General features: G+C 32.5%; 4 protein-coding genes across 7 annotated transcripts; 2 read left to right on the top strand and 2 right to left on the bottom strand.

Moving 5' to 3' along the window:
- Window positions 1-10,740: 10,740 nt before the first annotated feature.
- Window positions 10,741-12,167, top strand: LOC112707464 (uncharacterized). The gene has a single exon (XM_025759210.3). The coding sequence runs from the start codon at window positions 10,762-10,764 to the stop codon at window positions 11,977-11,979; it is 1,218 nt and encodes a 405-aa protein (XP_025614995.2). The 5' UTR covers window positions 10,741-10,761; the 3' UTR covers window positions 11,980-12,167.
- Window positions 12,168-29,191: 17,024 nt separating this feature from the next.
- Window positions 29,192-35,742, top strand: LOC112707463 (terpene synthase 10). The gene is made up of 7 exons (XM_025759209.3): window positions 29,192-29,480; window positions 30,459-30,714; window positions 32,277-32,652; window positions 33,473-33,691; window positions 33,810-33,948; window positions 34,074-34,322; window positions 34,410-35,742. The coding sequence occupies exons 1-7, from the start codon at window positions 29,247-29,249 to the stop codon at window positions 34,695-34,697; spliced, it is 1,761 nt and encodes a 586-aa protein (XP_025614994.1). The 5' UTR covers window positions 29,192-29,246; the 3' UTR covers window positions 34,698-35,742.
- Window positions 34,757-39,844, bottom strand: LOC112707462 (pentatricopeptide repeat-containing protein At5g40410, mitochondrial). 4 transcript variants are annotated; one of them, XM_029288557.2, is made up of 4 exons: window positions 37,572-39,844; window positions 36,887-36,974; window positions 36,323-36,379; window positions 34,757-35,262 (listed from the first exon to the last, which is right to left on the bottom strand). In XM_029288557.2, the coding sequence occupies exon 1, from the start codon at window positions 39,661-39,663 to the stop codon at window positions 37,768-37,770; it is 1,896 nt and encodes a 631-aa protein (XP_029144390.1). In that variant the 5' UTR covers window positions 39,664-39,844; the 3' UTR covers window positions 34,757-35,262; window positions 36,323-36,379; window positions 36,887-36,974; window positions 37,572-37,767. The 4 variants fall into 4 exon arrangements, with proteins under 4 accessions (XP_029144390.1, XP_029144391.1, XP_025614992.1 ...); XM_029288558.2 differs by having other exon boundaries at window positions 34,757-36,708; window positions 37,572-39,436; window positions 39,552-39,756; XM_072201311.1 differs by lacking the exons at window positions 34,757-35,262; window positions 36,323-36,379 and adding an exon at window positions 36,396-36,708 and having other exon boundaries at window positions 37,572-39,012; window positions 39,135-39,275.
- A 1,868-nt stretch (window positions 39,845-41,712) lies between these two features.
- Window positions 41,713-52,730, bottom strand: LOC112707461 (uncharacterized). Its single transcript, XM_025759206.3, has 7 exons — window positions 52,436-52,730; window positions 52,236-52,354; window positions 50,776-50,844; window positions 50,604-50,662; window positions 50,056-50,116; window positions 49,919-49,972; window positions 41,713-42,319 (listed from the first exon to the last, which is right to left on the bottom strand). Exons 1-7 carry the CDS (start codon window positions 52,581-52,583, stop codon window positions 42,041-42,043), a joined length of 789 nt encoding a protein of 262 aa, XP_025614991.1. The 5' UTR covers window positions 52,584-52,730; the 3' UTR covers window positions 41,713-42,040.
- Window positions 52,731-53,731: the final 1,001 nt, after the last annotated feature.

The following is a 53,731-nucleotide window of genomic DNA, read 5'->3' as shown; positions in this document are numbered from 1 at the left end:
TATTATATTTCTACTTTTATGTGTGAAAAAATTTCAGTTTGATCTGGTATAAGGTTTAGAGATAATTAAAATATATGTTTGTGAAATTTAGTTTTAATGAGTTACTATCCGTAAAATTACTATTGAACTAATTAACATAATTTACATATACTAACTTATAATTTGAAATTATACACTATTTAATTTATACTAATAAATATAATTCTAAATATTTATATTATAATTTAAAATTTGTTTGTTCAAAATATATCTAAATTTCGGTCATAGCATAATCCAATAAGTACATTACATAGCATAGACCTATAATTATAGTTTCATGTGGGATTTGATATTAATTTTTTCATTACCGATGTAATTGATGGTTGAATAGATTATAGAGTGTTGATTTAATGTATTCAATTTTTTTATGCTTCATATTATGTAATAATTTAGGATCTCGTAGTAGTAGTAGATATGAACCGGTAACTTGGTAAGGTAACAGGTAGTGACGAAAAAGAATAATTTAATCAGTTGGAGCAAAAATTTATTTTATAAAAAAGGATTTGATATGAAATCACAAAACAAATGAATTATATTTTTTAGATAGAAAATATGTTAGTATTAACAAGTCTCATTTGTATGCTTACTGGTGAATGTAAATTACATATTTGAATCTTTTATAAATAAAAAAAACTTATGAATTGTTAAAAAAAGTTTTATCTCTTTACAATAAACTCATGTGATTGCCATATCTTATTATTCACAATAAGTCAATTTTAGTAAATAATGGTTGTCTTGGTGTTAAATAAGATTAAATTATTATAGCTATATTTGTGATCAGATTAGTTAACAACCACCGAAAATTTGAGTGATGAAATTTTTTTCACCGTCGTTATTTTTTTTTCCCCAAAAACGATTATAGCTACATTAAACGAATTTAGTTCTTGAAAAAAAAAAAGCTATTGATATATTAACAATTCTAATACGTGATGCATAAAATGCTTTTCAAACAAAAAATATGTTTTACTCAGAATACCTGTTTTATGTATGTTTAAAAATATATAACATATTTTACGGAAACAAAAATACTCTAGCATTATTTATGTTTACGTATAGTATTTAAGTGAAGAAAAATAGTAAATATTTCATGCATGGCTAAAAAAAAAAACAAACAAACAAACATTGCATGCATGACAATAGTCAAAAGCTACTAGTTATTTTTATTAGGAAAGTCGGTATGAAAAATGTTACTTGTTCTTAAAAATTCAATCTTTAGTCAACATTTATCTAAAATTAATTTTAGATCAAACAATGTTATTATTATGTTTTCTTTTTTTTTCTTGATTTTATTTCTCTCAATAGAGTAAATAAAAAAATTAAGAAAAGAAAATAAGGTGAAGATGAAGATGAAAAAGATGAAAAAGAAGGAGCAGTGGAAGATAAAAAAAAAAGAGAAGAAAGAATTTTGAATTATGCAGGACGAATCCAAATACACCTTAATTCACTCAAAAATTAACTGAAATTACGTAACGAATTGCGACACAATCAACTCAAAAGTAAACCGAAATTACCGAAATAATATAATTAATTACGATACAATTAACTCAGAAATAAACCGAAATTACCTAACAATTGCGACACAATTAACTCAATTCGAAAACAATCATACAAATAAGACTGAATCATGACGATGATAACGATAACGTTGATGATCATGATGATGACAATGATGGAGGAAGAGAAGAAAAAGAAAGAAGAAGAAGAAATTCAAATGAGAAAATGAGGGTGAGGTGGCGGTCGTGGTGATGTTGGTAATGACGATAACAAAAGAGAAAGATAACCAAGAAAAAGAACCTACGTGCACAAATTTAAAAGAAGAAGGAATAGTTGTTAAAAGTGGGAAGTTGTTTATGATTAAAAGTCAGTAGCGCATGATTGTAGATGAAGTTATAACAACTTGGTTTGACTTGGTTAATGAAATTACTTGAATGCAGAGCATTATTGAAGAACTAAAATGACACTTCGAGCTTAACTAAGAAAATCATATATTTTGTAAAACTAGAAAGCTAACTAAGGGTCCGTTTGAAAAGTTTCAAAATTACTTTTTTGAACTTTTGACTTATGAGAAGTAATAGAATTAATGTCTGGTGCAATTTTCAAAATCAAATTGTAATTTTCTAAGAAGTTATTTAAGTGTTTATAGAGAAATTTAAAAAAAATAACTTCTCTCATAATAAAAAACTTTTTATTACATTTTTTTTTAAAATAAGTAATTTTAGAATTAAAAAATAAAATATAAAATAATTTATTTTAATATAAGTATTTATTATTTAAACTATTTTTTCAAAAAAAATTTAATTAAATTGTTTATCTAAACTAAGCTTAAAACTACAAGCTGAAGTCATATTTATACAGTAACTAATATAGATTCTATCATACAATGTGCAGACACCACTAACAACTAAATGATTCCTAATAGAATCAAGTAACAGAAATAGTTTCACACTCTTCTTTACCTCTTTTTCTCTTTTTTTTTTTCCACCAATATCTCTCTGTGACAATAATATAAAAAAGATAGTTATTTGCATCATCTTGGCTGGAAAGTAGCAAAGTAGCATCACAAGAATAGTAGAATAAGAGAGATGCGTGGCAGCAGTAGCGAATGGAGAACTACCAAAATTATGAAATAAAATAAACTTATGAATGTGACATAATGCTCGACTTTTCATAATAATTTTGCAACAATTTAAATTGGATTAGGACCTATTAGGATCTCATCTTTAAATTCAAGTCATAATCAAATTTGTAGTCTTCTTCAAAATCAATTACAGTAGTTAACTACCCTCACTGATTTGTCACTGTTGGGAATAAGACACAATTCCCCCTTGAGATATTTGCTTTGAAAGAGTGTGGGTGTACTGGGGTGCCGGTGAGAGAAAGAAGTCTATGTGTTGTAACAATTTTCACATAGTGATATTCTCTGGTTGTCATTTGACAACGGCCGTGGTTTTTTCTCCGGTAATTGGAGTTTCCACGTTAAATTCTTGTGTTGTGATTGTGTCTATTTTATTTCTCTGTCAAAGGTGTTTTCTCAAGGGGAAATTGTGTCTTATTCCCAACAAGTGGTATCAGAGCTTCGGTTCGGTGGGATTTATTCTTAGTATGCTCTGTGGTTGCAGCCTAGTCTGACCTTCCACATCAGAAAAGAATTTTGTCCTGTGGCTTGAGGTTGATCTTTGGTTGCTGTTGTTGTTGCTGGAAGGCAGTGTGACTCTGTGAGAGTGCAGTTTGGAAAAGGTTCTGGCTAAGGAAAGACTTGGTATTTAAGTGTGTCCATTGTGACCCACCTCTCTTTCCTGGGGACTCTTCCTAGTGCACTGTCTACAGTTGAGTTATACTATTCCAGTATACGGTTGCAACAATGTCGGGAGATTCAAGTGCTGTGAAGCTTGAAATAGAGAAATTTGATGGAAGAATCAATTTTGGCTTGTGGCAAGTACAAGTCAAGGATGTGTTGATACAATCAGGTTTGCACAAGGCGTTGAAGGAGAAGATCTCTGGTTGCTCTCTCTATGAGAGAAGATGATGTTCTCTAGAAGACAAGAAGTATCCTCATGGTATTACCGCACTGCCATGGATAAGGATGAGTTGTGGCAATCAGGTCCACAATTGCACACGGGCATTGGTTGGCGTTGAGATGCAAGGTGTGTGGCGGAGTTAGGTCGATGGCTGAAGAACTTCCAGGAAAAGCCAATTTGGAAGTTGCACCATGAATTTTCAGCAAGGTTTCGATCTGTACCAAGGCGAAATTCTTGGAGTGGTCTAATTCCAAGTGAGTATACTTTCATGGTGGAGTATGATAGTTCTCTGAACTATGATTGTCGGTATAGACAATGGCAGCAAAGAATTGTCGGTGTTGACAATGGAAGCTGAAGATGTGTGACTATTTCAATCAAGGTGGAGATTGTTAGGATTTGGTTGAATTAGTCCCACATTGCTTAGGATAGCAAATGGAGTGGGTGGCCTAGGCTATAAATATGAGGCTAAGTTCTCCATTTGTTTTTGCACCAGTCAGAAACACTTTAAGCTTGTATCTGATTTTTCTTTTCCTCTGTACTCTTTGATTAGAGAGTGTTGTGAGGTGTAGTTAGATATTTGCTTTGAAAGAGTGTGGGTGTACTGGGGTGCCGGTGAGAGAAAGAAGTCTATGTGTTGTAACAATTTTCACATAGTGATATTCTCTGGTTGTCATTTGACAACGGCCGTGGTTTTTTCTCCGGTAATTGGAGTTTCCACGTTAAATTCTTGTGTTGTGATTGTGTCTATTTTATTTCTCTGTCAAAGGTGTTTTCTCAAGGGGGAATTGTGTCTTATTCCCAACAAGTGGTATCAGAGCTTCGGTTCGGTGGGATTTATTCTTAGTATGCTCTGTGGTTGCAGCCTAGTCTGACCTTCCACATCAGAAAAGAATTTTGTCCTGTGGCTTGAGGTTGATCTTTGGTTGCTGTTGTTGTTGCTGGAAGGCAGTGTGACTCTGTGAGAGTGCAGTTTGGAAAAGGTTCTGGCTAAGGAAAGACTTGGTATTTAAGTGTGTCCATTGTGACCCACCTCTCTTTCCTGGGGACTCTTCCTAGTGCACTGTCTACAGTACAATTCCCCCTTGAGAAAACACCTTTGACAGAGAAATAAAATAGACACAATCACAACACAAGAATTTAACGTGGAAACTCCAATTACCGGAGAAAAAACCACGGCCGTTGTCAAATGACAACCAGAGAATATCACTATGTGAAAATTGTTACAACACATAGACTTCTTTCTCTCACCGGCACCCCAGTACACCCACACTCTTTCAAAGCAAATATCTAACTACACCTCACAACACTCTCTAATCAAAGAGTACAGAGGAAAAGAAAAATCAGATACAAGCTTAAAGTGTTTCTGACTGGTGCAAAAACAAATGGAGAACTTAGCCTCATATTTATAGCCTAGGCCACCCACTCCATTTGCTATCCTAAGCAATGTGGGACTAATTCAACCAAATCCTAACAGTCACTTCAACATACAAATATAAACTATATTTGTATTTTGTCTAAAATACCAAATATGAAATGCATCTATATATAACAAGAGAAGCAGAACTTACTTTATAGTTCTCAAAGTTGTCCAAACAAAACAGAAAACTTAAAATATTAAGAAATAAAAATGCATTCACCTAGAAATAAAAGTTCTATCATTAGAAGTGTGTGAATTGTGCTCCGGAAAAAATAATCTAGATACTGGCATACACTGCACATTGCCAACGTCTGAAACTAGAAAACTCAAAACTCCACTGCAGGTAAACTAAAAACTATTGGAATTCAAAAAAGGCTTGTGATCAAAGAAATAAAAGTAAATAATTTTCTCATTACCTCGGCTGAGAAAATTGCTTCAGTCATGCAATTCCAGAAAGATTTACCAAATCTAGGTTCAATAAAATAGGAACACCAGAAAGGTACAACGCTTTAGAGCTCCATTTATATATGCCACTTTGAACTTTACTTTTTATCCAACGAGGATAAATGGTGGACCTAGTAATACAGATACGAATATACTATAATTTATTCTTGGTATCATGTTGGGGTAAATTATTGCAAGAAATTGCAGCTCAACTTCATGCTATAATAGTAGATTGCTATACCTTAATAGGGATAGTTAAGATCTTGTTAAAAGGTTAGTTAAGGTTAGTTAAGATCTTGTTGTTTTAAGTTCTTTGACTGGTATGTTATAGGTTGGTATCAATGCTTGTTTCAGTTAATTATTCAAGAGTGAATTGTTTTATGCAAATTGTAAGGAACATTTTTCAATCTCAAACTTATACTTTTTATTCTCTTTATAAACCCAAGACGGCAACAGAATCTCTTGTTTAAGAAAAAGAGGCTCGGATTAATCTTGAGAGGTCTCAAATTGCACTATCATCCTAGAACAAAAAGAATGAAAATATTTGTATGATGATGATTCATGTCTTGTACTTCTTATGGTCATTCTTTCATAATTTCCAACTTGTTAAGAAGTTATATTAATCCAAAACTAGATATGTGTTTGTGTAATTGTTCCTTAAGTTGTTTGGCGTGATATGATAATTGTTTATTTTTTTTAGTGGTTAATTGTACTGATATTCTTTAAAATTTAAGACCATGTTGATTAAGATAACATTTTATATAGTGTTTTAAATTTAAAATATATTTTAAAATTTATATTAAACTATAATTATATTTTAAAATATTTATTTATAATTTATTTATTATTTTACTTTAGAATAATTTTTTTTCAATTAAACTGATTGAACCAATAAATCAATAATTAAAAGGTTCGATTCTCATAACCTTCCTTAAAACTTAAAAGTGCATATGGGAGTGTCCATTTCAATGCCAATAATGCATTGTTTGTGGTGTTTCTTTTTCTTTTCCTTTTGAAACTCCTTCCAACTTATATCACATGCTTCTTCACATCACCCTCATAAAACCACCTCTTTCAAACAAAGACGAAAACAACAATATCAATTGGGACGGGCTATTCTTGGGACAAATCTCTAGTTGAAACACCAATAAAAAACTCAATGAAAGCTGACCAAAACACTAGATTCAATAGGAGAACAAACAGTTATAGATTAGAGATAGAGCCGTTTCTTCTTCTGCCTTTGGTTTTCTAATCTGCCCCTCTCCGCTTTTTTTTTTCCTTCTGCCTGTTAAGACCAACGTATAGTTTTGGATGAAATTTGATGAAATTTTTTTAAAATTAGCCAGTACTACTGATTTTCCAATTCAGTACTGGTTTTGCTAACAGTTTTTTATTTTACCAATTCCACCCGTCATCTCGAATCAGTTTTAGAACATTAATAACATATAATTTGTTATTGAATAAATAATAATTTTTAACCATAAAAAATTCATACACTAATATTTTTATTCATGAAAAACAAAAATTAAAATTATATCCATACAAAATAAATTTTTATTGACAAAATTATTCAAATTTTAAAAATTTAAATAAAATATTTAAATTAATTTTTAATATAACCTAATTCTAACTTTTAATTTTACTTCACAGCATCACTCTTTCAATTACAAACTCTATCTCAATTCTCATCCTCAACTACCACCATCACTGTTGGCATCAATATCACCACCACGGCCATCACCACCTCTACTGCTTTTGCTTCTCCGTCACTCCTAGCTAACTCCTTCATTTCTCCGATTTCACCTATTCACCACCGATTTGTTGCCCCTCCTCCGCTGTCACCAATTTTTTGAGTTGCCTCTTGCTTCTGTCGTCGATGGGTACAGCCGCTTGGGTGGAGGAGTATGTTCCAGCAGCTTGCCGCCGTCGTCCTCGCACTCCCGTCATGGCTAGATCAACGGCAATAGATGCGGCAGAGGTTCATCAATCGAGGACACTAATTCCATGAAAAAATTGACCTTTATTTTCGTATGGGCAATTTTCGGAAGGAGAGGGTTGCTTTTGTTTGCACCCTTGTTGTATATTTTGGCTATGTTGCTGTACATGGGTTCTTTGAACTTTGGTGTTGTGAGTATAAAAGATGGTGTTGTTATTATACATAAGCATATGTGTTCCTCCGGTTTTAGTTTATCCAAGTCTTTGAAAAGCTATTGCCTTTTATAAAATATGAGTGTTCAAGCCAATGATAATGTCACTGGATTTAGTGAGTTCTACGATGTGTGCTCTACATCTTCGATGATGATGATAATGAATAATGGTAGTGGAATCGAATGCGTGTTAGGGTGGTGTTCAAGAGCAGTAAAGGTGGTGATGGCGGAGGTAGTGGTAGTTGGAGATGAGAGTAGCGATAAGATTTGAAATTGAGGGAGTGGTTTGGATTAAAATTAGAGGTTAGAGTTAGGTTATATTGGCGAAAGCTAGTGCACTCCATGTAAAGTAGGGAGTGCAGCACTCTTTAAAAGTTAACCTACTATTAAAAGTGATCAGATAAATTAAATTTATTTATTATTGTTATTATTTTTTTTGTTATGGGGCGAACAAACAAACCGACACTAACAAAAAAAACTAATTCGCTCGTTTAACAGAGGACTATCTTTACACCAAAAAAATACTCAGAAAAATTTAATCGAATTCCTCTGTTATTCTATTATTGTTGATGTGATGTCTTCAAGCATTTTCACTATTTTATTTACTAGCAGGTGTTTTTATTATTGTTCTGTCTAGCCACAGATTTTAACGCTCTTGAACCCACTACATTCCACTTCTACCATAAATGGACCTTCAAAGCCGAAAAAATTGCTGCCATAGAAAAGGAAGACGCTCACTCCAAACTGATTCTGAAGAACTGGTCTCCATGAAGGCGCTATAATTCTCAGATGATGACGCAGTCAAATCACAAAATACATGACAGTTATAACAAGTCCATTATCTTTTATTTCAAATTATCCTCAACTTGCACGTAATAGAATGAAAAATTAAAATATAATTTTATTTAAACAATTATTTGTATTATTTTTTATTAATTTATTCAAAAAATAATTAAATTTTGAAGCTAATTGGTATAAAATGTTACAGATATAAAACTAAGAAAATTTTTTATTTGTATAAGAATGAGCCTAATAAATAATTATTCTATTTAAATATAATTAAGAGTATTTCTTTCTTTGTCAACGGGTTATAATTCAAATGACATAGTCTCTATATTCACCTAAAAGTTGATAAAAAAAAGAATACTTCTTTTTTTATTAACTTTTTTAAACATTAATTATTTATTTTACGTACTATATAGAAATAAATGAATATAATATTTATTGAATAGACATAGTTACGTAAAAAAATTTTATTGTCATAGTATTTGAATCAAAGAAAAAAAATATTATTTTAAGAAAAATTAACAATATATTTTTAATAATATTCTTAATACAAAATAATAAATTTTAAATATTTTTTAAATAATATATATTAACTAAAAAAATATAATTATCCCAAATAATATATTATAAATATAGTAAAATGACATATTTCAATACAAAAATTGTTAATAAAAAATTATATAAATTTTTGTTTTGCACAAAATAAAATTATTATATGTTTGTTTACTTTTTATGTTATATATATGATTTTTTTAATTAAATTAATATAATACAAAATCTTTTATTATTCTATTCATATTTAATATTTTAATTTTGTTTCTCACAAAATAAAATTATATATATATATATATATATAACACAAAAATTTTTATCATTGTATTTATATTTAATATTATAATTTTATTTCACATAAAACAAAATTTATTTAAATTTTAATATTATATACATAAAATATATATATAACACAATGTTTTATCATTGTGTTTATATTCAATATTATAATTTTATTTCACACAAAACAAAATTTATTTAAATTTTAATATTATTTAATTTTTTTTCTAGATTTAGTACATGAATTTTTAACTTATTTTTATATATTATTTATTTTAATTTTAAAGTCCAATAATTTTTTTTACAGACATATTGTTTTTAATATTTATATACTATTTTTTTATTTTGAATTTTAGCCCAATATCTGACACTTATAAAAAAAATTCTAAAACTTGTAAAAAATGATTAACCTGACAGGTTACCTTTTTAAATCTAGACCATTCAAATAAAATATAACAAATGAAGAGTTTAGATTTAACGAATTCACAAGGTGTGCAGCACTCCATACTTAGCAAGGAGCATTTAAGAATGAGCCGGTTATATTAGAAGATAATTTAAAATTTTTAATTAATTTCTTAAAATTTGAATAATTTTGTTTGTAAAACCAATTTTATATATATATAACTTTAATTTTCGTTTTTCATAAGTAAAAATGTCAATGTTAGAATCTTTCATAATAAAAAATATTATTTACTTATTTACTATTAAAACAAAATAGAAAAAAATTAAAACTTTGTCAAAATTATAAAGATCACTTGTGAGATATTTTATCTATTTAATTTGTTTAAAATTTAAGGGCCTGATTATAAGTGATTTTTTTTAACTAAAATTATGAATTAACATGCAATAATCACATAGTCAATTTATGTTTTAACAAAAGAATACAAAATTGATTCTTATTTTATGAATTAATAAATGAACAAATTGCTTGAAATATTTTTCACATGCCATTAGCTTGTCTAATTTGTATGGCATGTTATGTGACAGTTAACATTTTACATCAGTTTTTTTTAACTTAATGACTAATAAATAAGTAAATGACAAATAAACTAATTTAAAAACTAGATAGTTTAATCAATTTAAAAATTAAAAATCAATTTTGATCATCAGGTAAAAACTGAAAGACTAATTTAATTATTATCTCGTATAAAATTACTTGAAACAAATAATAATATAATACAGATATAATAAGTTTAAGAGATAATACTTTAATTTAGTGAATAATTTAATATTTTTAGTTTAATAATTTAATATTATACTTTTTAACTAATATTTTTAAATATTATTAATTAATTACTGGTTAAAAATAATTAATTATGCTGGTTTTGTAGAATTAAAAAAATTCGGAAATGAAAATCAATTGAGTTGGCACAATTTGCATTTAATTTGGAATGTTTAAATTCTAGCATGAATGAGGTTCAAAGCCACATGCCCATTCTAGTAGGAGAGCAGGAGTAACAAGTTAATGAACCGGCAATAGCATGTGCTGTGTGCAGAAAGCTAGAAACAGTGAAGTGAATAATAAATAACTCACTCAGCTACCATAAGTCTATAACCAACTATATGTAATAACACCGTCATGCAAGGGGCATTTTCGACACTCAACACATATATAAACATTACCCATACCAACAACAAAATATTCTCTCTCCCGCACTCTACATTGTCACTTACTAGAGAGAGTTACCCTCTAACAATGGCTCATCCACTTCTCTTGATAGCAACCGTCATTCTCGCCCCCGCAATCATAACCGTCAACGGATGCTCACCGTCAGACAAGGCGTCGCTTCTAGCATTCAAGGCAGCCCTGAGCGAGCCCTATCTCGGCATCTTCAAAACATGGTCCGGCGATAACTGCTGCCTGAACTGGTACGGCGTGAGCTGCGACGCCACCGCCGGCCGCGTCTCGGACATCAACCTCCGCGGCGAGTCTGAGGACCCGATCTTCGAGAAGGCCGGTCGCTCCGGCTACATGACCGGAAAAATCTCGCCGGAGATCTGCAAGCTGGACCACCTCACCACCCTCGTCGTTGCTGACTGGAAGGCCATCTCCGGCGAGATCCCTCCCTGCATCACCTCCCTCTCCAACCTCCGCATTCTCGACCTCATCGGAAACAGAATCTCCGGCGAGATTCCCGCCGATATCGGAAAATTGCAGCGTCTAACAGTCCTCAACCTCGCCGACAACACAATCTCCGGCAAGATTCCGGCGTCAATCGTCAACCTCGCTTCTCTCAAGCATCTCGACCTTAGCAACAACCAGCTCACCGGCCAAATTCCCAATGACATTGGAAAACTCGCCATGATGAGCCGGGCGTTAATGAGCCGAAACCAACTCACTGGTCCAATTCCCAGTTCGATTGCATCAATTTACCGCCTCGCTGACTTGGACTTGTCCGGAAACCGACTATCCGGTTCAATTCCATCCGGTTTAGGACAAATGCCGGTTCTTTCAATTTTGAATTTGGATAGCAACTCTTTCTCTGGTCAAATACCTTCGAGTTTGTTAAGCAACCCGGGTATGGGTATTTTGAACTTGAGCCGAAACGGGTTCGAGGGTACCATACCCGACGTTTTCGGTTCAAAATCGTATTTCATGGTTTTGGATTTGTCTTATAATAACTTGAAGGGTCGGGTACCTGCTTCGTTATCTTCGGCTAAGTACATTGGGCATTTGGATCTTAGCCATAACCACTTGTGCGGAACTATTCCTATGGGTTCACCGTTTGATCACCTTGAAGCGTCGTCGTTTAGTAACAACGATTGTTTGTGCGGAAACCCGTTGAAGACTTGTTAGTAATGATGATGGACGTGACCCGTAATAAGTGTCTCGTTTTCTTTTGATGATTCTTATTAAACAACGATTATAATGAAGCCAAAGTGTGATTATTGATGTTATAGTTTGTTTCTTTTGTATTTTTGGGCTTAAGTGATGTAATATAAATATAAAAAATATAATATAATCACGAATATTTTAATAGTAAAGGTGGAATGGATTCCAGATAGAGATGGGTGGGGGACCATGCACGTGAATAACTTATATGGCTTTGAAGGAAGCAACATGACATGGGTCAAGCTAGTTTTGATTTTTGAATATTCCTGTGGTGCATGTGAGCTTCATTACATGTGAAAGATTTGGATAATGATTCAATTGGTGTTCTATACGTTAAAAGTGCTATTAAACTAAGTGTATGATTTATTTAATGTTAAAAAAGATTCAACTAATATGCATGACGGTTGTGGTCAGTATTCTGACGATTACTAAAAGAAAATCAATAATATTTTGGGTGCGAGTATGTTCAGTTGTATACTCAAAAGCAGTAATTCTTTAATTTCTTCAAATTAGCACAATAAATTGCATCATTTTTTTAATAAACAAGGTTAGCAGTTTTTTTTTTACTTTTTGAATACCTAAATAATAATTATAAACTACAACGTTTCAAGATAGTCTTATATCCATAATAAAAATCTTGCTCATATTCTTTTAGGATTTTATTAGTTTATTCTTTACCACTTGTGTCAATTATCCTTGGCAGCATAATAAATTACTATACAATGGAGATAATCGATAACCTGTAGCGGAATTACCAAAACAGATAATCATACAATGGAGGCAATGCGAGAAATTATAAAGGAATCAGCACAATAAATTAGCATAATATCACTTTAAAATATCTTTACTGCTTTCCGTATAATAGGATTTGAAGAGTTTCTGAGAGAAATTAATTATGGTGACATGCATTCTGATGAGTGATCAGTGATCAGTGATGAGTGATGAGTTTAAAATGAAGCACTAATATATGGAGAATGGATTTTTTAATTGTTAAAAAAAAATTAAGAATATAAAGTGTAATTTTTAATTTTTATTTTTTTTATTTATTTTTAATTGCACTTATAAAACTAATGATGAGAAATCATATCTTACTCCTTCAATTATTAAAAAGAATGGAGATGATCTATTTCCCTAGTATATAACATGTTGAGGTCAACTACTTCCGGAGTGGATTTTATGGTTATGATATTTGGTATATAGGCTCAAAGTGAGCCAAATTTAACCCAACTAAGCAAAATTTAAATTCACCTTATAAAAATTGAGTTTCACTCCTAATTTAATTTATTTATTTATTTATAAAGCTGAAGTTTAACTTTTCAAAAATTTATTAGCGGATTTGAATTTACGAGATAATTAACAAAGAACATAATTTATATTATATATAAATAAAAATTTATGTTTATTAATTATAATTTATATTATGTGTTTGGTTATGAAAATAGAATAATATAGAATATTGAGAATAAGACATAAATTATAGAGACACAAAAATTAATATTTTTATATTTTGTTTAATAATAAATTAAATATAAAAAAATAAATTATAAAAATTTAATTTATCATATTTTTATACAAAATTTTTAAGAAGAAAAATATAATGATAAAAAATTAATAAGAATAATAAAAAAATTAAATCGTGTTTTTTATTAGTGTCTCAGTATCTTTTTTGTCAGGAAAAAATACAAAATACATTAATTCAGTATTTCTGAATACATATGTCAAACATAATTTTATATTTATATGTTTCTATTTGAGTGTCTCGTACTTATAAACAAATATAGCCTATCATAATTAAATATAAAACTTAGAGCAGGGGCGAAGCTAGATTAACTTTTAGAGAGGGGCAAAAAAAACTTTATAATTAACAAAGAATAGAATAAAAATTTTAAGAGGGCTAAAATAAAATTTATGTATAACTTATAAGAAAAACTTGATAGTTGGGGGAAGTCATTGCCCCCCTACTTAGAGTAAACTACCTTTTTCACTTACAAAAGTTGAAAATGCTAACATATCTACTCATAGAGAAAGGAAATTACCATTTGTATCCATGAAACATCGATTTTACACAGTAAAATTATCTAAACACTAAAAATCACTTAAAATTCCTAAACTATCATTCTCTTCACCACTACAACCATCATTCCCCCTCTTTCTCTTTGCATTCTCTTTTTTTTTTCTTATTCCCCATTTTTCTCATTTCCACTCCTTTTTACATTAGATTTCCGTAGCCGGTCTCCCCCAATGCTACCTCAGCGGCCAAGAGACCCACAATCACCTCCAGTAGTACACCTTCCCCTCCATCTTCCAAGGCCTCTAACGTCCTCCCATTCCCAATCTGCTTCGCTAATAAACAAACTCTATCTCTACCTCCAAAAACCTTGAACTTGCTCAACTCCTTGAAGCACTGTCGCGCGATCTCCATCAGCCATAGCGACTTCAATTCACCAACCATCAACACCGTTGCACGACCTCCATTAGCCACGACGAGCCAAACGTTGCAGAGCACGAGGACACGGTCTTCGACGAGGTTGGATTCCGTGGCTTCGCAAGAAGATTAGAGGAGAATTTCATCCATTGGTGGTTGTTGTCGCCGAAAAATTAGAGGGCGGAGAGTTTGCTGAAAACCATCACCGATGACTTCAACGCCTAGTTTTGTAATGGTATCCTTCAGATTCTTCATCTCTTCTCTCATTTTTTGTTATCACTTCATCATTGTTAATGGTGCTGTTGTTGTTGGAGAATGTCCAAAGGAGCATAGACGAAATGGTGGACTTGCACCTTGCAGAATGAATTTATGGTCATGGATCTGTTTCTTTTGCAATAATGAGATTGTGTTGACTCAATTGGTTTCTGGTTCTTCTCTATTTGATGTATTCTGCTACTGTTGTTGATGATACCTCTGTTGTAACAATATGCATGTTAGAAAGAGAGAGAGAGAGTGTGTGTGTGTGTAATGTGATGATGATAAGAGTAATTTGGAGTTTTTAGATTTTAACTTTCGTATGTAGAAATAGTAGTTTATTTATATATGTACATATGTGTCTATGAAATACAAAATATTTATTAATGTAAATAATTACAATAAGTGTTATATATATATATATATATATATATAATGGAGTTAAATTTACCTAAATTTAAATTTTTAACTCATTTAATATATAAACTCAAACTTAAACTTGACACATAAGTTCATGAGCCAGCTTATTGAACTGTCAATAACTTGAATTTAAGCTTATTCATAAATGGACTTAAGCTTATTCATAAATGGGCTTAAGTCACTTTCAACTCTAATTATATTTATTACAATTTTTTAACTGACATGTGAAATCTATTTTAATAAATATAAAAAATTAATTTTAGTTAGCATGTACTAATCAAAATTTTGTTTATAAAATTAGTGTAACTGTTGTATAGCTAATTACATTGACAACTATTTTTTGTTAGACATTTAAAATCTAATTCAGACTATCAAAACTATCCTAGTTCGACTAAAAAGTTAGTGGTTCAAAAATTTAAAAATATTAAATTAAATAAGAAAATTCAACCTTAAAAGGCTTTTAGCAAGAAATATGAGAATTTCTGAGTTTATTAAAAATTGTACTGAAATAAATAAGCATTGCTAATTTGATATATATGAATATAATTGAAGAGAAGAGAAACATCTATTTATTATTGTATTGAAATTCGTATTTTATTTTGCGTATGTTAATAAATAATACATTTTTAAATAAAATTTAAATTTATAGCCAATTAATTCATAATTTATCGAATTAAAAAATGTAAAAAATAATTTATCACGACGAAGTAAATAAAATATTTTATTGCAATTTTTGGCCCATTAAACAAAAGGAAAAAGGAAAAGAAAAAGTGACATAAAAGTGCTACATTACAGCGCAACTACCACTAGGGAGTCACATGCATATGTATCTCATCCCTTCCCCATATGCATTAACTACTACAAACAAGTTCTTTCACTCTTTTATTACTACTATACCCTTCAAATAAGGTAACATGTAGAATCAAAGCGGTGAAAATTATAGTCAACACAAATAGGAAGCCCCATCGAAATTCACCAACACCACGATGATGAATTAATGCATATGGCGTGTTTAATATACCAAAGACATACCATCACTTCAGCACACTCATTTCCTAGCGAAAAAATGTAGGCATGGAGCCCAACTCCTCTGGCACTCACGTTAAGTGGCCCCTGAGGTTGTCAGTATGTGAACTGAATGATCCTGCAGTTTTTTTTTAATTCTATCCATAATAATTGACCACCGGGCTATCCAGTATCCAGTGGGAATTCAATTGCCAGGCCAATTGATGGTCCTCTGTGAACGATTAGCTAACTACGGAGTAGCTTCTATAATTTAGAGTAGATTTAGTTTGCGTTTTCAACTTTTCAAGTTTTCATTGTTTTTATTTTTAATATTTTTTGTTTTTTAAATTTTGTCAAAAAAATTATTATTTTTATTTTTTCACAAAATTTAAAAAATAAAAAATACTAAAAATAAAAATAAAAATAAAAATAAAAATAAAAATGCAAACTAAACACACCTAGTATTTCAAATTTACTAATGAATACGTACGAATTAGTTTTCTACTAGTAAAGTCTCTTTTTTTCTTTATCTAATATTTTTTAAAAAAAAATCTTTGAAGTCTAATTTATTTTATTTTTATTTCTATTTTTTTGAAAAAATTATTATTTCTATTTATGAATGTTCAGAACGCTAATAAATTTATCGATAACTTAATAAAATTAATTCTGTATGTATCAAAGATGAATATTAGTTGACAAAACTAAACAAACCATAAAAGATTATTCAAAAATCTTAAACTACTTCTCATATTCTAATCTATCCAATCTCTAGTCGTTCATCACAACCTCTTCAATACATAAAGATGGAAATAGGCCTGGCCAAACTAGACTTCATCGATAGGCTAGACTTACAATAAGATATGTTGGTATGGACTTGACATGTAATGTATTATAGACTATTTATTGAATACTAATCTTACATATTGATTAGTCTAGTTTGACTTAAAATTTATTAAAAAGTCTAATAATTAAAAAAAATAAAATAAATAAATAATCAAATAAAATTAAAGATATTAAATATTATTAAAAAATATATATAATTAAAGAAATAAGTAGTCTAATATATAAGTTTAAGTTCTTATAATGTTATTTTAAATTCAAGCTAAAGCTATTTTATAAATCTAAGTCTGGCCCTATTAAAAATTTAGACTTTTTAAATAGCTTATATCTAGACTTATTTTTTGTTAGGTCAAATTAGTTTAGACCAAATACAAATCAGTTGTGTAATTCCTAATAGATTGTCTGACATTTTTTTTCCTATCAATACTGAATCATTTATCACCATTACTCGAACTCTCATCCCTAACTATCATTGTAAGAACTTAATTTTTCGTAAAATAATTTTTAAAATTTTCTATGATTGAAATTCGCAAAATTTGTGAATTACAATTCGTTTTGTTTTAACGGGGCAAAGTCCTATCTAAAATAAAAAATGACAAAAATAAAAATATTATTTAATTATATTATTTTTTATTTATATAAGATAAAATGTACTTTTTAAAGATATTATTATGATGATCTAGTTTAAATTTAATTGATAATTTTTTTTATCAATATTCTTTGATCAATTTAACTTTTCTAAAATATATTAGAGATATTTTAGAACTAAAATAATATATGACATCAGTATCTTTTTGTTCCTAGTGTTACCTGAAATGATGAGGTCGATCTCGGACGAGATCTTCTGGCGTGATCGGAGCTGCTGTGTTCGATTTGTCGGACCTTGACGTGCTGCTGGTCCTTGATCACCGGAGGATGGTGGTACCTGTAAGAGACTCCGAAACTTAAGTTAGCACGAGTTTTGAGCAGGTTTTTTTGTAGAATTAGAGTATATGTTATACTTGGGTGCTCCAGTGTATTTATAGTAGTGTGAAATGACCTTCCTTGAGATAAGTTAGTTATCTTATCTTATCTTTTGTGGGTGAGATCACTTATCTTTTGGCCAGCTGCTTTCAGGTGGGCTGTAATCCCCTGCTTTGGGCCTCTATGGCGGTTTATCCGAGCTCTTTAGGAAGAGGTCGGTGACGAGCCAACCTTATAAGAGGTCGGTCGTTTTGTCTTCGTCCAACCCGGACCGAATAGCTTAGTCTAGGGTATGAACAGCACCCCTGCTTGAGTTTCAATCTTTCCCTTGAGGTCGTGTTTTTAAACTTCAACCCCTTTGAGGAAGTCGTGTTCAAGCATCCTGGTCTTGCTCCTTCTTCGGGCGAAATTTTCGCATTTCTTTAGTGTCTTCAGAACGCAAGGCATTTTTTTCTTTAAATGCGGCATCATTCCCTAGTGCATCACTTTTGGGTTTTCGTGAGTGCTTTTAAAGCCTTTTAATAGGGTTTTAATTCCTTTTTGTCGTTTTGTTCCCTCCTTCATTTGAAATCAAAGAGATTTGGATTTTTCAGTTCTTTCTTCGTTTGTTTCGTTTTCATTCTTCTTAAAAGAACACCTTCTTGCCCAAATGTTGCCCCAAGCTTTTCTTCTTTCTTTGAAGTGTTGAAGCTTTCATTTGGACCATTCGTGCTTTCGCTACGCATCCGTCGCTATTTCTTGTTCTCCGTTGCAGGTTAGTGCCTTGCTTCATATCCTTTCTCGTTTTTACATGTTTTACATGTCGTCATTCTTTGTGCTTTACTGCTGCATGCTTCCTTTTTGCACAAAGTTTTGATCTTGTTGAGCCTTATTTTGAAAAGGTCGAAGCTTTCTTGGTGATTACTGTATGCCTTTGTTTCTTCAAAGTTGCAATCTTTTTGTTTTGCTGTTTTTTGTGAAGAAAAGTTAGTGTCTGGGTTTTTGTTTGCCTCCTTGTGTTTTCTTTTGTTTGAGAGGGTTAGGGCTTTGGCTTTTGCGTCATTTCTTTTTCTGCATTCTGCTCTGTTGCCTCCAAAGGGTGCCCCTGAGATTTTGGTGCTTGATTTTTCCTTTTGGGGAATTCTGGGGAGCCCTTTTTTGCCATACTTATTACTTGTCGGTTGTTTTCTTCCTTTTTTGTTTTTGGCCGAGTTATTTAGTAATGACCCTTTTATTTTCTTGCTGTAGGTGTAGTTGCTTTATGTCTTCTTGTAAGAACATTGTCGAGATGTCCACAAAGGTCCCTGCTGGTATGGCCGATTGGTTAGATTCCATAGTCCTGATGTGTGTTACCGTAGCCGGCCCGAAATACTGTGAGAAGCTTAGGAGGTTTCATAGAATTTGTGAGTGTAGGGAAGATGAGAAAAATTATGAACTGGTGTCGCCCGAACTTGAGGAGAGAGTTAACTTCCCTCCTTTAGATCGGACAGAGCATCCTTTCTTTTATGCATATGACTATTTCTTTAGCCAATTAGGTATTACCCTCCCTTTTACTGCCTTTGAAACCGAACTCTTGTGGAACTGTAATGTGGCCCCTTCACAGCTTCATCCGAACTCTTGGGCCTTTGTAAAGATCTTTCAGTTGTTGTGTCAAGAACTAGGCGTCTATCCTTCCTAGTCCCTTTTTCTTTACATGTTTGTACTGACCAAACCGGGAATGGCCAAGAAGAAGGTTTCTTGGATCTCCTTTCGAGCTACCCAGGGGAGAAAGGTTTTTTCCATGTTTGATGACTCTTTTCGTGACTTTAAGAACTTCTATTTTAAAGTTCGAGCTGTTGAGGGTGTTCGCCCTTTCTTTCTGGTTGAGAATGACGAGCCGACCTTTCCCTTATGGTGGCAGAAAGATAACGTAGTTCTTAAGTATATTTGAGAGAGTTTAGATGAAGTAGAACAGGCCTTTGTGGGTATTTTAGAGGAGCACTGGGGGGAGCCTCCTCACCTGGATACTAAGAGGTTTCTAGGAGATCCTTCCCTCTTTCGTTCGAAACTAGGTAGTATCCGATCTCTTTTTTTCTGGAAGTGGTTTTCTTTCACTATTCGTGGTCTTTGTCTTTTTTTCTACTGTGTAATTGTTTTCCTGGATTCTCTTTTAGAAATGGTGAGTTCTTCCGATTCAATGAAAATGTTTCATAAGGCAAAAAAGGCGGTGACCACCCAGAACTTGTCAAGGAAGACTTCGGGGGAGGGTTCTTCGGAACAGTTGCCTCCGAAGAAGCCGGCAACTGAGTCTCAAGGTCCAAGGAAGATTATCCCGATCCCACGAGTTCAGAAAGTTTCATTTGACCCATCTCAGACGACCTCTGGTGCTGCCTCCTCCCCTACTTCTGCTAGTCCCCCTCCTAAGAAGCAATAGATTGTTGGGACTTATAATCTGAACGATAAAGAGTTCGATGTTGTAGCCTTTGTCACAGATTTGATTGCTCCTCATGGAAAGGTTCCTCTGGACGACATGTCAATCCTCCACCATCTTGATTTTATATCGAGCAATAGTATTCGGAAGGCCAATCTTGGTGCGGCCTTATCTCAGGTTGTCCGGGATTTCCCAGTCCATGCTACCAAGGCCTTTATGAAGGAGGCCAAGGCTGAGTACGACAGGGTGAAATGTCTGAAGGATGAGCTGGATGCCAAGGTTGCTAAATTGGAGATTGATGTAGAGAGGGAGAAGACTCGGACTACTGCTACAGAGGCGGCTGCAAATCTGGCCGAGGAGACGGCTAAAAAGTACAAGGAGAGCTATACCTACACATATGGCGAGTTCTTGGAGACTAGGGAGAGGCTTCAATCTGCCCAGGATGATTATGCCGAGCTTCAAGGCCATATGGTGAGCAGTATGACCAACATGTTTGAGAATTTGAAGGCCCAGGTTCGGGTTCTTGCTCCTGAGGTCGACCTCTCTTTATTCAGTATGGACAATGTGGTGGAGGATGGCAAGATTGTCCCTGCCTCAGATGATGATGAGGGTCCTCCTCTTGTGCTGCCAGCTAAGGCTTCCTCAACTTCTACTACTGTTGCTCCTTCTGCCGAGGTGGTTCCTCCTGTGCCTGAGCCTAATCTGGAGATACTGAATGAGCCAGATGGAGTTATCAATGCCACCTCGATCTCGACCATGCCTCCTTCTCCTAAAGATGTAGCTTCTGGAGCAAATCTGGATCCTTTATGATGTTCTTTTTATACCTCTGTTTTGATTATGTGTTGATATGGTCCGGTCTGTGGACCTTTTAAACTTTTTGCTTTGTATGTCTTTATGGGTGACTTTCTGACACTTTGTTTTAGTTGCTTCTTAGCAACTTTTTGCCTTTAATAAAAAACACTCCTTAACTCTTGGGTTGCCTTTGGGCAGCCCTCGAGCCTTTAATATTTTTAACCTTTGTGTTTTGCTTGATATGCTGAAATAACTTTTGAGATGCCTTCGAATTTTAGCCCTTGCATGTTTTGTGATGTGATCCTTTTATAAGCTCTTATGCCTTAGGATATAGATGTTTTTGGGATTCCCTGACTTGACACCTTTCGAGATAGTATTCGTTTTTTACGGGATTCGACCTCCTTTGGATCACGCCTTTTCTGATCGTGTTGATAACCTTTGTTTTGGTTACGTCTTTCTCGCGGCTTGCCGTCCGGGCTTCTTAGTCGAGTTCCAATAACTTTATAGGTATAAAACCTTTTTAGTTTGTTTGGACGACTTTTTTAGCCTTGTTTTGAAATTATGCTTTTGCTTTTTTGAGTAGCTTTTCAGGAGTTTCGTACCCCTTTTAGCTAGGCACTTCGACCCTAGGCTTTTCAACCTTTTGGACCTTTACTTTGTTCCCTTTTTCGAGGTTGTATTTGTCTCTTTGGGTTGCGGCCCTTCTTAGCTGACGTCGACCTATATGCCTTCGTTATTTGGGCTTACTTTTTATAACTTCTTGCATTAACTTGAGCTTCTATCGATTCACCTTGCCGACCTCTCTTAATTGGGCGATGAATTTTGCGTTTTATAAGTGTAAAGTAATACGTATTGGTAGGAAACTTTTTAGGGAATCGATAATTTTTATTCAAATAATAATAAGATAAAAATATAAATAAAAAAGTGTGTACATGTGAATGCTTATCCTTCTAGGTTGGGCAATATTTTAGATCTCGGCCTGACGCCTCATTAAAAAACCTTTTAGGAAAAATTGTACACCTTGACCTAAGATCTTTACCATTTTCTAGCTATAGTACCTTCTTAGGTTACAGGCATGCCATGATCTTGGTAGCTCTCGCCCTTCAAGGTCGGCCACCCTATTGTAACCTTTCCCTAGTACTTTTGTAACTCGGTATGGCCTTTTCCAGTTGGCTGCTAGCTTCCCTTCTCCTGACCGACCTGCTCCGATATCATTTCGGATTAAGATGAGATCATTGGTGGCGAAGCTTCGCTGGATTACCTTCTGATTATACCTTAAAGTCATTCAACGCTTTAGCGCTTCCTCTCTAATCCGAACTCTTTCTCGAACTTCTGGAAGTATGTCGAGCTCTTCCCTTTGAGCTTGGGAGTTGGTATCTTCATTGTAGATGATCACTCTGGGAGATCCTTCTTCTACTTCTATGGGAATCATTGCCTTCATTCCGTAAGTAAGTCAGAAAGGTGATTCCTCAGTGGTGGAGTGTGGTGTTATCCGGTATGTCCATAGGACTTGCGGGAACTCTTCGGCCCAACCTCCTTTAGCATCCGACAGTCTCCGTTTTAGCCGGGCCAATATGACTTTGTTGGCGGCTTTCGCCTGTCTGTTGGCTTGTGGGTGTTCTACAGAGGTGAACTGGTGCCTGATTTTCAAATCAGCTACCAGGTTTCTGAAGCCCGTATCGGTGAATTGCGTGCCATTATCTGTGGTGATGGAGCATGGGACTCCAAATCTTGTGACGATACTTTTGTATAGGAACTTCCAACTTCTTTGGGCGGTGGCAGTAGCTAATGGTTCTGCCTCAATCCATTTTGTGAAATAGTCTATTCCTACAATGAGGAACTTGACTTGTCCTGATCCCTGGGGGAATGGTCCGAGGAGGTCGAGCCCCTACTTTGCGAATGGCCAGGGTGAAGTAACGCAGATGAGTTCCTCTGGTGGTGCGATATGAAAATTGGCGTGCTTCTGGCATGGGGGCCATGTTTTGACAAACTCTATTGCTTCTTTTTGTAAGGTCGGCCAGTAAAAACCAGCTCGGAGTACCTTTTTGGAAAGAGCTCGAGCCCTGAGGTGGTTACCGCACATGCCACCGTGGACTTCCTCTAGAACTTCCCTCGTAGCGGAGGTCGGGACGCATTTTAGGAGGGGTGTAGAGATTCCTTTCCTATATAGGACGCCGTGCACTATGGTGTAATACTATGCTTCTCGTACTAGCCTTTTTGCCTCCTTTTTTATCTGTGGGGAGAGTTTTAGACTTGAGGTAGCTGATTATGGGATTCATCCACCCTTGGTCCTAGTCTGAGATGCTTAAGACTTTCTTTTCTTCCGAGGTTGATGGATTTTGTAGTATTTTTTGGATGAGGCTTCTATTGTTGCCCCCGGATTTGGTGCTAGCTAGTTTCGAGAGTGCATCAACTCGGGCATTTTTTTTCTGAGGTATATGTCGAATCTCATCCCATGAATTTTCTGGGCTATTCTCTGGGCTTGTCTAGATATTTCTTCATGGTGGGATCCTTAGCCTGGTAGCTCCCTTCTATTTGCGAGGTGACTACCTGTGAGTCACTAAAAATGGTAAGCTTTTGAGCCTATTTGATTGGTTGCATTTTATTAACCAATATTTTATTTTGGTGTGTGTTGTTCTCTCTAAAATTGTGATCTTTGTCTTGCTTAATTCTATATTTCCATTGTTTGATGTATGCATACACTTATGTGATCAAGGCCTTTGTTTCACTATAGCTCACATACCCATATGGCCTTATCATTTTCATTATCCTTTGCAAACCAATGTTGAGCCTATTTTACCCCATTTGTTCTTTACTTTAGCACATCATTAACTCTAAACAAAAAACACTGAATGACCTTAATTTGAATCCTTGGTTAGTTTAAACTAGTGAGAGTGCTCATGATTTAAGTGTGGAAAAATTGGGTTTGAAAACATTTGGTTTGGAAATTGGGTGTTGTATATTCTTGTGAAAATGTGAAAAAGATAGTTGAGCACATATTCTTACATTCAATACCTTAATCATATGCATTGAGAAAAATAAGAAAAAGAAAAAAGAAAAAATAATAAATAAATAAAAATAAAAAGAAGAAAAAAAAGAGAAAAAGAAAACAATAAAAAGGGGACAAAATACCCCGAAGTAAGTGGCGATAGCAATGCATATGAGTTGTATTTAAATTTGGGATGCATGAATATGTGGCAAAACATAGTTAATAGGTAGTTAGATTTTGTATTTTGATTACATGGATTGTCTTAAGTTAGGTGGAAAGTTTAGGTTAATCAAGGATTCAGATTTTAGTCCACTTGACCAAATACAATCCTACCTTGACCCTAACCCCATTCAAGTTATTGAAGAAAATATTGTTAAAGTTTTAGTCGCTATCCTAAAAAATTTTAATCCCTTATATCCACACTTTCTAGAAGTACTGAAGGGACTGAAATTTTAGGTCCTGGAACTAAAATCTCATTTCGAGTCTTTGACCACCAAACACAATACTGATTCTAAGTCTTCCAGTTTCCGTTTCAATTGCTAGAAACAAACACTATCTCAAAGATCAACTTAAAGCTCGAAAAGAATTTTAAGGATCAATTTAAGTATTAACTCCAACAAACTTAATTTCAAGCTGACAGTAAAATCTAGAAATTCTTGGTTAAGACAAATAATGCACATCTTTTTTTTTGTTTCCCACAACATTCCTTAATCTGCCAACTATTAGACTAACTCAAATGGTTAATTTTATGGTTCTAAAAAATCGAACCAGACTGGTCGGTCGAACTGGTCCTGCCGAAAACTGGGAGACTTTAAGGTTCGGTCCATGTTGAGAAATCTCCATTTTAGAAACCACTAGAGAACCGTTGAACCGATCAAGAACTAGTCGGTTAGACCGAACTGGAACTTGGTTGGTTTACACAAAAGGGTCAGATTCCAAATTCCTTTGTTTCTTCTCCCACCCTTTCTCCCTTTATTTCTTTCATTGAGAAAGAAATCACAGAAACTCAGAGCCAAAAAATTCTAGTCATCACCACTATCGTAAGCAATGGCACAATGTTGTCGTCTGTCACACTCAAAGTCCATCGTCTATCCCTCCATTCATCTAGCTTCCCTCGTGCTCCAAGTCCCCAACTTCTGTTTGTTGTCACTTATACAACTGTTTTCTCGAACTCGGCGTCCGTCGTCTTTGTTTTCTCATCCACGCTTTCTCTGCCGTCCAATCGCGCTCAGGAGCTTCCATCCTCGTCTAGTCGGGTTGCTCCAAGTCTCAAACCCGTTTTCTCATTCACCAATGGTGTGGTCGTCATCTGGTCTTTGTCTGCTCGCCGTCGTGCTCGCTGTCATTTGGTCACCGTCGTCCATCGCACTCAACCGCTCTTCGTCATACTTTGCCCAGACTATTCAAATCGAAAGACAATGTTCACTACTAGTGTTTGTTCTTTTTTTATGCTGTGTTTAGAAATCATATTGATTATTGAATATTTTGTGTTTTTATTAAATGATTAATTGATTATTGATTAGCTTTGGCTGTTCTACTATGTTGCTGTTCTGTATTTTATGTTTTTCCTTTTTACCTAGTGTTGTGCTGTTGAAATTGTGATGTTTTGTGTTTTTATTGGGTTTAATTATGCTTAATTGTGCTATGTTTGTGCTTTAGTTCATCCTCATTAATTTTTGTTTGTGCTTAATTATGCTGTATTTGTGTTGTGTTTGTGCTTTAATTCATCACTTCATCCTCATTATAAATTTATAAATGATTAATCTTTCATATATTATGTTATGTTTGTGCTGTGTTTGTCCTCGTTACAAATTTATAGAATTAGGGTTTGTGTTGTGTTTGTGCTTAATTATGCTGTGTTTTATGTTTTTTTTTTAATTTTTTTGCATGGTGCTATGCTGTTGAAATTGTGTTGTTTTGTACTTTAGTTCCTTCTTATTAATTTTTGTTTGGACTTAATTGTGTTGTGTTTGTAAATTATTAATCTTTCATATATTATATTTAAAGTTGGATGATATTTTAAGGATTATATTAAATTATAATTATATTTTAGTATGTTTATTTATATTTTATTTATTATTTTATTATAAAATAATTATTCTAATGGGTAAAGTATACTTTTTATCTCTAAATTTTGACAAAAATTTTAAAAATATTGCTAAATTTTATTTTATTTCAATTTTGTCCAAGAAGTTTTCGATTTGCAACAAATATATCCATGACAGCTAATTTTTCAAAAAATTTAAGACCAATTCAACAACAATTTTATAAGAACAACCCTCAACACAAGCAAATCAACATAATTTTCATGCATTATTGTTAGGTTGGTCTTAAATTTTTTAAAAATTTAGCCGTCGAGAGTATATTTGATGCAAATAAAAAACTTTTGGGACAAAATTGAAACAAAATAAAACTTAGGAGAATTTTTGAAATTTTTGCTAAATTTCAAGGACAAAAAATATACTTTATCATATTCTAATTGAACCATAATTGAACTGATTGAACCAATGAATCAATAAATCAGTAGCTAAAGAGGTTTGATGATCGATCCGGTCTTCAGAATTTTGGTTAAGTTTATACATATATTTACTTTGTCATGTTATGCATAATGAATTTGAATCCTCTAAATTTTAAGGGTAATTTACCAAAATAAATAAGTGTCTTTCAATTTTACTAGATTACACATTTTGCAAAATAAATACCAAAATGTATTTTTTTTCATAAACTATGTAATCCGCGACAGGAGACCACGATTTACAAATGAATGTGAACCGCTACAGGGGTCTTGCAAATTACGTTCAAAACCCAAATACACATAATCCGCGGTAGGGGTGTTGTGGTTTGTGTATGAGTTGAGAATATGCATAAACCGCGACCCTTTTCGCTTCTACATTTCCATCTTCTTGTTCTGCATCACCATGCATCACTATACCCTGGCATTAGTCCCACTGCATTGCTAAGTTTATTGGCTAAGTTCTTTGCCATTTGATCAAATCCTTATTCTTCCTTCAAGTTTAAGAATAATTTATTTTTATATAATATTAAATATGAAATAAATTACAATCTTAAAATAATTAATTACATTTATAGATTAACTATTAAAAAATAAGACTAGTAAGTTAATATATTATTCACCATAACTCTTTTAATTCAGGTAGTACGTATTCAGTACTAAATAAAAAAAATTTAACAAATATACTTGTTCAATTTTAAATTTTAGGACTATAAATTTTAAAACTAAATTGACTATAAATTCAACAAATGTATTTCATGTTTGATATTATATAAAAATAAATTGTTAACTTAATAAAAAATTAAATAAATAAAAACGTATATTTAATAAAAATATAATTTTATAATTTAAAATATTAAAAAATATATTTTAAAAATAGACCAACTAAATATATTTTTATTATTTTCAACATTTAGAAATAAGGTATTTTTTTAAAAAAATTTAATGTAAAAATTGAAAATAAAAATTATTTTTAAAAAATAAAAATAAAAAACGAAATCTAAACCTGTTCTTAACAATTCTTTCTCTGTTTTGTGAAACATTCAAGCTTATTATTGTTTAAGTAGGAAGATTCAATATGATTATTCCTTATTCGTCCTAATATTCTAATAGAAGTCATTTCGTCTGCCACAGCAGAAAAATGGCCGCTGTTTTATTTTGTAGGCGTCTCATTTCGCATATATCAATGAGTAGATATAAAAAGATGATTTCAATCTCTAGTTCGCAGGCATCATGACTAAAATGATGTGTAATTCCATTTCATATTTAAAGAAATAACCATTTTATCTTATTTATATAAAAAAGTACAAACCACACCTTGTCGTTGAGCATCAGGGCTTTCCACTGATGAGATGTCAACTATGGGTAGAGAGCACTGAAGTTGAAACTGGTGAAAATTATGCTAAAGTTGAAGATCCAAATTGAAAAAATGTTCAACTAAGAACAAAAAATGAAGCTAGTGAAAATTATGCTAAAGTTGAAGATCCAGATTGAAAAAATGTTCAACTAAGAACAAAAAATATATACACACAGAAACCGCAAGATTTTTGTCGCAGTTTCTAGCCATTTTACATATCAACATAAACCGCTATAGGAGTGTAGCGATTTACGTTAATTTGTAAACCGTGGATCCCGGTTACGGTTTTGGTATCCGTTTTACAAAATGTGTATTCTGGTAATATTATAAGCTATTTTATTTATTTTAGTAAATTGTCCAAATTTTAAACTTTTATTTTAGAGAATAAATTGTAATTTTTCACTTTTAAATAATTTTTCTTTCATATTTTCTTTTTGTCTAACCTATTTTTTCTTAGTCTATCTTATAAAATAAATAATAAAAAGTTATATTTTTTCTTTTAAAATAAAATTCAAAAATTAAAAAATTTAAATCCGTGCATCATTATGTGAAAGAGTGAGACAAACAGGTTTCTCCTCACCAAAGAAAGGGAAAATAGAACATGAAGTGAGTCTCTTCCACAAAAAGATGCTTTCTAGCTCGTGCGAGATGATGGTGTCCATAACCTTATTAACACGTTGAATGTGAGAATAAAATATTGTGACGATGCATGCCTGTCCTTTAACTTTTGGGTGAACGAAATTTTTCGACTTCAACCCCTTTTTTTATTTATATTTTGGGTGTTTCAAAAAAAATTTAAAAAAATAAAGAAAAATTAAATATGGTTTCTCGTGAGTGAACAGACACGTATAATGTATTTGGTGTTTTGTTAGACAGACAATTATTTTCGTAAACAATATCAATAATTAATTTTAAAATTAATTTAATAAAGTAAAATAACATTTAATTTCTAAATTATCTCTTAATTAGGATAATTATTTGTATATTTAGTAAATTGAACATTTAGTCATTATTAAATATACATGAGTAAATTAAATAAAAAAAATAATCATTCAATTAAAAATAATGAATATAATCATCTACATACCTATTAAATTAAACATCCAATATATCTATTATTTATATTATTTATTATTCTCATTGTCTACTTATACTTTTCCTTAAAAATATAAGACTTCCTCGGTATCCATCCTCGGATATAAAAAGGCTTCTTTGTGACCATTCTCATTACACGAATATTCAAGTAAATAACAGAATAGAGATTGGCTTTTCATTCTACACCTCATGGCTCTTGTTCACCTTTCTTCACTCACAATGGGGTTCAATAAAATGCTTCCATTTGAGAGAAACTCATCACTTATTGAAACCAGCAAGAGAAATATCCCTTCACAAATTCAATGCCTACCATTGAATAAAGCTTCAAATAATGATAATACGACAATTTTCCGACGCACCGCAAACTTCCAACCTTCAATTTGGCATTATGAATATATCCAATCATTGAATACTGATTATAAGGTGTTCTTTCTTACTTTCATTTCTCTAGTGTTATATTATTTGTCTATATTCTGCTTATCAAATCACATTATTCTTAAACAACTTGGAAAGCTTTCCTTTTACATTATGGATACAAATAAAAAAATATTTTACAAATCTTTATATATACATCAGGTTTTTAATTAGATTCATAAAATTTAAAGTTTGTAACTAGATATATACATAAAATAAAAAATTGCAATTTAAGAAGAAGGATCTAATTAAAATTTGGTTTAAAAAAAAAGAAAGAGATTCTATAAAGAAGATATGGTTAATGTGTTCTACTCAACAGGATATGAAAGAACTCATCTCAGTATTCTTTTAAATAAAATATAAAATCGGAATCAAAATAATATAGATAAACCCCCTTAACTTTTTTTTAAGGTCTATGTATTCATTTGTATAATAAATATAATAAATATAATATCAATATATTATGTGTAGACAAAAAATAAACTATCAAATCAATCACTCATAAAATATATATTAAAAATAAATTAAATAACAGACGTATTTATACATAAATATATAATAAAATGAATTTGAAGACTGATTTTTTATATAATATATAATATATAATATGCAATTCAAAAGTATCACTCTTAAATTAAGGATATGATTTGAAATGTTTTGATTTTACATAAATTTATCAATTGACTATAGAAAGCAAGAGGTTAGAGTTTAGGAACACCCAACTTAACTAAGCAAGCAAAGCAAGAATTTAGGTGTAAAGTTAAGGACTATTGTAAAATCCAAAGACAGATAATAAAGTAGGAATCGCCATTAGCATTTTTAGCCAATAATCTAATATCTTTAGTTCAACGATTTAGCATAATATTTTAGCAAATATTTTTAAATATTATTGACTAAAAACAAGATATTATGATGGCCTAAATATTATCCTGTTATATTCTCTTCTAAAAATGTGTGAGGCCAAAATGTATCTAATAATTAACGCAGGAAGAATCATACAAAGAGAAAATTGAAGTGCTAAGGGAAGAAGTAAGGATGGTCCTTTGCAAAGTGGAAAATATGCTTGATCAACTTGAGCTCATTGATGTCTTGCAAAGACTTGGAATTGCTTATCATTTTAACAATGAAATATGGAACATATTGAACAATATTTACTACATGGATAACTCCGAGAAGAAGAGTTTACATGTCACAGCACTTGAATTCAGGCTCTTAAGGCAACATGGTTATAACATTTCTACAGGTTTTTAATCTCTTGCGACTGAGTGCTCTTAAATTATTAACCAAATTTGTCTCCCAATGAATAAATTCATAATATTTTAGTATTCTTTTTTGAATTAATTTATGTCGCTAAAAAATATTTATATTTGATTTTTTTATATTAGATTTTTTTATTATTTTCTTTATTAGGATAGACACCCAAGAAAAAAAGAACTAGAAACTACTGCGGCGAAACTAACACTCTTAACAAGATTGATTTTATCACTATGATTTTATTTTTCGCCTAGAAATAGAGTCATCATCCATATTATTATTATTATTATTTTACAGAATTCTGCAACATTTTTTCCATTTTGTTATTTTTTTTCATTGACAATAAATAAAAAACTTTTGAAAAAAAATATAATTTTATAAATAATAGCAAATAAGTTCTATATTTTTTTCTCCTCTTCCTCCTTTTATTTCCATCTCTTCTTCTTCCTCTTTTTTTTTTTTATCTATATAGTTATTTTGTGTTCAATTTCACAAATTTATGTCTTTAGCTTTATAAATTTATGTGTTTTTTTTTTAAATTCTGCAATTTTTTAATTTATTTTTTTTCTTCCTCTCATATTTTGTCTATGTAATTATTTTGTATTTAACTTTGCAAATTTCTGTGTTCAACTTTATAAATTTCTATATTTTATCATTTTTTTACAAAATTCTACAACATTTTGTTTATTTTTTGACAAGAAACACAAATTTTTTTTTAAAAGAAAACACATAACTTTATAAATAATAATACAAAAATTTTATATTTTTCATTTTTGTTTCTCCCTCAAAAGAAAAAAGAGAGGAGAAACTAATAAAAATGCAAAATAGAAAAAAAAAGAAGAAGAAATAAACGAAGCAACAGCAACGAAAGAAGGGGAAGAAGAAGTGTGTGAGTCATATGCATTTTGTGTAGGTTATTTTTATTGGGATAATCAGTAGCCCAACCAACTTGGACTTGATTACCAAAAGCATTCGTACGTGTAACAATACCGAAAAAATAAATGAATGATTGTCAAACAATATGAAGTAAGAATTTTGTAAAAGAAAAATATAGGTAACCAACAATATTTTTGAATAATGTGTTAACAATATTAATTAATAGGTTAAAAGAGTAAATTAATTTTAAATTTAATTAGTAGCATTAAATTATGGTGTAGTCTATTTTTAATTGATTAGTGGTTGTTCATGTTGTTTAAAATGGTCATTCTTTACTTAGCACTTCCTGTTTGTAAAATCATATATGCCTCTTAATAAGCTGCATCTTAAGTTCAAATCTTGGCGAATGCACTTAGTATTGTGTGAATGAATGTGTAGTGTAAGTGTGTTGTAATACTTAAAATTGGAGGTTATTCAATCTATTTGACAAAAAAAAAAGTAAAAATTTTGTACTATGATAGAATTTTTTCGTACACAAAATATTTACAAAAAATATAATTTATTATCTTGGTCATATTCCCATCTTAGTACTATATTATATTATCTAACCAGTTGATATATGAGATGATGGTATTAATGTGAGATTATGTGCTGCTGTTGCTGTTGTTGTGGCAGATGTTTTTCTTAGCTTTCTTGATGACATGCATGATTTCAAGGAATACCAATCGGTTGATGTTCAGGGAATGTTATCATTGTATGAAGCCTCATTTTATTCAATGGAAGGAGAAACAATATTGGATGAAGCAAGAGATTTGACCACAAAGTTTCTTGAAGAATATTTGAACCAAAACGAATGTAGCTATTTATCACTACTAACTCAACATGCTTTGGAGCTTCCATTACATTGGAGGATTCCTAGGTGGGAGGCACGATGGTTCATTAATGCATACAAAAGAAGACACAACATGAATCCTACTTTGCTTCAGTTAGCTAAATTAGATTTCAACCGTGTTCAATCCATCTATCAAGAGGAACTCAAGTTTACATCAAGGTGTATGGTAAATCCTTGAAAGGTTACATTCCAGTTATGCAGTTTTTCCTTTAAACTTTCGAAAACGTGCAATTTGAGTCTCTACAGTTACCGAATACTGCAGAGAAGATCTTATGTTAAATTTTCATCCAAAAATATCCTCATATGATGTTTTAGTGATTGTTTGATACAATTATCCCTTAATAAAAGGGTCATTTTGGAAGAAAATTTAGCAAAAATCCTTTATTGGACCATTTCATAATTTCAGGGAGATAAATTGAACATTTTCAAAGTTTAAATAACAAATTGCACATAAGACAAAGTTCAAAAGGATAAATTATAAGATGAATACTATGGTGTCTAAGAGACGGTATATAAAAAAAAGTTAAAAATTAATATTTAATTTAAAAGATATAAAAATAAATAATTTTTAAAAAATTAAAATTTACTACAAAGAAAAGTTAAACAAAATTTAGGTAACAACTCAGATACCATAGAATTTGCCAAATTACAATTCCCATTCTTGAAAGTTTAGAACTATTTACAGTATATTTAACTTGAAATTAGTAGATATGCTTAGTTTTTATACTCCTCTTACTTACATGGCTTATATATATGGGAAATAGATCTTCCCAATTTTTTTCTTTCAAAATAATGTTGTCAAATGTGATCTTTTAGGGTTTAAAGTTTAGGAAAACTTTCAAATGTTTCGGAAACACATGTTAGTTTAAACATACAACTTCCATCACATGTTATTTTGTGGTCCCACTTAAACAGTGTACCAAGAAAAATCGCATTTTATAACATCACTTCCATTTTCTTATGTTTGATCTTGTTTAAGATGGTGGAAAAGTACTGGCCTTGCAGAAAAGTTGAGCTTTGCCAGGGATAGGTTGGTAGAGAACTACATCTGGACAGTGGGAACAAATTTTGAGCTAGACCTTGGATATTCAAGAAAAGTCTTTACAAAGATTAATTGCTTCATAACCGTAATTGATGATATTTATGATGTGCATGGAACTTTGGAAGAACTAGAGCTCTTCACTGAAGCTATTGACAGGTCATTAAACAGTAGCTACTCAATCATACCTTTTTTTTTTTTTTTTTTTTTTTTTGCATATCATATGCAATTTTAAAACAGAAATTAACAGTTATTACCTTTTATATTTTTATTCTAGATGGGATACAAGGACCATTAATGATCTCCCAGATTACATGAAAACTTGCTTTCTTGAACTTCATAACTTTATCACTGAATTGGCCCTTGAAACCCTAAAAAAGAATGGGGGTTACATTGCTCCATATCTAAAGAAAGTGGTAAGCAACTGTTTGATTTATTTTTCTTAATTAGCATTTTTTGCTATGAACTTTTATGCACACAATATTGTACTTAGATTAATCAAAAGACTTAAAATTTGATGGACTTCTTAAACAATTTACAGTGGACAGATCTATGTAAATCATATTTGGTTGAGGCAAAGTGGTATCATGGGAAATATAAGCCGAGTTTGGAGGAGTACATGGAGAATGCATGGATCTCCATAAGTGCGCCTGTTATACTTACTCATGTTTACTTCCTAATCCCTCATTTATTTATAGAGGAGGAACAAGTTCCCCTAGAAGAGTATTCTGAGACAGTTCGGCTTTCGGCAACGATTTTACGGCTTGCCAACGACCTTGGAACATATAAAGTATCCACACCAAACTTCAATCTTGCTCAATCTAAAACTCTCATCTTCTTATATTCTAATTTTTGTTTCCCATTTTCCCCCTTTTAGCGTGAGAATGCCACTGGCGATGTTCCCAAGTGGATTCAATGTTACATGAATGAAACTGGAGCTTCTGAAGTAAAAGCAAGGGAGCATATAAAATCCTTGCTGTGCATCACATGGAAAAAGATGAACAGAGAAGCTCATAATTCTTCTTTGACTCAACGTTTTATAGAAACTGCAATAAACCTTGCAAGAATGTCATTGTGTATGTACCAACATGGAGATGGTCATACTATTCAAGATCCTAAAACCCAGAGCTGTATACGATCATTAATTATCCAACCCATTCAATGATCTATGTACACAGTGCTTGCTAGAAAATAATTAGAAATAGCCCTAGCAATAGCAATAACTTTAAGGAAAATGATATTTTCATTCCATGTCAATGGCTAAAAATCTACGCCCATTACAAAAATGCTATGTGCACACAAAAAATTAGCCATCAAATCAGCTATTATGTATTTGTGTATGAGTACATATATTATTTAAGCCATTTTCAATGTGTATTTTGTATTTCATCTTCTATTTTACACAGGTAGCTGATTTTTAGTGTAAACATAACAAGGTTATATCCATTATGTAGTAATCAACCACTTGTTATGATTGCTTTATATCTTGTGCTATTTATCTAGAAACAAATAGACAGGTTTGCTTCTTGACCTTGACCTCACCTAAACCTCAGAAGTGATCTGCGGAAGATACGGGCTCATGGGTGTCGAAGCCGCAGAGGATTGAAAGTGATGTGGTGGCAGTAAACAGTGACAGAGGGTTGATGATGGTGCAGTGGTTGGAAGACGGGTCGAAGATATGCAACCACATATGTCAAAGGTCCTGTTACTCCATGACTGGTTGATGATACCTTTTCAAATAGTAAAGTGGCCACTCTTTATTGGTAGCAAGGTTGAATGAAAAAAAAATTTAGATGGGTGAAGGATGATTAACAGCCCTACAATGCTAGTCTCGAACAGGAAAAGATGAACCATAAGGGTAGGATTGACAAGACAAAGCTAGAACATCAATATTGGGGTAAAGAACAAAGCTTCTAGAAGATGATACAGATACCAAGATTGAAGCAAGACTCAGAGATTTAGATGTTCAACCGAAGTTCAACAAAGTTAAATTGGATATAATAAAATAATAAGAAAATGACAATTAGATCCTGAATCATTTCTTGCAAGAACACATAAATCCCTAACAAAATTAGTCCTTGACTATTGAAAAACAAGATACATAAGCCTTTTTGTAAAGACACATAGGTCTTTTTGTTAGTGAACAGAAGGATTTATGTGTCTCATTTGTTCCAATGTTCAAGAACCTATAAATATTTAATTTTGGTAGAGATTTATGTGTCTTCACAAAAAAAAGGTCAAAGATCAATTTGTCATTTTTTCTAACCTGTAATTTTGTATAAAATATATTTAAAAAATTAAGAACTGATTTTCTGGTAAAAACTGGACAAATTGAACTGGTCACAACCATAGAATAATTACAGCAAAAAAATTCAAATAGGACATAATAATCAAAATTAGTCCCTCCATGTTTAAACTGATCACATAGTCCCCAGTTTTAAACTGCCAATCAAGTTAAACCTTTCTTCAATTGACCAGTCAAGCTGAAGTGACATGGCAGTTAACGTTCCACGTCAGCTTTCCATTAAGTCATTGACCAGTCTGTTGACAGGGGACTAACTTGATTAATGTTCTAAAAACTGGGAACTAACTTGATATGTTTAAGAAGATGGACCAATTTGATCATCGAGGGAAAACTAGAGGACCAATTTGAATGCTATTTTCAAATATATGTATAGACTACAACTACCTATGTACATGAATATATCATTAAAATCTACTCAATTTCCAACATCGGGAAATTAGAAAGTAGAAACCCAAAAGGAGAGGAAAGATGAAAGCACGCCATACCTCTTAGAACTAGGAGCTCAGCAAAGAATGAGTAGAGGTTCCCTGAGTGAAGTTAATCTAAGAGATTTACAAATGAGTTGTAAAATATAATTAAAAATTTAAATAATGAAAAATAAGTATATTCACTTTTTCCCCACGCTAAAACCCCTCCCTGTTAGGTATCTATAAAATACATGTGCAACAGGAAAATACACTTAGAACACAGGGCTTTGTAGGATTTAAGAAAAGATTCCCACAGTTTTTCTCTTCCATTCCTAATCTTAGAGTAGCTAAAATGTCACGAGTCCACATACAATGCAATAATCTCACAGAAATTGTTTTCCCTGCAGAATTCTAATCAGAAGATCACTCATGACTGTATATGACCTTTGTGTTTGTGGATTGATCTGCACTCACAATTGAAAATACTTTATGAGCACAATCTAGTTCACAGGTCAAAACAAGGGTGTATAATTCCCTTGCATGACAACTTACAAACTTCAGAATCTAATTTAGAAATTTCAACCATAAGAAAGTAAAGAGATATCTTTTGGCATGGTAAGATGTGAAGTTTATTTAACTTACTATTGATGAAGTTATTGTTCTCCATGTTGCAGCAAATCAGTTCCACGAGACTGAGCAGCTAAGAGGTCTTCCTTCATTCAACGTGGAACTGCAAATAAAAATGGGTTGTATTTTTAAATATTTATAAAGATAAGATAAATGAATATATGTTTCTAACCCACTTGTGACAGAGACAAAGGCGATTTACCAATACATGGCATTCAATAGTTTATCATGTATGGCTTTGTATGACAATTGGTGAATGGATATGAATACATGTATTCCTAAAATTATGGATTTGTCTATATTTAAAGCTATTGTTATGTCTTTATGTATATGATTTATAATTATGAAAGCATACTTGAATGTTTATGATACTTCAACAGAGATAGAATACGTATATGACTGTATGCTTTGATTTAGGTTTTAATGTCATGCCATATTTGGTTTCTCAACTGTTGTATTTACTTGGACGATTTGAATTCGTATGTATGATCGATGCTCTATTTTCATTTTCTTTTATCAGCACAATAAAGGTCAAAAGTTGTATTAAATTTACCTGGCTACACAAAGACTCTTTTTATTATCACAACGTGTACATAAACAGATACATTCAACAACAACAACATCCTTATCCCACTAGGTGGGGTCGGCTACATGGATAAAAAATACGTTCATATATATATACGGATATCAAGTTTCTTACCACATGGGCTTTAGCGACCAAGAATAATTTGAATGATGCCAGATTCAACGGAGACCACTACCAGTAATCACCACAGAACATAATCCATCTGAAAAGTGGTGAAACCTCTTTGAATCTCAAATAATGATAACACACTTATCAACCTGCGAGACAAATTTCTCAGTGGTGTGACAATCACAGCAAATTCCGGAGACCACTACCAGTAATCACCACAAGAACATAATCCATCTGAAAAGTGATGAAATCGCTTTGAATCTCGAATAATGATAACACGCTTCTCAATCTGAGAGACAAATTTCACGGTGGTATGACAATCACGGCAAATTCTAAGGTTCTTTATTATAACTAGTGGCTTATCAGCGTTAGTAACCAAAAGTCCATATGCAAGAGCTATCTTCTCACTGTGCTTGTTGACCATATTTATTTTGACCTCCTCATCAACATCATGGAGAATGGATTCAGTTTCAGACACAAAGCCAACCTCTTGAATTTTTCTTATAAGTTCGTCAAGCTTCGTGTGTATTTTGTCTGAATCAGGGTGAGAATAGTCATCCACCATAAACCGGTGGATTTTATTCCCATGCTCGATAAAGCTGCATCCAGGGTTTTTAGTTAGAACATTTCTCTTCATCAAGGTCCTCAGTTTTGACGCTTCACTCCATAGGCCTGAAGCAGAATATATGTTGGAAAGCATAATATAGTTTCTAGGGTCATACGGATCTAAGGCAATCAAATTCTCTGCAGCTTCCTTCCCAAGATCAATGTTACCATAAACACGACAAGCACTGAGAAGGGCACCCCAGACTGCAGAATTTGGTTGTAATGGCATGTGCATAATCAGGTTACGAGCATCACTAAGAAGACCACAGCGCCCAAGAAGATCAACCATACATGAATAGTGATCCAATCGGGGTTGAACCCCATAAACATCAGACATAATTCGGAAATAGTATTTTCCTTCCTTGACAAGCCCTGAATGGCTACAAGCACTTAACAAATGAGTAAAAGTAACATGATCAGGCTTCATACCTGCCATTACAGTCCTTTCAAAGAACTCTATTGCCTCTTTCCCACACCCATGGATGGCATAGCCTGCAATCATTGCAGACCATGCCACTTTATCAGGTTTAGATATCTCAGCATAGACCTTTTTAGAAGCGTCCAATCTCCCTAACTTTGAATACAAGTTCAAAAGTGTGGTAACAATTGTCACATTTGAATCAAGCCCGCAGGTGAAGATTACACTGTGTAAGGCCTCGATCAACATTCCTAAAGGCAAAATTTCACAGGCTTGAAGCAAACTCACCATTGTGGCCTCATCAGGAAAAAATCCATTCATCCTCATCATATTAAAATAGTTAATAGCTTCAATGGGGATTCCATTTTGGGTGCAGGAAGCAACCACCGAATTCCACGATATCATATTTGGCTCTGACATAGCCTGAAACAACCTGAAAGCACAGTCAACGCAACCAAACTTTCCATACATATTAATAAGAGAATTAGCAACCTTCACCTCAGAAAGCATACCCAACTTCAATGCACAACAATGAAGATACTGACCTTCATCCCTAGCCTGAGCAGAAGCACAAACCGAGATAACAGATAGTAGTGTAAGCTCGTTCAATTCCAATCCATACTCAGATTTTATCATAGAAAACAAACTGATGCACCTGCCAAGGTGGCCCATTTTCGAAAACCCAGAAACCAAGGAGTTCCACGACACAAAATCCTTGTTGGCCATTTCGTCGAACAGCTTCTCTGCGTCATGGATCAAGCCCATGTTGAGGTAACTTGATACCAGTTGATCACCGATAAACCCATCTCTGAAATCCAGCGATTTGATTACACGGGCATGGATGACCCTGCAGCAAGAGACAGAGGATGAACATTTCAGAGCATCGAGTAAGAAAGTAACAAGAGGGTCACGATATGAAGAAATGGAACGGCATGGTAAAGAGGCTTGGGAGAGGAAGTAACAGCGGGAAGTAAAGGAATGCAAGTGAGGCAGGAGTGCTAGTTTGAACAATAGAGGCTTTGGTTGATGTGCAGACAGAAACATGCGAGCCACGATTTTCGCGTGGAACCACATTCATCAATCATCATTCATTTTACAATTTTTAGGAGTAAACGATTAGGGTGTGTTTGTTTTGGCATTGGAGGGTTGAAGAGCACGTTTAAATTTGTTTAATAAAGATGCTAAGTGTATATGTTATTTTGTAATTAAGTTAGTGCAAAGTTCGTAAAAAAAAAAAATAATGCATGCATATGTCACTAACTTTTTTTCTTTGCTCAGCATATAAATTTTCGAAGTATAACATATAAAAATTTACATATAGCACAAATTTATTTAGGCATATAGCATACAATTTTTTATGTATAATACACATGTTTTTATACATAATATACAAATCTTTGCACATAGTAAAAATCTTTGCTGCAAATATATTTTGTTTAATTAGGTGAGTTAATGTTTTAGGTATATAATTTTTTAAAAAAATTTATGATACAAGATTGTAGGTATGTTACACCAAAATTTAATTATGTGTTGTGTGAATTTCATTAATTGGATAATGTTTTGAACATATAATTCTTAAAAAAAATTTTGTGTTGTATACTTAAATTTGTGAGTTGTGCACTAAATTTATGTTTACGCATTAAAATTTTTATACTTTAATTTTTTGAATATTTACAAGAGAAAAAGATAATAAAGATGACCAGGAGATAATAATAAAAGAGGATGAGAAAAATAATAATAAAAGAGACAATAATTGTTAAAGAAGAGAGAAGTGGTGTGCGAATAGGTTTTTATTTTGAGAAAATTCCACTCCTGCAAGATGCTAAAATGACACTCATTTTTTCTCTATTTTATAAATGTACATTCTCCTCCTTTCTAACTTTTAAAAAACCACTCTTTAATCTATTTTAAACTTTTTATGTTAATTAATATTAACTTTATCTATTTTTTAAGGAAAAAAATTTATTTTTTAAAAAAATACCCATTTGCAAAAATTTTATTTTTTATTATCAAATTTTGCTTACTAAAATACTCTTTAATAAATTATTCTTTTATTGATTAAATTGCATTTTCACCAAAATATTTTTAAAAAAATTAATAATTAAATATTTTTTTTCTAAGATACCTAGCCTTTACTAATTTTTTAATTATTAAATTTTGATTTTACTAAAATTTTTGTTAATAATTATTTTTATATTTACTATTAATTTTTTTATATCAATATATATTATTTTAACATTAAATAAAAAAATCTTACCACCGTTAATATGTATAACAATTAATATATATTGATATTGAGAAATAATCTTACTAAATTTTTTATTTAATGTTAAAATAATATATATAGATGTCAAAAAATTAATAGTAAAATATAAAAAAATTGTTAACAAAAATTTTGATAAAATTATAATTTAATAATTAAAAAATTATTGAAGGGTATTTTAGAAAAAAATAATATAATTATTAAATTTTTTAAGAAATTCAATTTAATCAATAAAAGAATACTTTATTAAAGGATATTTTAGTAAGCAAAATTTAATGATAAAAAATAATTTTTTTGTTAATAGGTATTTTTTTAGAAAATAATTTTTTTCTTTAAAAATAGATAAAGTTAATATTAGTTAACTTAAAAAGTTTAAAATAGATTAAAGAAGAGGCTTTTTAAAAATTAGAAGGGAGAGAAATGTACATTTATAAAATAGAAGGAAAGAAAGTATCATTTTAACATCTCGCAGGGAAAGGGGTGAAATTTTCTCTAAAATTTAACTATGATTGAAAAAATTAACTATTGACTAGATATTTGAATCATTTTATAAAACTAAATATATATTTTAGAAATCACTTTATCATTATTATTTAGGTATTATTTTGTCAAAACCAAAATATTTTAGATACTAAAATAACTATTAACTCGACAAAGGAAAACACCATCTAATTATTTGTGAATGTTTCACCCCCCGATTTCCAAGTATATGTTTATAGCTTCTATCGATGAAAACTATGACAGCTAATTATTAGAAGCAAATTCCCAAAATACCATGCATTTAACTGAATAACTAAGCAAAGAGTAAAGCTGTTGGCCTTAATCCTAAACCTTCAATTTCTAATTTCCCAGCTCAGTAATTTGAAGTTGGAAAGTGAACATTTCCATAATAATAAATGGCAAGGGCAGAGATATTTAAACATACAGAACAGCGTTGCTATAATTCTCTACAGGATCAAAATATTAAAAATGATAGTTCTTTGTGTGTGGAATTTGGGTACTTATGTGGGACTACTCTGAGTCCCAACTATCCACTTCACTATTGAATTTGGGAACGGGACACATTCTCCACCTCAATAAACTAAAAATATGTACCTAGCCAAGGAGACACAACTAGAATTAATTATAAGTAAATTCCAAAGGAATGTTCCTACCTATGTTAAAATAAATATATGAATAAGTATATTATCAAGCAAAAATGTCTTCAGTAATAAATGACTCCTCAGTATCCATACAGCTTTCTGAAGCTAGCTGAAGATTCTCATAATTTAGTTGTCGAGAAGCTTCATACAAAGCTATGCCAACACTTACAGAAAGATTCAAACATCTGACATAAGTTTCAACCATTGGGATCCGAATAGTTCCCCCGCCAAATGGTTCAGTTTTGCAATCTAGCAACGCTTCAGGTGGCAGTCCACTGGTTTCCGAACCGAACAAAAGATAATCACCTTTTCTGTAGGAAAATTCCTGCAAGGTAAGAAGGAAGCAAAAATATAATTACGGACCTTTGTATTCTGCAAAAAATGATTTGTTTCGGAAACAACGACAAATAAACCCTTTGAGGCATAATAAGTAAAGTTTTCTAGTAATATTGCTAGCCATCCCTAACCATGAGAAATTGATTACCTGACCTTGTACTGAAGTCTTCTTCCCCAAATTCCTTTTGAGGCACAATTAACCAAAGTAGTCGGCTAATGCTCAATGTGAATGGGGACAATTTTAATAATAAATTATGGGAACCATGTCTAACAAAAGCTCATAGAGTAATCCATGTAAGAAGCTGAGGTGTTTTTCCAATCAAGGGTAGTATAATGAGTCAAACTTCAATATAAATGTTTAGTAGCTAACCACATCTTTTAGGCTGTGTTTATTTGCAAAAACTGAGATTAAGACTGGGGGACTGGAACTCAATATCATGTTTGGTGATCAGAGACGAGAACTAAAATTTCAGTCTCAGAACTCAAAATTTCAGCCTCTTTAGTACTTCAAAAAGTAAGAACATAGGAAACTGAAATTTCTGGGGATGAGAACTGAAACTTTAATAACATTTTTTTCTTTCTAAATCTACCCTCATTCAAGACACACTCTTTCTTTCTTTCTTTCTCTCTCTAAAACTTTCCAAGCACAAAATCCATGCCTCTTTACACATATATATGAAATATCACACACGCTTTGCTTACAATAATCAAACAAGTTTTTTTGTAATTTTTTTAATTTTTGAAAAAATACACACACACACACACACAAACACTTTTTTATGTGGAGGTTGGCAAAGTCAACATGCAAGATTTTTGAGGATGCTAATGATTGAGGTGCTTGTTCTTCTGTTTTCAAAGATATAATCTTTCTGCTGAATTGGGTTCTAGGGTGGTGTTATTTTTGAATTTTTGGTGTTTTCTGATTCTTTCTGTGTGTATAATAAAAAGGGTTTAATTTAATCAATTTGTGTTTTGTTTGATTTGGAATTCAACAATTTCAACCTGTCTTGTTTATAAGAATAACTTCTCTTTTAAATAGGGGGTATCTTGGTGATTTCTCTTATTTCAGTCTATATATTTATTTTTAACCAAATCGGATACTAAAACATAACTCAGTCATGTATACTTTAAACCAATACAATATAGAGACGGACTTAATTCAGTCTCTATCTTCTAATCTCTATCTTTCACTCTCAGTCTCTTCCAAATGCAGCCTTAAAACTAGCTCTTGTTTAAATCAATCTTAGCCTACTGCTTTCTTTAAAAAGTAAATGAGAAATAATAGTTTTTTTTTTTCCTTTCCAAGATATCACTATTTCTAAAACTTATAGACAAAATGCGACCTTTTTCAAATTATTTGCCCGGGTGTCATCGGTGGCACCTTGTACTTTTTTAGCGCGCTAACTAGGAGGTGCCTAAACTGAACAAGCCTTTCACGTGAAAAATATTAAACAGGGAAGTGCATACAATAGCAAAAACGCTAAGCCTTTAGCACCTTCCACTTTGGATACGCTGAATACGTTTCAAAATCATTAAACGTGAAAGCGCCTCCAGCAACTTGTACAAACTACAAACTAATAGTCTTTTAATTTATCTAACATAATTAATAATTAATAATCAATAATTAACTAATATTAATATAAATATAATCTCATATTTAAATATATTTATCATTCTAACTGTAGGAGCTTGGTTCCCCCCACTCAATCCTAATCTCCACAAGCAGTTTAAGTACACAACCTTAGACAATAATGTCAATTTTCTTTAACTAAAATTATGTATTTCTATGGCATTTTTTTTGCATTTCAGTAATACCTTTATATTAAGATCTCAATCATAATAAAATATAATACTCTCATTAATATTTTTTATTATGTAATAAAAAATATCAAATAATTGATGAGAGTACTATATATATTTTTTTGGTATCTTTTTTTTTTTACTAACACTCTTGCATTAAGATTTCAATCATGATAAAATACAGTCTATCAGTTATCATAATATTTTATCATAATATTTTATTAGATAATTGATGATATGACAAAACATCAAGATAATTGATGATGGTAAAATATCATGATAATTAATAAGAGTATTGTAATTTATCATAAGAATTTTCTTTAACCAAGATTTTATATTTTGCTATAATGCATTGTATAATTTTTTTTGTATATTTTTTTTGGTGTCTATATTTTTTATTTATGATATAAATTTAGTTAGATTGATAAATACATTTAATTGTACCACTATATTTATAGAGTTTAATTTTGATGCACTGACAATGTAAAATATTTTATATAGTCGTGCAATCATATAACTCTGCCTATGCTACAGCTGCGGTACATAGCTGGTTCAAAGCCCCGATAAAGGAGGGTTATGTTAGGCCTTCGACAGCCAACATAAAAACTTAGTCGAATCTTCATGACATGGATCAAAGACGTTATTGCGCTTAAGTTAGGTCGTTGCCCGGAAGCAACATTCTGTATGGCTCGCGTACACATAGTGTCAAATGAGCAAGAGCCGCTGCATCGATACCCGGGTGTAATGTTAAATCAGCAAAGGTTCCCGTGTTTTCGTGAACGAACGAGGGTAAATAAACTAGTTCACAAAGAAAAAGGTAAAGATAAAAGTCGGAACGACAGAAAGTTTAGATTTGGGATATGGAACAAAGGCACTCTAACAAGAAAATCCATGGAGGTGGTGGATACCATGATAAGGAGGAAGATTAACATCATGTGCCTACAAGAAACAAAATAGGTCGGTGTGAAGGCTAGGAAGTTGCATATTTCCGGGTTCAAACTTTAGTATACAGGAAATGTGAAGAATATGAATAAAGTAGGTATTATCGTGGATAAACAGTGGAAGAAGGACGTAGTGGATGTCAAAATAGTGGAGATCGAATCATCTCTATCAAACTTGTAGTGGAGAGAGGTACTTTTCATGTGATTAGCGCCTATGCACCGCAAGTAGATTCGAACGAGCAACACAAGATAAGATTTTGAGAAGATTTAGAGAGTTTAGTCCAAAAATTACCTTTGGAAAATAAGATTTTCTTAGGAGGAGATTTAAATGGCCATGTTAGAAGAGAAATGACTGGATATGGAAGTATTCACAGAAGCCATGGTTTCGAGGTGGTCAATATCGAGGGTAAAACTATTTTGGACTTTTCCTCAACATTTGATCTTCTCATCGCAAATACATGTTTTAAAAAAAGAGACGAACATCTTATAACCTATAGGAGTGGCATGACAAGCTCTCAAATCGACTTCTTGTTGAAAAAGTTGACTGAAAATTTTGCATTAATTGTAAAATTTGTTCGGAAAAGAGTTTAACAATACAACATAGGATGTTATTCATGGATTTTCACGTTGAGCAAAAGTTAAAGAAAAAACATCATACGAAGAACCCAAGAACGAGGTGGTGGCGGATGAAATGTGAAGAACAAAAAAACTTTCTAAAACGGGTAGGAGAAGAGGCAAAGTGGGATGAGAATAGAAGCGCAGAAAAGATGTAGAGCGAGATGACAAAGAACAATAGAAGAAAATTTTGGTGAATATAGAGGAATAGGACCAAGAGACAGAGTCCTGGTGGGGGAACACGAGTGTACAAGAAAAGATAAAGACAAAAAGGGAGTGCTTTAAGGAATGGTCTTTGTACCGCAATGTAGATAATTGCAAAAAATATAAGGCGACTAAGAAAGAGACAAAAGTGGCGGTAAGTAAAGCAAGAACAAGAGCATATGAGGGTCTCTATCAGTCTTTAAGCACGAAGGAATGAGAAAAGGTATATATAGAATCACAAAGGGCCGTGAAAGAATAACGAGAGATTTGGATCAGGTTAAGTATATAAAGGATAAAGACGGAGAGGTTTTGCCTCAAGAGGAGAAGATCAACGAAAGATGGAAGAGCTACTTCTACGAGTTATTTAATGAAAAACATAAGACTCTTCCGACTCTTGGTCAGTTATGCACGATGGAAGAAGATCAAAATTTCGACTAATCTCAAAAGATTCGAGACTTCGAAATAAAAGAAGCTCTAAACCGGAAGTAAAATGACAGGGCAGTATAACCCAATAATATATTCCAATTGAAGTTTGGAAGAGCCTTGGAGAGAAAGGCATCAGTTAGTTAACCAATTTTTTTAATGAGATTTTAACATAAAAAAAGATGGCAGATAAGTGGAAAAAGAATACTTTGGTAACTATCTACAAGAATAAGAGAGATATACAAAGTTACAAAAACTATAGAGGGATCAAGTTTATAAGCCATACCATGAAGTTATGAGAAAATATGATAGAACGGAGGCTGAGACAAGAGACACAAGTAACAGTAAACCAATTTGGTTTTGTGTCAGATAGATCCAGCACTGAAATGATATACTTGTTAAGAATGATGATGGAGAGGTATTGTAGTAATAAAAAGGATCTACATATGGTGTTTATTGATTTGAAAAAAATGTACAATAGAGTGCCAAGAGATATCTTATGGAAGATTTTGGAAAGGAAGAGAATAAAAATAGCATATATTCGTACAATTAAAAACATGTATGATGGGACTACAACTAGTGTGAAGACTCAAGGTGGTGCGACAAATTTTCTATTGGTATAAGATTACACCAGGAATCACCCTTAAATCCATACCTTTTCACATTAGTCTGGACAGTACTCACAAAGCATATCAAGAGCCTATGCCATAGTGCATGTTTTTTTCCGATGATATCGTCCTTATGGACGAGTTAAGAAAAAACCTAAATAACGAGTTAGATTTATGGAGAGAAACTCTAGAAGTGTATAGTTTGCGCATAACCCGTAGCAAGACGAAATATATAGAATGTAAGTTTGGCCGCTAAAGGGAAAACCCTAATACAGAGGTGAAGATTGGAGAAAACATCCTACAAAAAGTTAAAAATTTTAAGTATCTTGGATGCATCATACAGGATAACGGAGATATTAAACATGATGTAAATCATAAAATCCAAACAGGTTAGTCAAAATGGCGGAGTGCGTCTGGTTCTATATGTGACAAAAAAGTATCTTTAAAACTTAAAGGTAAATTCTACCGCACTGCTATAAAAACGGTAATGCTTTATAGTACAGAGTGTTAGGTGGCCAAAGAAAAACATGAACATAAGTTAAGTGTAACAGAATGAAGACGTTAAGATGGATGAGTGGTCATACGCGATTGGATAGAATACGGAATGAAGTAATGAAAGAGAGTTGGGGTAGCACCTATTGTGGAAAAGGTGGTAGAATCACGTCTCAAGTGATTTAAACATGTGAGAAGAAGACCGACAGAACACCCAGTCAGGATGGTGGATGAGATGGAAGATGGACAAAGGGTGAAAGACGTAGGAAGACCTAAGAAGACCATCCATGAGGTGGTCAAACGATATCCACATGTAAATGGTCTCTTTATAGACATGATACATAATAGAGCTCAATGACGTCGTTTGATTCATGTAGCCGACCCCATCTAGTGGGACAAGGCTTTGTTGTTTTTTGTTTGTCTGTTGTTGTCGCGTAATCATATCTGTCTTTTTGGATGACCATTCACGTAGTTAATGAAAATAATAATTCTTTTTATAATGTGGCATTATGTGATTGGATGCACGTGTAAGACTTCTTTTATACTGCCAGACATCAAAGTTAAATCTATTTATATTAGTATTTTTGCTAAAGGAATACTAGAAGGTCATCAAAATTTATTATTTTTGACCATTAATTAACCAACAATGTTTAAAAGTGTGGACAAAAGTATATTGTTGAATTAATAAACGAAAAAAATTGAGTTAATGCTATAAGTGTGACAAAAAAAACAATAAATTCTGATATCCCTCTAGTATTTCTCTTTTTGCTACCCATGGATTAGCGTTTTCCATGGGGATGGCGTGTTCCGCTTAGGCGCCTCCAATACACTAAAAAGATAGAAGGTGCCACGGTGGCAAAATGATGGCACCTAAGTAAATAGTTTGAAATGTGACACTTAAATAAAAAGTTTAGAAATAGTGGCATATTGGAAAAAAAAAAAAAGAGTTAAATCTCAAAGTGGTCTACGAGATTGGCAGTTTCACCGAAAAGGTCCTCTAGATTTTAATTGCACCATAGACGTTCTCGAGATTAAAAAAATTGTACAATGTTAGTCCTTCACTCTTTTTATCGAGCTACTGACCTAGCACATTCCTTCCACGTTGGACTAGACAAAGCGACGTTGCTTTAGTTTTGACTCTAAATGTTTGATGAAATGACATTGTTTAACCTTAATGATCATACATTTATTTGTGGGGCGTAAGACATTTTGTGGTTCATTAAGGTTAAATGACGTTTCATCAGGCATTTAGCCTTGAAACTAAAGCAACGTCATTTTGCCTACTCCAGTGCGAAAGAGTATGTGTCAGATCACTCACGGCATGACAAGTAATTTGAGGGAAAGGAGGTGGGGACCAACGTCGTGCAATTCTTTTAATTTCGGGGACCTTTATGGTGCAATTGGAATCTTTAGGATCTTTTCGGTACAAGTGGCCAATTTCAAAGAGCACTTTGAGATTTAACTCGAAAAAAAAGCAGAGATACTAGCTTAACAAATGATTTTGTAACCAAGTCTTCAACCAAGTACTATAACAGCTAATGTCTCTTATTTATTTTATTTTTTTAAATCCAACATAGAAATTTCTCAAATTCAACACAGAAATTGTGTAAAAATAACATAGAAATTATAACAAAACAACATAGGAGAGTGATAGGGAAACAAAAGAAAAAGAGAAGGGAGAGGATCAGGAAGAAGAAGAAAGAAAAAGGGAAAAAACACACAAGATGAAAAAGGAAGGAGGAGAAGTAGGAGGAAGAGGAAAGGGAAAAAGAAAAAGAAACATAGAAGCAGAAGAAAATGAAGGAAGATGGAGAGGAATAAAACGGAGGAGGAAGAGAAAGAAAAAGAAAAAAGAAAAGGTAAAAGGAGAGGAAGAAGAAAGGGAGAAAAAAAAACTCAGAATAGGGGAGGAAAAAAATAATAAGAGAAGGAAAAAGTTGGAAAGGAGGACTTGTTGGGGACTTGTATGACCGCAAGAGTGCAAGTGTGACTATTTTTCTCAACCAATCCCTAAACTATTCAGCTTTGACACTTCTACTTCTATTGGATAACCCTAAAATTAACCAAAAGAAGAAAAGAAGCTCTCTGTGAGCAGCCTCTCAAATTTATTTTGTATGAATGCTGTGGTATGGACTTATGCTACAGAGTTGTATATTCGATTTTCTTTAGCTTAGCTCTAATATAATTAATATCAAATACAATCTTCAGCATCAGGCTACTCACACTCATTCATTATATTATTTTAAACTGCCTTGTGATGTGATTCTTTTGCCAAGTGATTCTTCGCACATTTTCTCATTAGTCACAGATTAGACTATTAGAGAGTTGGAACAAAGGGCATAATTTTTAGTAGTGTTTTATGAATGCATCACTTGCTTCTTTAGTGGACAATGTTCTTTGAAGTTCTGATGCAATAACAGAAATATATTGAAACGAAATAATTAATAACAAAAAACACAGGTTATACTAACACTAAGGAATATGTAATTAGTATGAAAAACTCACAGAATGAACTTTTGTTCCTCTCTTTGTAAATGCTAGAAGCCGCTTTTGTCCTTCCTGTATTAGATAATACCAAAATGTGATCAAAGGAGGAGTATGATGCAAGTATTTGGAATTTAAATTGCAGGAATAATAATTACCTGTTGCCTGAAATAATCACGAAAACTTGCCCAAGTGTCATGAACTTTAACAACCACATATCTGCAATTTTATGTCCATAATGGAAAACATATAAAAGGGCAGCTCAGTGCACTGAACACCCATGCAGTGTATTCTAGAGAGGAATCACATATGCAGCCTTAACGACTTTTAAAAAATCAGGGAAATTGTGATATAAATTCCAAAAGAGAAGTGTTTTCAAAACAACATATGATTGTTTAGGGTCCTTTTTTCTATGTTAGAAAAGTATGATGTATTCATTTTAGTTGTTACCAAATCCGGGAAGCAGTATTCCACCTCCGAGAAAAGTCTATATCTATCGCTCCTCAACTGCCTTCATATAGTCAAAATAAGATTAAGAGGACACGAGAGCTGTTGATTATTGAGGAACTTGTTTTAAAATAAACAGTCATGGATAACTGCAGACTAGCCAAGATGGTAAAATATTTTCCACCCTTTCTAGATTATCAGGAGAGATGCAAATGACTATAAAAGTTACAATCATAAAGAAGCAAATGACCATGGATACGGCCAATAATCCAGTCCAGCACGCTTTAATTTGGAATCATCCACCTGAAATCCTAATGGCTGAAAAAAGATAGAGAAATACAGATGCTATGATAAATTTGCCAAAAAACGTGAAGATAAAATGGTCTTTTAAAAAAGGATTAATTAGAGTTAGACTGAGAAAATATCCTCACCCCAACTAAGTGCAATCCAACAGCTGATGCAGCACATGATCTAGCAATGCATCCAGTGTTTCCAGGAATCTATCAAGAGGAAAACATGACCTGAATTACTGTCAGTAATTTAGATAGTACAAAACTGAAGCTATCAGAATCTGTGCTAAGGCCAATTTATATGCTAAATTTTCAAATTTCTTCAAGGAAATCTAACCAACTAGTGATGAGAATTAGGTGAGGATTTGATAGATGCAACTCCATTTGTTTCATACTGACTGATTTTAGTGTATCCAAAAATAACAAAGAACAATAAAAAAAACCAATGGTTTGCATTACTAACATTATTTTAGCTTGCTTTACACTTCTCCTGACAGTAACCATGGCCAATACCAAAAGATGAATAAAAAAATTCAGACGCAATTAATACATAAACAATATGGATAAGAATATCCTACATTTTCAGAACAGTAGCATTATATTCTAATTAAGAGGGAAAAATTAAACAAAAAAATGGGATAATATAATATCCATCACTAACTTGTCTTAGTTTACAGCACTTATTCCAGTAGAGGATTAGACATTTCATTCCTTTTCTTTATATGTTTTTCTTTTTGCCATGATATTGGTTTCATTTCAAACATATTCTTATCATTTAACAAATAATTAAACTAGAAAGTGATCGAATTATGTGATTGATCACTCCAGTTATCAGGGACATAGTTATTTATGAAGTTCTATTGCAACTTGAATAGATGTTAAGACCATGCAGTTTGGCAACTATCCTTATTATTTGAAATGGAGAAGAAATATTAACTGTGCACAATGCAATGTAAGCAAGAGTATGTTTTAACACATAACATGAACAACATAATTTGATACAATTTGAACATAAGCAAAGAAAACATGTTGGTGCATACTATCCACAAAAGTTCCCCACTCATCTAATCATGCATACCTGAAAACAGCCCCTAAATTCATGCATTGCCAATCTATGACGTACAAATCTTTAGCATATCTAATTTGGCTCAAGACTAGTCAAGTACCAAGTTCTACCTGATTGAACTTTTAAATGATATAGTTAACCCTAACATTTCATGCCTAATTCCACCGTCCTCCATATGGGATTTGGCCGTGCGTGCAATTGCTATACAGTTACGGCTGAAGCTTCTCCAATCTAATTAACCCAATAAACTCTTGTTACGCAAAAGAAATGGCCTAACTGAGTAAGCATACATTAGGAAAAGTGATGAAATGCTCAAGAAGTGTCTCTGTTACTCATTGATGAAATTATATACATCCTCTAATCACATAAGCTAAAAGCTTTAACACATAAGCTTAACTAACTAACCAACTATTCAACTAACTGGTTGTGTAACAAACTAACAAACTAACTACTTACTATTGCTCCAAAGTCAACTAAACAGATAGCATTTCCATGATGAACAACTACCAGTAATAACTGTCATCTAAATTCGTACCTGAGGGGACACAAGCACAACCTGAAGAACCTTGGAACGTGAAGCTCCTCCATTCAAGGCCTCTCCAACACCCCGAGGCAAAGTTCCTTCCTTGTTTATCTCAGCGGCACCATTCGCATCTGCAACATATAATAAAAATAAATAAATAAATAAGTAGCAAGAAAACTGGAATAAAGGAGTGTGTGAGACAGAGGGACTACCGAGAGAGCAGAATGGCGAAGAAAGAGAAAGAAAAGTGGTGGGTTTGGGTCTGAAGTGAAGAAAAGTGAATCGGCGAACAAGGGGAAGCTTTGGGCGGAAACGAGAAGGGTTTGGTATGTTAAGGGATTTAAGACCGTTGATGTCCATTGTTGACACTCACTCACACGCTCTGCTTCTTCCTGCTTTCCCCTCTAATCTCTTATCGCGTCTTCAAAAGAGGTAAGCTTTTTTGGTGTTCAAATTTTTCTTTTTCTTCTTAGCTTTTTAATTTGAGTATAAGAGATTTTTTTATATAAATAAAATACATATGTTTTATTGTTTAATATACATAATTCTGAGATAATTTACACATATAAAACTAAATAAAATTCTTACACACCTCAAATGCAGTATATCAAATGTAATTAAATATTTAAGGAAAAGTATATGGTACCAAAAATTTACCAGCCAAAAATTAAACAAAATTACATTAATTTATATTAATAATTAATTAATTTTAAATTTTTTAAATTCAAATTTTAAAAATTTTAAAATTGATTAGGTAAACCTAATTAAAACCTATAAAAATTTTCATCTCCTCTCTCACATTAACCTACCTACCTCCAACAATCACACAGACCCTCTCTCTCTCTCTCAACCCTCTTCGCCTTGCGTCATGGCTTCCACCGCTGAAGCCGCCAGAGAGTTCTTCAAAATCCATGAAACTTATCCTATGGATTCAAGGACTTCGTGTTCGCCCCGTACAGATCCTATTGAAAGTTCATGAAAAAGGTGTGCATGTTGGAGTTCCTGGGCGTCAAAATGCTCCACCAGCTCCTCCATGTGAGGCAGCAAGAGAGGAAGAGGTTCCTTAGCGATTTGAGAAAGAAAGGGTTGGCCGATGAGGCCGTGGATATTGGGGCAGAACTCATGATGCTGACCAACAACGTGATATCGATGATGACGATGAGGCAGAAGAGTTGTTCTGAAAGGGGAGGAGAAGCGGAGGTGCTGAGAAAGGTGGGGGAGGACACGGTGGAGCTGAGCGGGAAGTTCAACGTGTCGGATTTCTTGTGGTTCATGAAGGGTGTTGATATTCCTCAGATCTTCTTGATGATGAGTAGGGAAATGCGCATTTCGTTTTCCTATAGTTTGGTGGGTATTTATGTGTCGTTTTGATGATTAAAGAGACTGTAAACTACACACTTGATCTTAGCTAAAATTGAACAATTACAGAAATATACAAAAAATATTCATTTAGTATGAAAAAAAAACATCCTAATACTTAACAAAAGAAAATATAATTATATTTTAGT

This window comes from Arachis hypogaea, chromosome 8 (genome assembly GCF_003086295.3).
Source record: "Arachis hypogaea cultivar Tifrunner chromosome 8, arahy.Tifrunner.gnm2.J5K5, whole genome shotgun sequence".
Classification (NCBI taxonomy): Eukaryota; Viridiplantae; Streptophyta; class Magnoliopsida; order Fabales; family Fabaceae; genus Arachis; species Arachis hypogaea.
Note: the sequence above shows the minus strand (reverse complement) of the source record. Positions and strands in the feature narration are given on the sequence as shown.

Excerpts from the sequence above, each read along its gene's own strand:
- LOC112707464 (XM_025759210.3), top strand. The coding sequence starts at position 10,762 with ATGCAAGGGGCATTTTCGACACTCAACACATATATAAACATTACCCAT.
- LOC112707463 (XM_025759209.3), top strand. The coding sequence starts at position 29,247 with ATGGCTCTTGTTCACCTTTCTTCACTCACAATGGGGTTCAATAAAATG. Across the intron at positions 30,715-32,276 it reads TGGTTATAACATTTCTACAG|ATGTTTTTCTTAGCTTTCTT; the intron begins GTTTTTAATCTC and ends TTGTTGTGGCAG. Across the intron at positions 33,692-33,809 it reads TTCACTGAAGCTATTGACAG|ATGGGATACAAGGACCATTA; the intron begins GTCATTAAACAG and ends TTTTTATTCTAG.
- LOC112707462 (XM_025759207.3), bottom strand. The coding sequence starts at position 39,663 with ATGTGGTTCCACGCGAAAATCGTGGCTCGCATGTTTCTGTCTGCACAT.
- LOC112707461 (XM_025759206.3), bottom strand. The coding sequence starts at position 52,583 with ATGGACATCAACGGTCTTAAATCCCTTAACATACCAAACCCTTCTCGT. Across the intron at positions 50,845-52,235 it reads TTGTGCTTGTGTCCCCTCAG|ATTCCTGGAAACACTGGATG; the intron begins GTACGAATTTAG and ends TCCTCTTGATAG. Across the intron at positions 50,663-50,775 it reads TTGGATTGCACTTAGTTGGG|CCATTAGGATTTCAGGTGGA; the intron begins GTGAGGATATTT and ends ATCTTTTTTCAG.